This window comes from Grampus griseus (genome assembly GCF_964374135.1).
Source record: "Grampus griseus genome assembly, chromosome: 5".
NCBI lineage: Eukaryota > Metazoa > Chordata > Mammalia > Artiodactyla > Delphinidae > Grampus > Grampus griseus.
This window is the reverse complement of record NC_138998.1, coordinates 7,920,618-7,992,706: the sequence shown is the minus strand read 5'-3', so window position 1 is coordinate 7,992,706 and position 72,089 is coordinate 7,920,618.

The following is a 72,089-nucleotide window of genomic DNA, read 5'->3' as shown; positions in this document are numbered from 1 at the left end:
CTTCAGTAGGTAATCTAGTACAAGGTAAGTACGTAGCAGCCTAAGACGCTGGATGAGTTGGGTGAAATCTATTTCTTCCCAACTAGGTGCATCTAATGACTAATGCATATGATAGCATGTAAAGTTAGAAGGTTCTTATTAGATATCTATTTTATGCAAATTAGTGTATATATGTCACTCCCAATCTCTCAATTCTTCCCCCCCCCACATTCCCCCCTCGGTGTCCATATGTTTGTTCCCTACATCTGTGTCTCTATTTCTGCCTTGCAAACCGGTTTATCTGTACCATTTTTTCTAGATTCCACATATATGTGTTAATATACGATATTTGTTTTTCTCTTTCTGACTTACTTCACTCTGTATGACAGTCTCTAGGTCCATCCATGTCTCTACAAATGACCCAATTTCATTCCTTTTTATGGCTGAGTAATATTCCATTGTATATATGTACCACATCTTCTTTATTCATTTGTCTGTCGATGGGCATTTAGGTTGCTTCCATGACCTGGCTATGGTAAATAGAGCTGCAATGAACATTGGGGTGCATGTGTCTTTTTGAATTATGGTTTTCTCAGGGTATATGCCCAGTAGTGGGATTGCTGAGTCCTATGGTAATTCTATTTTTAGTTTTTTAAGGAACCTCCATACTGCTCTCCATAGTGGCTGTATCAATTTACATTCCCACAAACAGTGCAGGAGGGTTCCCTTTTCTCCACATCCTCTCTAGCATTTGTTGTTTGTAGATTTTCTGACGATGCCCATTTCCCATGACCATTCTTGTATCCATTCCCAGAGCAACTCTTACTCTATCTTCTTTTGATTTGGATAATTGAGATGGGTTAGATAAAACTATCTCTGTATATATTAAGCATTATTCATTCATTCAACCAATATGCATTAAGCACCTACTGTACTTCTGGCACTGGGAGCTGGGGATTCAGTAATGAACAAAATAGAAAAAACTCCTCCCTTCATGGGTATTACATTTCAGTGAATGAGACAGATTATAAACAAAATATATAAGTAAAGTAAATAACATGCTTGAAAGTGATAAGGACTGATAATAAATAAAGAGGGAAAGGAAGAGTTTTAGGGAGAGAGGTAACTGTAGCCTCACGGAGAAGGTGGTTTTAGACAAAGACCTGAAATCAGTGGGAGAACTAGTCATGCATAATAGGTATCTGGAGGACAAGTAAGCTAGGCAGAGAGAAGAGCAAGCGCAAAGGCCACAGGGCTGGGGCTTGCCTGGCATTTTTATGGGGAAAAGCAAAGGGGCTGGGATTACTAGAATGGAGTAAATGAGGGGGAGTGTTATAGGAGGTGACGTTACAGTGGGGATGAAGACCTGACCATGTAGGATCTTGTAAATCATAGAAAGGAACTTGGCTTTTGCTTTGAGTCCCATGGGAAGCCATTGGAGGGTTTTGTACAGAAGACTGAGATGATCATACTTACCTTTTAACAGGATGGCTCTGGATGTTATGTTGAGAAAGGGAGGTCAGTCAGGACGCTACTAGAATTATCCAGTCGGCACTGGATCAAGGTGGTGGTAATGGGGATGGTAAGCAGTCAGGTTCCGGGTATATTGTGAAGGTAGAGACAATAGGATTTGATGACAGCTTTTAGAGTAAGAGTAGAGTTATTGATTCCCTCAGGATATTGATGTAAACAGGTACTGGATTAACAAGTTGAACGGAGGTTCAGTTAACATGGAGAAGATTGGAGAAGAGGGTGTGTGTGTGTGTGTGTGTGTGTGTGTGTGTGTGTGTGTGTAAACATCCTCATTTGGAACATGTTAAGAGGTATGTGTCTATTGGATATCCAAGTGGCGTTACCAAGTAAGCTTGGATATGAGTCTCATTGGATATGAGTCTAGAGATGAGAGAGAGAGTTCCAAGTTGGAGATAGAAATTTGAGGCTTATCAGCAGATAGATGGTTTAAAACCATGAGATGGGATGAGATCACTTAGGTCACTTCTTAGGGAAGGGGGTCTATGAATTGAAACTGGGGGCTCAGAGACATAAGGAGATACCAGCCTATGAAGCTGAGAAGGAGGTGTCAAAAAGAGAATGATTTCCTGGAAGCCAAGTGAAGAACAGGTTTTTTTTTTTTTTTTTTTTTTTTACGGTACGTGGGCCTCTCGCTGTTGTGGCCTCTCCCGTTGCGGAGCACAGGCTCCGGACGCACAGGCCCAGCGACCATGGCTCATGGGCCCAGCCGCTCCGCGGCATGTGGGATCTTCCCGGACCAGGGCACGAACCCGCGTCCACTGAATCGGCAGGCGGACTCTCAACCACTACACCACCAGGGAAGCCCAAGAACAGGTTTTAAGGCAGAAATAGCGATCAGTTATTTCAAATGTTGCTGAAAGGTCTAATAAGATGAGAATCATTGATTGGGATGTAGTCATTGCTTTTGACAATACATAACTCATCAGTAATTAAACAAATTCTTTTTAATTGAAATATAGTTGACTTACAATGTTGTGTTAGTTTCTGGTGTACAGCAAAGTGATTCATATATATATATGTATATATACATACATATACATTTTTTTTCAGTCTTTTCCATTATAAATTATTACAATGTTATAGTTTATAGTTATTACAATAAATATAGTTTATCTATTTTTATCTATCTATGTTTATCTATTTTCTATATAGTAGTGTGTATCTGTAAATCTCAAACTCCTAATATATCATCAGTAACTTTGAGAAGAACTTATTTCTGTTGTGCTCAAGGTCTAAATAATCCAAGACACCTCAACAACCTCTATGGATTAAATAAGGAAATGGGTTTGGATGTAAACAGTTTGTTCAAAAGCAGGCTGGGGTGAGAGAACAAGGTGTTGAGGAAGAGTGTTCTAAATTCCTTCCCAGCACCAGCCAATAGTCTAAAGTATGGAAATGGTGCCATAAGCAAACAAACAAAAACTAGAACATTATCCAAATAGGATTACCATAGGTACCAGGCTTCAACAGAAACCATGACAACGGGAAAAGAGGCCTTGTAGAAACTTGGTGTGTGTGTGTATGCTTTGCTTTCTCAATGTATATATCATGCTGTGGCCTTGGCAAGATAAATAGTGATTCCTCATCTTTTAGGAAAAAAAACAAAGTGGTCTAACATAGCTGTTTAAAAATCCTCTCAGTAGTTACCAATTTAAACGTAAAAATCCAGTTTAAAAAAATGAATGGGGTTGCAGTTGTGTGGATGGATTTGATAGGAAGTCCAATTATGCTACAAGGTTGGAGGGTGATCTTGGCTAAAACAAAAGCATATCCCTTTGATTTTTAGAAGGACTCAAACTCAGCCTAAGTGGAATGAGAATTGGTAATGGAAGGGAGTGACCGGATTAATTTTAAAATTGAAAAAGTATAGACCTTTGCCCCATAAGACTCAAGAAAGGCAAATGCACATGAAAAATAATGGTCACACTGCTTTGCATGTTTGGGATTGTGTTTTTGGCAGCCTCAGCTAACTGAAATACAGCCTCTTAAGAGAAAGCTGTCACAAAGCTCACATAGTATAGGACAGGTGTGGTCCTGCCCTGGAGGATGGAGGGAACACTGAATGTGCTGCTTCCTTTGGTTATTTGATTTCCACTTAAATTAGGGGCAGCAGATTTATTGACTAATTGCTGACCAATCCAGAAGTTGGGTGCAATGGGGAAGGTGAAAACAAAGATCAGAGATGACCCATGGGAGGAGTAAATTAACTTATTTGAAGTCCCTTAAATGCCCCCTTCAGGAGTGGTGGCTTGACAGTGAGATGCAGTAAACTCCCACACTCTGTGGTCTTCAGCTCTAAAATCTCTGCATCTGGACTTTTAAGCCAGCCTGACACGCTCCCACACCTCAGATGCAATGACCCAAGGGCCTGGTTAGCAATCACACGGGATGCTTTCTGAGTGCTCTTCATTGCTCTTGCCCTGAGCCCATTTCTGTAAGACCTCAGACTCCTCTCCTTCCACTCCAACTTCGGTGTGTGTCTGTGCTTGCTCTCAGTTGTTTGCTTGTGTGTCTCCTTCTCCAGGGTGGCTTGGATAAGAGGTCTTGTTCCAACTTCTCAAGGCCCTGTCTCTAGTCTCTCTTGCAAGGGAGGGGATGAGATTAGACACACATTTTCTTAATGCCGAGCAGAACTGTGTCCACAGGTTGGGAAGGGTTTTATTCCTTGTAGGCTCAGTAGTACAAAAACAAGGTGAGGGATGGAAAGGTAGTTTCTAATGAATGAATTATTGTGAATTATTCTGGAAATATCCATGCCACCTGCTTAAAGCCTCCCTTTCTTCTGGCAATTTACTAAATAATTCACAATGTGCCACAGTTTGTTATAATGTGATGAGTTAAGGAAGTGGCTCTCTTTGGGAATTTTTTCAGAGCATTGGCTCACCTGAGTGAAAATCAGTATTATGTTTCTTAAACTGAGGTATCTGAACACCGTGAGGAATGATCATTGCATTGGTAACTGTCTTAGGTCAGGACCCCAGAAACAGGTCCTGAGATGAGCATTTGCATACAACTAATTTATTAACGAAGTGCTCCCAGGAGAAATCAGTGATGGAGGGGGTAGGTATCAGGACAGGGAAAGGGAAGAAGCAAAGCCACAAGTGGGCTTCAGACCAAGTTCCACTGTGAGATGTTTAGCCTCATCCTTCAAGAGAGCCTGAGTGGGAGTTGATCGTCCCCCACGAGGCAACTGGGACGAGGCTGGGCCTCCACACATGTACATCACCAGTCACTGTGGAGGCCCACCCCAGGGCCATGTAAATTCCCAGGTACTTCTGCTCTAACAGCCCTGGGCTCATCCTCCCAAGGAGAGACATGTGCAGGGTCACTGAAAGTAAAAACCAAGGAGTAGGAATAAATGCACAGAAAGGGTCAAAGGAATTCAAGGGGATCTGGGTGGGGTGATCACAATGCCTTCCACATCTCCATAAATATTTATTGAGCCTTTGGTGCCAGAAAAGCTTTTTCTTCATGTAGTATATCATTTAGTTTTCACAATACCCCTATGAATTATCTCTATTTTACATAAGGAACGGAAGTGTTGAGTAATTTGTAAGAATGTTCCAAAAAGGTCAGCAACAGAGCCAAGAGTCAACTCCTGGTCTATCTAAAGACCAAGCCCACAGTTACTTTTCTTTCCTCCTATTATATTCCTTTCTGGTCACTAATTATATTCCTTATTCCTCTCCTCTTATTATATTACTTACTTTTCTCTCCTTTGATTATATTCCAATATTCCTTTTGGTTATATTCCATAACCAAAGTGAGGGGTTCAGTTCAGGAAGGGATGGGGAAATTGGGGATAGGGTAAATAAGAAAAACACAGATGATAAAATCATTTGTAAGCAAGAAATATTTTAGCAAATGAGTGGGGATAATTCCATGGCCAGGAGAAGGGAGGAAATCTAATAATATCTTCAAGTTCATGAAAGTTTTTAACACAGAATTGATTGACCAGCTGTGCTCAAATATCAACAGAGTGGAAGAAGAAAGAAACCTCCTTGCTATTATAGCAGGAGGATTTTACGTTGAATTAAAGGAGGTGCTCTCTAGCCATAATGGCTATTGAGTACTAGAGTGAAGTTCTATAAACTCAAATGAGAAGGAAAAGAAAAGAAAAAAAAAAGAAAAGAGAAAGGAAAAGTAGAAAGATGGAAGCCCAGCCTGAAACACTGTGCAAATGTATGAGATGTTACTCTGAACACAGCTGCTTCACACCTGCAATATTCCACAGAGTGGGAGCTGTGAATTAAAAAAAAAAAAGCAGTGAACTTCATTGGAGCTGTGGATGGCCCACCAGAAATTATCCCATTGTTTGGGCTGGGGAAGGGATACCTACTGGTCTGGTCTGATGATTTGCTTCTCTATGAGAAGACTTTTTTTCACTTTGGTCCTTTCTCCCCCAAAGAAAAGATCCCCAAAGCTATTTCATATATGTAAAAGAGCATTTTGCAGAGAAATACAGAGAAAGAGCCTTTGTTGGTGTGCTGCAGCATGGTCTGGGGACACTGACTGGATAGCAGAGGGGATGGACCTTGGGAAGTGTGACATATCTTTAAATAATATGTTGTTTTGCTGTTCTCTGTCCATCTACTGCTCCCTCCCCCAGGGATTTTCTATGAAAGATGACTCCATTTAGATTTCTTAAATATTAAAAAATATATATACTCAATGATATTTTTCAAATATTAAAAAAATATATACACTCAATGATGTGTTTGCTGCCAGACTAAACTACTCACTATTTTATAATGGGACCTGTACTGAAAATTCATTTAGAGATCACTTATGAATATATCTTCCCCATAGAAACTCTGATGTAGATGGACTTATGTTTGGGGAAGAATCCATTGCAATCACACCCAATGTACTTTGAAGGTCCTAGTTTTTAGCTACCCTGTGGACTTAAATGGATACTTCTGAGCAAGTATAGGAACTTGATCACAATTCAGATCATTATTTATCTGGAAAACGAGTTTCAGTTTGGATTTGGGACCTCAGGACTAGTTCCATCCTAAGATACCTCTCAGTGGAGGCTTGCAAGGGGATTTTCTACCCATTGGGTGAGGTCAATGGTGAAAAGTCAATTGCTCCCTGAAGTCCATATCTGTTTTTCTTCTAACCAGAATGGTGATTTGTTCTCTGTAAAAGAGAATTCCCCTGCCTTCCAGTTTAATAGCAGCCATTCGTAGGACTGAAGAATTTGTACAAGAGTGAAAATTATTATTGAGCACCTACGATGGATCAGACACTCTGTCATTCACTGTATGTATATTATGTAAATTTCATAATAACTTTGGGGAGTAGGTATTATTTTCACTATTTTACAGAAGAGGTAACAGCCTTAAAAAAGTCAACTTGCATGAGGTTCTATACATAATGAATGATGGAATCTGATGGAATTAGAGCTCCAGATTCCTGACTTCAAAGCCTAATCATTTCATAGATGTTGTGGTGGACAGTTATTTCTTGGTTGCGTCCCTGATATCCATTCTCCCTCGCCATTATTTTCCTCTGGAACATCTACCCTCACTGCCTGTCCTCCACAGCACACTAGAGCTGTTTGGTGTGTGCAGAATTGACCCCATGCCTGCCTTAGAAGTGAGCTTAGATTGATGTAAGCCAAGCACTATATTCCTCTTCGCCATTTCTCCTGCCATATTGCCTGGTTCAAAGATGAATAGGTACTATTCAGAGCCAATGAAACGGAATGAGACGTTTGCTGGCCTTCTGGAAATGAGTAGCTCCCTTCTTTAACTATATTGTATAAGGATGTGAGTTCTGAAATGGTGGCAGCATTTTCTTACCTAGGGGAGAGAGCATGGCTCTGCTGCGGTAACTACTATGAAGAACCTGAGTTTGAAGCCACTGTGACAGAAGATAGAGGTCAGAGCCAGAGGGAATTCAGGCTCATACTGTCAACCATTGAACTCCTGGATCAAGCCTTACCTGAAGTAAGCCCTGCTCCAGGAATAATTACAAACATTCTTTCAAGCTATCATTTATAGTTTTAGCCACTCTATAGGTTTTTTGCTACTTTCACTACAAAGAATTGTAAGTGACACAGGCACTCTGGTATGAATCACATTCCTGAAAGAATTCAGCAACCTAATTAATCACATTAAATTACATTCAGGCTATTATCACTAAGTGACAAAAGTTGTCCACTTAAAATTTACAAAGATTCTGAATAATGCAGAATGAAAACAAAGGATGTTTCAGTTAAGGATTTTAAGTTGGGCAGAAAAAAATTAATTAAATGATGCCACTCTCTGATAATTCTAATTAATCTGAGTTTTAATTCCATAGGAATAATAAAAACTGGTGTCTGTGTTTATGTTTGAGGACCAAAATTCTCAAATTCTTTACATATGCTTAATTTCTTTTTTTTTTTTTTTTTGGCCATGCTGCACGATGTGTGGGATCTTAGTTCCCCGACCAGGGATGGAACCCGTGCCCCCTGCAGTGGAAGGGCAGAGTCTTAACCACTGGACCTCCAGGGAAGTCCCACATACACTTAATTTAAAAAAAATGTGTGCACATATTGGTTTCTCATCTGAAGCAATATATTAATATATCTTAAGCAAAGGGTATTTCTCTCTATCTTGATAAATGCTCAATTTGCTGAAGGTATTGTGATGATAACTTCCTCTGTATGTGAAAAGGAGCTATAGTTCTCAAGGTGTTATACAGATCACATATAAAGCCAAGTACCTATCGTTATCCTCTAAACTGAGAAACTGAAAGAAGCTGGGAAATGTTTGTGAGGGAGAGAGCAAACAGTAGAGAGAAAATAGGAAGGTGGAAGAAGAAATAGAGGCTTAAAGGTCATTCCACTGGGAAACTAAGGATGTTAACCTGCAGGATCCCTTACTTGCAGGGCCCTTCTGAGGCTGCAGGAGGGACTCTACTGATGTGTTCATTAGTCACAGGATTTTCCAAAATTTTCGAGATCTAGATATTTAAACTGAAATTGGTTGACAATTGTCTTTTCTCCCCTCGAATGCTCTCTGCCCTGTTATATTTACTTGGGTTGGGTATCATTGGAGTGACTACGAAAATTCTAGGGGACGCAATTCAAGAGGGATGTATTTATGTGGGCCACAGACATTTCCATATTTAGTTAAGGTATTGCTAGCCATCCCAGTGTAGGACGGCCTTCCAGAAATACTCGTTCCATCAACTGGGCCAACGTACCCAGCACTGGGACAAGAATCCGTATGGTTGGAGATTTTATCACGAAATGAGTGGGTGCTAAGCTGTCCAGAACTAGAAGTATGTAGCTAGTGAGGAGGAACTTGGGTTGAAATGAATAGAAATGGAAGCGAGTCTATGGAAATTCTTCCAATTATTAGTAATGTAATGTAGTTCCTATCAATATGAAATCAAACTAGAAAGTGTGCTCTGGTTAGGAATATAATCAATAATGCTGCATGTACAATGGCTCATGCTATATGGGTGTTTCTAGAGGAATGAATGAACTATCTTTTTATCTTCTTATAGACAATGTTATAAAATTGTCATAAAAGAGATGAACAAAGATTTTGCACAAATAGTATTAAGAAGTGTAAGTGGTGAATTAATGAATATATACATCACTTTTGAATTTTGTGCAATTTGAGGTGTGTGTCAGCTTTGTAAAGTTGGAAAGGTTTTCTGGTTTCTTATTCTGTATTGATAATCACTTCTGAATCTAATTTAACGTTTTTAATTTTGTATTTCTTTTCTTAAACTAACATCCTCAAATTAACATTCTTTAGGCCCCAACCACTTGGATCTGACCTTGGTCTCTTCAAGCTTTAGGTGAAAAGAAATTGCTTCAACCTCTAGGTGAATCCTCCTACCTCCCAAGACTATAGCCTTATGAGTCTTTGTGGGGTCACCATAGTTTTCACCTCAAATCTTCCTTGAAGCGTGTCTGGATTCTGTATAAAAGGAAAGATCTAGTCTACTTTTTCATATTTAAAAATTTTATCAGCTTTATTGAGGAATAATTGCCATGAAACAAGCAGTGCATATTTAAGGTGTACTGTTTGGTAAGTTTTGACAAACGTTTACACCCATGAAGCTGTCAAACTAATCAGGATAATGCAAACACCCATCACACCCAAGTTTCCTCATACTTTTTTGTAATCTCTTCCTCCTGCCCTTCCTCATGAACCCCTCCCATCCCCAGTCAGCCGGTGTCCTGTTTTCTGTCACGATAGGTTAGTTTGTGTTTTCTGGAATCTTGGACAAATAGAATCCAAAAGTATGTATTTTTTTGCAGGGGGGGGAAGTGTCTGACTTCTTTCACTCAGCATAATTATTTTGAGATTCACCCGTGTCGTTGCTTGTATCGACAGTTCATGCATTTTTATGGCTGAGTAGTGTTCCATTATATCACTGTATCACAGTTTCTTTACCCTTTTTTCTGTGTTGAACATTTGTGCTGTTTCCAGTTTTGGGCTAATACAGATAAAGTTACAATGAACATTTGTGTACTAGTCTTTGTTCTGATACATACTTTTATTTTCTTCGGTAAATAATCTGGAAGTGGATTGCCTAGATTATACGTAGGTATATGTTTCACTTTTTAAGAAAACTATCAGGGACTTCCCTGGTGGTCCAGTGGTTAAGATTCCGTGGCTTCCAATGCAGGGGGCACATGTTACTAAGATCCTGCACGCCACATGGTGTGGCCTAACGAAACGAAAAAATAAAAAAAACTGTCAAATGTTTTTTTCCAAAGGAGTTGAACCTTTTTACATTCATTCCCACCAGCATGTATGAGAGTTCAGTTGCTCCAAAATCCTTGGAGCACATACAGTAAATCAGATACAGTTCTAGCCATCCTAATAGGTCTGTTTTGCTCATGTGGTTTTAATTTAATGCAGTTGAGGGTCTTTTCATGTATTTATTTGCCATCAGTATATCTTTGGTGAAGTGCCTTTTCAAGTCTATTGCCCACTGTTTGTTTTCTTATTATTGAGTTTTAAGAGTATTTTAAAATGTATATTTTAATACAAGTCCTTAATCAGATATGTAATTTGCAAATATTTTTTCCAAGTCTGTAACATGTTTTTTTCATTCTGCTATCAGTGCATTTCAAAAAGCACAAGTTTTAAATTTTGATTAAAATTAAAATTTGATGTTCAGTTTGTTAGTACTTTCTTTTACAGATTGTGTTTTTGTTGTCATATCTAATAAAACTTTATCTAATACAAAGTCAGAAAAGTTTTCTTCTAGAACTTTTATAGGTTTAAATTTTACATTTAGGTCTATGATTCATGCTAAGTTAATTTCATGGTACAAGATATGGATCATTCATATATACATATATATTGTATATGTATCCATATCTTGTACCATTAAATTTATATATATATTCAATTATTCCAGCACCATTTGTTGAAAAGACCAATTTTTCTCAACTGAATTGCCTTTGAAACTTTGTCAGAATCATTTGTCTGTATATGTGTGGGTCCATATCTAGACTCTATCCTGTTCCATTTATCTATTTGTCTATCTTTACACCAACACCAAACTGTCCTAACTATTGTAGCTTCATAAGTGTTAGTTCTCCAAATTGATCATCCCTTTCCACACTGTTTTAGCTATTCTAGATCCTTTGGATTTTTATATCAATTTTAGAATCAGTCAGTTAATTTCTACAGAAAAGCATGGGAAGATTTTAATTGGGTTTGTTTAAAATCTATAGATTGGTTTGGGAAGAGTTGATTTCTTAATCTTATTGAATCTTCTGATTGATGAACACAGTATCTCTCACCACTTATTTACACCTTTAATTATTCTCAGTCATGTTTTGTAGTTTTCAGTGCACACGTCTTTCATGTTTCTTGTCAGGTTTATCCCTAATTATTTCATATTTCTTAGTGTCATTTTTTAAGGGCGATTTTTTTTTTCCTTAAACAGCAAACATTTATTTCTAGCTGTTCTGGATGCCAGGAAGTCCATGATTTGGGTTCTAACAGATCTGGTCTTCGGTCACTTTCCCTGGTTTGCAAACAGCCATCTTATCCTTAAATCATCACACGGCTGAGAGAGACATCTTCTCTTACTAGTTTCTTCTTATAAGAATACTAATCCCATTTGTGAGGGCTCCACCCTCATGATCTAATTACCCCCCAAAGGTCCCACCTCCTAACACCATCCCATTGGGGGTTAGGATTTCAACATATGAGTTTAGAGAGGACACAAACATTCAGTCCATTACAACATCTTTTGTCAGTAATAGATAGTAAATATCTCTTGTCAGTAATATGTATGGGGCAGACATTTTTTTCTCCAGTTGAAGTTTGTTTTGGCTCTTCCTTTATGCTGTACTTAGAAAAATAGATGTTCTTAATTTTAATGCAATATAATTTTGGCTTTTTCCTTTAATTTATTATTTTTGTGTCTTGTTGACAAAATCCATACCTACCCTGATGTTAAAGATATTCTTGTATATTTTCTTCAAAAACCTTTGAAATATTGCCATCTATAATTCAGTCCTTAATTCATTTGAATTTATTTTGTATATGATATGCAGTAAGGATCCATTTTTTTCCAGAGAGGTAGCTTATTTTCCTAGTATTATTTTTCTCGCTCATTAAGTCTTAAATCTGTAAATCTTAAAATATTTTACCATCGGATTAAGTCACCACACTTTGTTTCATTTCTTTGCCTTTCATTTCTTTAACTCCAAGTTTATTCAGCTTTTTTTGAACTTTTGTTCTTCCATAATTTTTAAAGTTATCTTTAACATATTAAAACAAAATATTGGGATGTTATTAGAACTAGAATAAATATCAATTGAGGGAAAATAGAAATGCTTGTGCTCATGAATCTGATGATATTTTTATGTAACCTTTATTTGTGAAGATAGTTTGGTTGTATATTCAGTTCTATGTTGCCCTGTATTCTCTGTCTCTAAAGATATTATTTCACAATCTCTTTGCTTTTATTATTCCCATTAAGCAGCCAGTTGTTAGCTTAGTTTCCCTTCCTATGAAGGTAAGATGTCTATCTCCTTTTTTGTAATTGAAGGATAGTTGACATATAATATTATTTTACTTTCAGGTGCACACATTGTGATTCAGCATTTAAATAAATTATGAAATGATCACAATAAGTCTAGTAACTGTCACCATACGAAATAATTAGAGTATTATTGACTACGTTCCTTCTGCTGTATATTACCTCTCTCTGATATTTATTTTGTAGCTGGAAGTTTCTAACTCTTAATCCCCTTCACCTATTTCACTACCTTCCCCCTCACCCCCCAAACTACCACTAGTTTGTTCTGTTTCTGTGTGTCTGTTTTGTTTCATTTGATTATTTATTTTGTTATTTTAGATTCCACATATAAGTGAGATCATGTGGTATTTGTCTTTCTCTGTCTGATTTATTTCACTTAGCAGAGTACCCTCTAGATCCATCCATGTTGTCACAAATGGCAAGATTTCACTGTTTTTTATGGCTGATTAATATTCCATTATATATATGTGTATATACCTACATCTTCTTTATTCATTCATCTATCAGTGGATACAGGTTGCTTCCATATTTTGGCTATTGTAAATGATGCTGCAATGAACATAGGGGTGCACATATCCTTTGAAATTAGTGTTTATGTTTTCTTTAGGTAAATATCCAGAAGTGGAATTGCTGGATCATATGGTAGTTCTATTCTTATTTTTTTGAATGAACCTCCATACTGTTTTCGGTATTGGCTGCACCAATTTGCATTCCCAAATGGTGCATGAGGGTTTCCTTTTCTCCACATCCTCACTAACGTTTGTTATTTGTAGATTTTTTGATGAGAGCCATTTTGACAATGTTAGGTGACACTTCATTGTGGTTTTGATTTGCATTTCCCTCATGATTAGTGATGTTGAACATCTTTTCATGTGTCTGTTGGTCATTTGTATGTCTTCTTTGGAGAAATGTCTATTTAGGTCCTCTGCCCATTTTAATTGGATTGTTTGTTTTTTGATATTGAGCTGTATGATTTATTTATATAATTTGGATATTAATCACTTACTGAATATATTATTGTAAATATCATCACTCATTCAGTAGGTTGCCTTTTCATTTAGTTGATGGTTTGCTTTGCTGTGCAAAAGCTTTTTAGTTTGATGTAGTCCCATTTGTTTATTTTTGCTTTGTCACCCATGCCTGAGGAGACATATCCAAAAAATATTGTTAATACTGACGTCAAAGAGCTTACTGCCTATGTTTTCTTCTCAGATTTTTATGGTTTCAGGTCTTACATTTAATTCTTTAAACCATTTTGAGTCTATTTTTGTACTTGGTATAAGAAAGTGGTCCAGTTTGATTCTTTTACATGTAGCGGTCCAGTTTTCACAGCACCATTTATTGACGAAGCTGTCTTTTCCCATTGTATATTCTTGCCTTCCTTATTGTAGATTAATTAAACATATAAGGGTGAGTTTATTTCTGAGATCTCTTTCTGTTCCATTGATCTATATATCTGTTTTTGTACAAGCACCATACTGTTTTGATTTCTGTAGCTTTGTAATATAGTTTGAAATTGGGGTGCATAATACCTCCAACTTTGTTCTTCTTTCTCAAGATTGCTTTGACTCTTTGGGGTCTTTTGTGGTTACATACTAATTTTACAATTATTTGTTCTAGTTCTGTGAAAAATGCCATTGGAAGTTTTATAGGGATTGCATTGAATTTTTAGATTGTTTTGGTTTGTATGGGAATTGTAACAATATTACTTCTTCCAGGACTTCCCTGGTGGTCCAGTGGTTAAGACTCCCTGCTTCCACGGCAGGGAGCATGGGTTCAATCCCTGGTCAGGGAACTAAGACCCTGCATACCATGCAGCATGGCCAAAAATTTAAAGAAAGCAAAAAAGGTGGTCACCTAATTTATGACAAGGGAGGCAAGAACATACAATGGAGAAAGGACAGCCTTTTCAATAAGTGGTGCTGGGAAAACTGGACAGCTACATGTAAAAGAATGTAATTAGAACACTACATAACACCACACACAAAAATAAACTCCAAATGGATTAAAGACCTAAATGTAAGACCAGACACTATAAAACTCTTAGAGGAAAACATAGGAAAAACACTCTTTGACATAAACCACAGCAAGATCTTTTTCGACACACCTCCTAGAGTAACAGAAATAAAAACAAAAATGAACAAATGGGACTTAATTAAACTTAAAAGCTTTTTCACAGCAAAGGAAACCATAAACAAGACAAAAAGACAATCCTCAGAATGTGAGAAAATATTTGTAAATGAAACAACAGACAAAGGATTAATCTCCAAATTATACAAAGAGCTCATGGAGCTCAGTATCAAAACAACAAACAATCCAATTAAAAAATGGGGGGGGGGGCTCCCCTGGTGGTGCAGAGGTTGAGAGTCTGCCTGCCGATGCGGGGGACATGGGTTCGTGCCCTGGTCCAGGAAGGTCCCACATGCCGTGGAGCGGCTGGGCCCATGAGCCATGGCTGCTGAGCCTGTGTGTCCGGAGCCTGTGCTCCGCAGCAGGAGAGGCCACAACAGTGAGAGGCCCACGTACCCTGCCCCCCCAGAAAAAAATTGGTAGGAGACCTAAATAGACATTTCACCAAGTAAGAAATACAGACGGCCAAGAGGCACATGAAAAGATGCTCAACATCACTAATTATTAGAGAAATGCAAATCAAAACTGCTATGAGGTATCACCTCATGCCAGTCAGAATGGCTATTATCAAAAAAATCTAGAAAAAATAAATGCTGGAAAGGGTGTGGTGAAAAGGGAACCCTCCTGCACTGAAGAGGGGATGTAAATTCATACAACCACTATGGAAAACAGTATGGAGGTTCCTTAAAAATCTAAAAATAGAACTACCATATGACCCAGCAATCCCACTACTGGGCATATACCTTGAGAAAACCATAATTCAAAAAGAGACATGTACCACAATGTTCACTGCACCATTATTTACAATAGCTAGGACATGGAACCAACCTAAGTGTCCATCAACAGATGAAAGGATAAAGAAGATGTGGCACATATATACAATGGAATACTGCTCAGCCATAAAAAGAAATGAAATTGAGTTATTTGTAGTGAGGTGGATGGACCTAGAGTCTGTCATACAGAGTGAAGTAAGTCAGAAAGAGAAAAACAAATGCTGTATTCTAATGCATATATATGGAATCTAAAAAAAAAAAAGGTACTGATGAACCTAGTTGCAGGGCAGGAATAAAGATGTAGACATAGAGAATGGACTTGAGGACACGGAGTGGGAGGTGGAAGCTGGGGCAAAGTGAGAGTAGCATCAACATATATACACTACTGAATGTAAAATGTTAGCTGTTGGGAAGCAGCAGCATGGCACAGGGAGATCAGCTTAGTGCTTTGCAATGACCTAGAGGGGTTGGATAAGGGGGATGGGAGGGAGGCTCAAGAGGGAGGGGATATGGGGACATATGTATGCATATTGCTGATTCACTTTGGTGTACAACAGAAACTAACACAGTATTTGAAGCAATTATACTCCAATAAAGATCTATGAAAAAGTTAAAAAGCAAAAACAAAAAGCAATATTACTTCTTCCAATCCATGAACACAGTTTATCTTTCCATTTATTTGTGTTGTCTTCAATTTCTTTCATCAAAGTCTTATAGTTTCCAGAGTACAAGTCTTTCACCTCCTTGGTTAAATTTATTACCAGGTATTTTATTCTTTTTGATGCAATTGTAACTGGATTATTTGTAAAATTTCTCTTTCTGATAGATCATTATTACTGTATAGAAATGCAACAGATTTCTGTATGTTAATTTTGTATTCTGCAACTTTAGTGAATTCATTTATTCTAAGAGTTTTTTTGGTGGAGTCTTTAGGATTTTCTATATATAGTATCATGTCATCTGCAAACAGTGATAGTTTTACTCCTTTTCTAATATGGGTGGCTTTTATTTCTTTCTGTTCTTTCCCTTTCTTTCTTTCTTTCTTTCTTTCTTGTTCTTTCTTTTTTTTTGGTCTTTTTGCTGTGGCTAGGATTTCCAATACTATGTTGAATAAAAGTGGTGAGAGTGGGCATTCTTGTCTGGTTCCAGGTCTTAGAGGAAATGATGATGTTAGCCGTGGGTGTGCCATAGATGGTCTTTTTATGTTGAGGTTATTTTCCCTGTATTCCCACATTGTTGAGAGTTTTTATCATAAATGAAAGTTAAGTTTTGTTAAAAGCTTTTACTGAATCTACTAAAATAATCATATAATTTTAATTCTTAAGTTTGGAGTATCATATTGATTGATTTGCAGATTTTGAACCATCTTTGCATCCACGGGATAAATCTCACTTGATCATGGTGTATGATCCTTTTAACATATTGTTGAATTCGATTTGCTAATATTTTGTTGAGGATTTTTGCATCTGTGTTTATCAGGGATATTGGCCTGTAATTCTCTCTCTCTTTTTTTTTAATAGTGTCTTGTTTGGTTTTGGTATTGGGATAATGCTGACCTTATAGAATAAGTTTGGAAGAATTCCTTCTTCTGGCATTTTTTTTAAAACTTAAAGTTCTGATTGTTTATTGCTAGTATATAAAACTACGATTGATTTTTTTTTTTTTTTTTTTTTTGCAGTACGTGGGCCTCTCACCGTTGTGGCCTCTCCCATTGTGGAGCACAGGCTCCGGACACGCAGGCTCAGCGGCCATGGCTCACGGGCCCAGCCGCTCCGCAGCATGTGGGATCTTCCTGGACCGGGGCACGAACCCGTGTCCCCTTCATCGGCACGTGGACTCTCAACCACTGCGCCACCAGGGAAGCCTGATTGATTTTTATATATTGATCTTTCATCCTGAAACATTTCCTAAACTCACCTAACAGTTCTAGTAGTTTTTTTATAGATTGCAATGGAGTTATACATAAACAATTATGTTGTTTTTGAATAAAAACAATTTTATATCTGCCTTTCCAATCTGGATGCCTTTTATTTCTTTTTCTTGCTTTATTGCACTGACAAGAAATTCCAATACAATATTGAAGAGAAGTAGTGAGACTGGACATCCTGCTGTTTCTGATTTCAGGTAAAGCTATATTTACAGTTTTTTAGCTGTATTTTTGTAGATGCCCTTTTTAAAACTGAGAAATTTCCCTTGTATTTCTAGTTTTCTAAGAGTTCTTATCTGGAATGTATGTTGAAATTTGTCAAGTGCTTTCTTTTGCATCTATTGTGGTGTTAATATAATTTTTCTTTATTTTGCTTATTTGTTTCTTATTTGTTTCTTTGTTATTATGAAACTCATTGGCAAATTTCTACTGTTAAACCAACTTTGCACACTCGGTCAGAATGTGTTATCTTTTTACATAGTGTCAGATTTAATTTGCTCAAATTTTGATAAGAAAAATTTCATTTATGATCATGAGGGATATTGGTCTGCAATTGTTTTACTTGTAATGTCTTCATCTGTTTTGAAATCAGGGCATTCTGGGGAGTATTTTCTCCTTTTCAATTGTGTGGAAGTATTTGTTTAGAGTTGATATTATTTCTTCCTTAAGTCTTTGGTAGAATATTCCAGTGAAGCCATCTTTGCCTCAGTATTTCTTTGTAGGAAGTTTCTAAACTACAAAGTTAACTTCTCTAATAGATGGAGGGATATTTATGCTGTCTAGTTTTTTCTTGAGTGAGGTTTGATGGTCTGTATCTTTCAAGGAGTTGGCCCATTACCTTTAAGTTGCAGAGTTCATTGGTATAAAGTTGTGTATGTAGAATCATTTGGATATTTGTAAAGTCTCTAGTGATATCACCTCTCTCATTTCTGATATTGACAATTTATATTTCCCCTTTTCCCCTGATTAGTGTAGAGATTTATCAATTTTATTGATCTTCTCAAGAAGTTGATGAATTCTTTCAGTTTTCATACATCTAAAAATGTCTTCATCTTGCTTTCATTTTTGAGACATTTTCACTAAATGTAAAATTCTAGAACAACAGCTTTTTTTCCTTTTAACACTTTAAAGATGTTGTTCTACTGTTGTTTCTTTCTCTTGCATTGTTTGCAACAAGAAATCTACTATTATTCTTTTCTTTGTTCCTTTGTACATATCTTTTTCTCTGATTGCTTTTAGGGTTTTCTGTTTATCACTGGTTTTGATCAGTTTGATTATGCTGTGCCTGAGTATCATTTTCTTTATGTTTCTGTAGCTTCTCGGCTTCAGGTGCTTATAGTTTTTAACAAATTTGGAAAAATTTCATCCATAATTTCTTCAAATTTTTTTTTGCCTCTCTCTCCCCATTGTGACTTCACATATTAGGCTGCTTGAAATTGTCCCACACCTCACTGACCCTCTGTCCAATTTCTAAAAGTTCTCTGTGTTTCATTTTGGATTGTTTCTATTGCTATGCCTTCAAGTTCACTAATCTTTTCTCTCACAATGTCTCATCTACTGTTAATCCTAGAAAGTATATTTTTTACTTGACAGACTCTATTTTTCACCATTAGAAGTTTGATTTGGATCTTTTTTATATCTTCCATGTTTTTGCTTAACTTTTTGAACATATGGAATACCGTTATAATAACCATTTTAACATCCTTCTCTGCTAACTCTAACATCTGTGGTTCATTCTTAATCAGATTCAATTGATTGATTTATCTCCTCATTATGGATCATATTTTTCCTGTTTCTTTGTGTGTCTGGAACTTTTTGATTGAATGCCAGACATTGTAAATTATACCTTGTGCGATGTTGAATATTTTTGAGTTTCTATAAATACTCTTGATCTTTGTTCTGGGACACAGTTAAGTTACTTGGAAACAGTTTGGTCCTTTCTGGTCTTGTTTTTAATAACTGTTAGGCAGAACCAATGTCGTGTTTATTCATGGGCTAATTATTCCCCATTGACAAAAGATGCTTCTGAGTATTGTACTCAAAGCCCTGTAAATCTTCAGGTTTCCAGTCTGCCTGATGGGTACACATAAGATTCTTACCCCTGAGTGTTCACTGGGCACTAGTACCTCTAATCCTTTCAGGTGATTCTTTCACTGGTCCCAGGTAATTCCCTCACATGCACACACTGACCTGTACTCAGCTGTGTACTCAAGGGGGACACTCTGTAGGTATCTGCAGTACTTTCTCTGTGTAGCTCATTACACTCTGGTACTCTGTCCTGTGAACTATAGCTACCTTGCTCTCCTCAGCTCAAGGAGTTGGCTGCACTCCACCTGAGCTCTCTCCATCTAGATGTGGCCTGGAAACTCTTGTAAGGTAGCAAGATGGAGCAACATAGTGTTCACTTGGTTTGTTTCTCATACCTGAGGGACCAGTATCATTTATCATTTGAAGATCAAATGTCTTGAAAGCAAACAATTGCTTCGTATATTTTTGTCTAATTTTTGGTTGTTTTTGGTGGGAGATGAAATCAGTTCCTTATTCTCCAACATGGTCAGAGGCAGGCGTTCTCCTTATTTGATTTTTCTTTCTGACTTCTACTGGATTCTTTAAGATCAGGGTAAAAAAGAAAAGAATATTTCAAGAAACTCACAAAGAGATTTCAGGTATGCAGCATTGGTGTTTGACAATCAAATAGAGCAGTGGGCCAGTCTCAACTTCAGTTTCATTAATCTGCTAAAGCAAAAGGAATCTGCATGAAATTCACAACTCAGATTGCCCTTTTAGCCACTGTGTCAGAAGGCTTGAGAGCTGCACTCTGGAAAAAAAAATCCCTGACAGTTGTTGATGCTTTTGTAAGAGGAGACTTCTGTTATTTTAGCAAACAGAAAGACTGCATAAAAATGTCAAAAAGAAACTACTTTTGAAGAAAAAAATAGAAACTGACTCACTAAAGGGATCTATTGGGGATAATTACCCGGAGCCTGTGGTAGATCAAGAAGGCTGATTTAAAGTTATTGTTTCTGCAAATTCTGCAAAAAAAACAAAAAACAAAACAAAGGCTTTTTTTTTCCTGGCTTTGCCAGTAGTGGAAAAAATTCCTGCCAGAGCCGTAATCTCATGTTAACTGCACAACTGAGTTTTTCTCTCTGAGTTCCTTGAACCTCCTTTTCTGTAATACAGAGCAAAATTGGCTTAAGACAAAACATTAAAAACTATAACTTGATGGCAATCTGTATATCTTTTTTAGAGAAATGTCTATTTAAATCTTCTGCCCATTTTTGGATTGGGTTGTTTGTTTATTTTGTTATTGAGCTGCATGAGCTGCTTATAAATTTTGGAGATTAGCCTTTGTCAATTGCTTCATTTGCAAATATTTTCTCCCATTCTGAGGGTTGTCTTTTGGTCTTCTTTATGGTTTCCTTTGCTGTGCAAAAGCTTTGAAGTTTCATTACGTCCCATTTGTTTATTTTTGTTTTTATTTCCATTTCTCTAGGAGGTGGGTCAAAAAGGATCTTGCTGTGATTTATGTCATAGAGTGTTCTGCCTATGTTTTTCTCTACAAGTTTGATAGTGTCTGGCCTTACATTTAGGTCTTTAATCAATTTTGAGTTTATTCTTGTGTATGGTGTTAGGGAGTGTTCTAATTTCATACTTTTACATGTACCTGTCCAGTTTTTCCAGAACCACTTATTGAAGAGGCTGTCTTTTCCCCACTGTATATTTTTGCCTCCTTTATCAAAGATAAGGTGTCCATATGTGCGTGGGTTTAGCTCTGGGCTTTCTATCCTGTTGCATTGATCTATATTTCTGTTTTTGTGCCAGTGCCATACTGTCTTGATTACTGTAGCTTGGTACTATAATCTGAAGTCAGGGAGTCTGATTCCTCCAGCTCCTTTTTTTGTTCTCAAGATTGCTTTGTATATTCGGGGTCTTTTGTGTTTCCATACAAATTGTGAAATTTTTTGCTCTAGTTCTGTGAAAAATGCGGTGGTAGTTTGATAGGGATTGCATTGAATCTGTAGATTGCTTTGGGTAGTAGAGTCATTTTCACAATGTTGATTCTTCCAATCCAAGAACATGGTATATCTCTCCATCTATTTGTATCATCTTTAATTTCTTTCATCAGTGTCTTATAATTTTCTGCATACAGGTCTTTTCTCTCCTTAGGTAGGTTTATTCCTAGATATTTTATTCTTTTTGTTGCAATGGTAACTGGGAGTGTTTCCTTAATGCAAATTAAAACTACCATGAGATATCATCTCACACTGGTCAGAATGGCTATTATCAAAAAATCTAGAAGCAGGAAATGCTGAAGAGGGTGTGGACAAAAGGGAACACTCTTGCACTGTTGGTAGGAATGTAAATTGATACAGCCACTATGGAGAAAAGCGTGGAGGTTCCTAAAAAAACTACAACTAGAACTAGCATATGATTCAGCAATCCCACTACTGGGCTTATACCCTGAGAAAACCATAATTCAAAAAGAGCCATGTACCAAAATGTTCATTGCAGCTCTATTTACAATAGCCAGGACATGGAAGCTACCTAAGTGTCTATCAACAGATGAATGGATAAAGAAGATGTGGCACATATATACAATGGAATATTACTCAGCCATAAAAGAAACGAAATTGAGTTATTTGTAGTGAGGTGGATGGACCTCGAGTCTGTCATACAGAGTGAAGTAAGTCAGAAAGAGAAAAACAAATACCGTATGCTAACACATTTATATGGAATCTAAGAAAAAAAAAAAAAAGGTCATGAAGAACCTAGGGGTAAGATGGGAATAAAGACACAGACCTACTAGAGCATGGACTTGAGGATATGGGGAGGGGGAAGGGGGTAAGCTGTGACAAAGTGAGAGAGTGGCATGGACATATATACACTACCAAACGTAAAATAGATAGCTAGTGGGAAGCAGCCGCATAGCACAGGGAGATCAGCTAGGTGGTTTGTCACCACATAGAGAGGTGGGACAGGAAGGGTGGGAGGGAGGGAGACGCAAGAGAGAAGAGATATGGGAACATATGCATATGTATAACTTATTCACTTTGTTATAAAGCAGAAGCTAACACACCATTGGAAAGCAATTATACTCCAATAAAGATGTTAAAAAAAAAAGGTGTTATAAAGTTATTACAGAAAAAAAAAGAGAGCTTGTGGACTTTAGAAAATACAAAATAAAGGCAAAAGAAAATACTACACCTATAAGCTTGGAGGATGGTATTTAAAGGGAAATTTATAGCTCTAAATAATTAAATTGAAAAATGCGAAATGCTGGAAATTAATTAACTGTCTAACTTAAAAAAATCAGAGAAAGAAAACTGAATGAACCCAAATAGACTAAAGGAAGAAAAAAACTGATAAGGGCCAAAAAAAAAAAAAAAGAAAAAAGAAAAAAGAAAAAAAAAACATACTATAATTTGCGGGGACCAGGGGAAGATGGCGTAAGAGTAAGATGTGGAGTTCACCTTCCTTCCCACAGATACATCAGAAATACATCTACACGTGGAACTGCTCCTATAGAACACCTACTGAACGCTGGCAGAAGACCTCAGGCCTCCCAAAAGGCAAGAAACTCCCCCACGTACCTGGGTAGGGCAAAAGAAAAAAGAACAAACAGAGACAAAAGAATAGGGACGGGACCTGCACCAGTGGGAGCGAGCTGTGAAGGAGGAAAGGTTTCCACACACTAGGAAGCCACTTCGCGGGCGGAGACTGCAGGTGGCGGAGGAAGGAAGCTTCGGAGCCACGGAGGAGAGCACAGCCACAGGGGTACGCAGGGCAAAGCGGAGAGATTCCTGCACAGAGGATCGGTGCCGACCAGCACTCACCAGCCCGAGAGGCTTGTCTGCTCACCCGCCGGGACGGGAGGGGCTGGGAGCTGAGGCTCGGGCTTCGGTCGGAGCGCAGGGAGAGGACTGGGGTTGGTGGCATCAACGCAGCCTGAAGGGGGCTAATGCACCACATCTGGCCGGGAGGGAGTCCGGGAAAAGGTCTGGAGCTACAGAAGAGGCAAGAGACTTTTTCTTCCTTCTTTCTTTCATGGTGTGCGAGGAGAGGGGATTAAGAGCACTGCTTAAAGGAGCTCCAGAGACGGGCGCGAGCGGTGGCTAACAGCGCGGACCCCAGAGACGAGCATGAGACGCTAAGGCTGCTACTGCAGCCACCAAGAGGCCTGTGTGCGAGCACAGGTCACTATCCACACCAGCCTCCCGGGAGCCTGTGCAGCCCTCCACTGCCAGGGTCCCGCGATCCAGGGACAACTTCCCTGTGAGAACGCACGGCGCACCTCAGGCTGGTGCAATGTCACGCCAGCCTCTGCAGGCTCGCCCTGCATCTGTACCCCTCCCTCCCCCGGCCTGAGTGAGCCAGAGCCCCCGAATCAGCTGCGCCTTTAATCGCGTCCTGTCTGAGAGAAGAACAGATGCCCTCAGGTGACCTACACGCAGAGGTGGGGCCAAATCCAAAGCTGAACCCCAGGAGCTGTGCGAACAAAGAAGAGAAAGGGAAATTTCTCCCAGCAGCCTCAGGAGCAGAGGATTAAAGCTCCACAATCAACTTGATGTACCCTGCATCTGTGGAATACCTGAATAGACAATGAATCATCCCAAATTGAGGAGGTGGACTTTGGGAGCAAGATATATTATTTTTCCCCCTTTTCCTCTTTTTGTGAGTGTGTTTGTGTATGCTTGTGTGTGAGATTTTGTCTCTATAGCTTTGCTTCCACCATTTGTTCTAGGATTCTGTCCATCCGTTCTTTATTTTTTACTTTTTAAATTTTTTCATAATAATTAGTTTTCATGTTTTAAAAATAACTTTATGTTATTTTATCCTACTATATTTTATTTTATTTTATCCTCTTTCTTTCTATTTTTTCTCCCTTTTGTTCTGAGCTATGTGGATGAAAGTTCTTGGTGCTCCAGCCAGGAGTCAGTGCTGTGCCTCTGAGGTGGGAGAGCCAACTTCAGGACACTGGTCCACAAGAGACCTCCCAGCTCCATGGAATATCAAGCAGTGAAAATCTCCCAGAGATCTCCTTCGCAACACCAAAACCTAGCTTCACTCAACGACCAGCAAGCTACAGTGCTGGACACCCTATACCAAACAACTAGCAAGAGAGGAACACAGCCCCATCCATTAGCAGAGAGCCTGCCTAAAATCATAAGGCCACAGACACCCCAGAACACACCACCAGACGTGGACCTGCCCACCAGAAAGACAACATTCAGCCTCATCCACCAGAACACAGGCGCTAGTCCCCTCCACCAGGAAGCCTACACAACCCACTGAACCAACCTTAGCCACTGGGGACAGACACCAAAAACAACGGGAACTATGAACCTGCAGCCTACAGAAAGCAGACCCCAAACACAGTAAGATAAGCAAAATGAGAAGACAGAAAAACACACAGCAGATGAAGGAGCAGCACAAAAACCCACCTGACCTAACAAATGAAGAGGAAATAGGCAGTCTACCTGAAAAAGAATTCAGAATAATGATAGTAAAGATGATCCAAAATTTTGGAAATAGAATAGAGAAAATGCAAGAAAGATTGAACAAGGACCTAGAAGAACTAAAGGGGAAACAAGCAATGATAAACAACACAATAAATGAAATTAAAAATACTCTAGAAGGGATCAATAGCAGAATAACTGAGGCAGAAGAATGGATAAATGACCTGGAAGAAAAAATAGTGGAAATAGCTACTGCAGAGCAAAATAAAGAAAAAAGAATGAAAAGAACTGAGGACAGTCTCAGAGACCTCTGGGACAACATTAAACACACCAACATTCGAATTATAGGGGTCCCAGGAGAAGAAGAGAAAAAGAAAGGGACTGAGAAAATACTTGAATAGATTATACAGGTAAATTTACCTTGGTAAATTTAAGAAAATTGAAATCATACGAAGTACCTTTTCCGAACACAACGCTATGTGACTAGATATCAATTACAGGAAAAGATCTGTAAAAAATACAAACACATGGAGGCTAAACAATACACTACTTAATAACCAAGAGATCACTGAAGAAATCAAAGAAAAAATTAAAAATTCCTAGAAAAACATGACAATGAAAACACGATGACCCAAAACATATTGGATGCAGCAAAAGCAGTCCTAAGAGGGAATTTTATAGCAATACAATCCTACCTTAAGAAACAGGAAACATCTCAAATAAACAACCTAACCTTGCACCCACAGCAATTAGAGAACAAAGAACAAAAATCTCCCAAAGTTAGCAGAAGGAAAGAAATCATAAAGATCAGATTAGAAATAAATGAAAAAGAAATGAAGGAAATTATACCAAAGATCAATAAAACTAAAAGGTGGTTCTTTGAGAAGATTAAAAAAACTGATAAACCATTAGCCAGACTCATCAAGAAAAGACGGGAGAAGATTTAAATCAATAGAATTAGAAATGAAAAAGGAGAAGTAACAACTGACACTGCAGAAATAAAAAGGATCATGAGAGATTACTGCAAGCAACTCTATGCCAATAAAATGGACAACCTGGAAGAAATGGACAAATTCTGAGAAATGCACAACTGCTGAGACTGAACTAGGAAGAAATAGAAAATATGAACAGACGAATCACAAGCACTCAAATTGAAACTGTGATTAAAAATCTTCCAACAAACAAAAGCCCAGGACCAGATGGCTTCACAGGCGAATTCTATCAAACATTTACAGAAGAGCTAACACCTATCCTTCTCAAACTCTTCCAAAATATAGCAGAGGGAGGAACACTCCCAAACTCATTCTACAAGGCCACCATCACCCTGATACCAAAACCAGACAAAGATGTCATAAAGAAAGATAGCTACAGGCTAATATCACTGATGAACATAGATGCAAAAATCCTCAACAAAATACTAGCAAACAGAATCCAACAGCACATTAAAAGGATCATACACCACGATCAAGTGGGGTTTATTCCAGGAATGCAAGGATTCTTCAGTATATGCAAATCAATCAACGTGATACACCATATTAACAAAATGAAGGAGAAAAACCATATGATCATCTCAGTAGATGCAGAGAAAGATTTCAACAAAATTCAACACCCATTTCTGATAAAAACACTGCAGAAAGTAGGCATAGAGGGAACTTTCCTCAGCATAATAAAGGCCATATATGACAAACCCACAGCCAACATCTGCCTCAATGGTGAAAAACTGAAAACATTTCCGCTAAGATTAGGAAAAAGACAAGGTTGTCCACTCTCACCACTATTATTCAACATAGTTTTGGAAGTTTTAGCCACAGCAATCAGAGAAGGAAAAGAAATAAAAGGAATCCAAGTCAGAAAAGAAGAAGTAAAGCTGTCACTGTTTGCAGATGACATGATACGATACATAGAGAATCCTAAAGATGCTACCAGAAAACGACTAGAGCTAATCAATGAATTTGGTAAAGTAGCAGATAGAAAATTAATGCACTGAAATCTCGGGCATTCCTATGCACTAATGATGAATAATCTGAAAGTGAAATTAAGAAAACACTCCCATTTACCATTGCAACAAAAAGAATAAAATATCTAGGAATAAACCTACCTAAGGAGAGAAAAGACCTGTATGCAGAAAATTATAAGACACTGGTGAAAGAAATTAAAGATGATACAAACAGATGAAGAGATATACCATGTTCTTGGATTGGAAGAATCAACATTGTGAAAAAGACTCTACTACCCAAAGCAATCTACAGATTCAATGCAATCCCTATCAAACTACCACTGGCATTTTTCACAGAATTGGAACAAACGATTTCACAATTTGTATGGAAACACAAAAGACCCCGAATATACAAAGCAATCTTGAGAACAAAAAAAGGAGCTGGAGGAATCAAGGTCCCTGACTTCAGACAATACTACAAAGCTACAGTAATCACGACAGTAAGGTACTGGCACAAAAACAAAAATATAGATCAATGGAACAGGATAGAAAGGCCAGAGATAAACCCACACACATATGGTCACCTTTTGTTTGATAAAGGCGGCAAGAATATACAGTGGAGAAAAGACAGCCTCTTCAATAAGTGGTGCTAGAAAAACTGGACAGGTACATGTAAAAGTATGAAATTAGAACACTCCCTAACACCATACACAAGAATAAACTCAAAATTGATTAAAGACCTAAATGTAAGGCCAGACACTATCAAACTCATAGAGAAAAACATAGGCAGAACACTCTATGACATAAATCACAGCAAGATCCTTTTTGACCCACCTCCTAGAGAAATGGAAATAAAAACTAAAATAAACAAATGGGACGTAATGAAACTTCAAAGCTTTTGCACAGCAAAGGAAACCATAAAGAAGACCAAAAGACAACCCTCAGAATGGGAGAAAATATTTGCAAATGAAGCAATTGACAAAGGCTAATCTCCAAAGTTTATAAGCAGCTCATGCAGCTCAATAACAAAAAAACAAACAACCCAATCCAAAAATGGGCAGAAGATTTAAATAGACATTTCTCCAAAGAAGATATACAGACTGCCAACAAACACATGAAAGAATGCTCAACATCATTAATCATTAGAGAAATGCAAATCAAAACTACAATGAGATATCATCTCCCTCTGGTTGGAATGGCCATCCTCAAAAAATCTAGAAAGAATAAATGCTGGAGAGGGTGTCGAGAAAATGGAACACTCTTGCACTGTTGGTGGGAATGAAAATTGATACAGCCATTATGGAGAACAGTATAGAGGTTCCTTAAAAAAGTAAAAATAGAATTACCATATGACCCAGCAATCCCACTACTGTGCATATACCCTGAGAAAATCATAATTCAAAAGAGTCATGTAACAAAATGTTCATTGCAGCTCTATTTACAATCGCCAGGATATGGAAGCAACCTAAGTGTCCATCAACAGATGAATGGATAAAGAAGATGTGGCACATGTATACAATGGAATATTACTCAGCCATAAAAAGAAATGAAATTGAGTTATTTGTAGTGAGGTGGATGGACCTAGAGTCTGTTATACAGAGTGAAGTAAGTCAGAAAGAGAAAAACAAATACCATATGCTAACACATATATATGGAATCTAAGGAAAAAAAAAAGGTCATGAAGAACCTAGGGGCAAGATGGGAATAAAGACACAGACGTACTAGAGAATGGACTTGAGGATATGGGGCGGGGGAAGGGTAAGCTGTGACAAAGTGAGAGAGTGGCATGGACATATATACATTGCCAAACGTAAAATAGATAGCTAGTGGGAAGCAACCGCATAGCACATGGAGATCAGTTTGGTTGTTTGTGACCATCTAGAGGGGTGGGATAAGGAGGGTGGGAGGGAGGGAGATGCAAGAGAGAAGAGATATGGGAACATACATGTATGTATAACTGATTCACTTTGTTATAAAGTACAAACTAACACACCATTGTAAAGCAATTATACTCCAATAAAGATGTTAAAAAAAAAGGACATACACATAGCCAAAAAGCACATGAAAAGATGCTCAACATCACTAATTATCAGAGAAATGCAAATCAAAACTACAATGAGATATCATTTCACAACAGTCAGAATGACCATCATCAAAATGTGTACAAACAGTAAATTCTGGAGAGGGTGCGGGCAAAAGAGAACCCTCCTACACTGTTGGTGGGAATGTAAATTGGTAAAACCACTATGGAGAACAGTATGGAGGTTCTTTAAAAAGCTAAAACTAGAACTACCATATGATCCAGTAATCCCAGTCCTGGGCATATATCTGGAGAAAACCATAATCTGAAAGGATGCATGCACCCCAATGTATATTGCAGCGCTGTTCACAAGAACCAAAATATGAAAGCAACCTAAATGTCCATTGACAGAGGAATGGATAAAGAAGACGTGATACATATATACAATGGAATATTAGTCAGCCATAAAAAAGAAGGAAATAATGCCATTTGCAGCAACATGGATGGACCTAGAGATTATCATACTAAGTGAAGTAAGTCAGACAAAGACAAATATCACATGATATTGCTTATCTAAAAACGTGGTACAGGGCTTCCCTGGTGGTGCAGTGGTTGAGAGTCCACCTGCCGACGCAGGGGACACGGGTTAGTGCCCCGGTCCGGGAGGATCCCACATGCTGTGGAGCGGCTGGGCCTGTGTGCCATGGCCTCTGAGCCTGCGCGTCTGGAGCCTGTGCTCCACAACGGGAGAGGCCACAATGGTGAGAGGCCCGCGTACCGCAAAAAAACAAAACAAAACAAAACAAAAACATGGTACAAATTAACTTATTTACAAAACAGAAATCAAGTCACATATGTAGAAAACCAACTTATGGTTACCAGGAGGGAAAGGGGGGAGGGATAAACTGGAAGATTGGGATTGATATATACACACTACTATATATAAAATAAATAACTAATAAGGACCTACTGTATAGCACAGGGAACTCTACTCAATACTCTGTAATGACCTATATGGGAAAAGACTCTATAAAAGAGTGGATATGTATATATGTATAACTGATCCACTTTGCTGTACACCTGAAACTAACACAACATTGTAAATCAGCTATACTTCAATTAAAATTAAAAAGAAAAGATACACGCACCCCAATGTTCACTGAAGCATTATTTACAATAGCCAAGACATGGAAGCAAACTACATGTCCATCGGCAGAGAGGTGGATAAAGATGTGGTACATATATACAATGGAATATTACTCAGCCATAAAAAGGAATGAAATACTGTAATCTGCAGCAACATGGATGGACCTAAAGATTGTCATACAGAGTGAAGTAAGTCAGAGGAAAATGTCATATGATATCACTTATATGTGGAATCTAAAAAAAATGGTACAAATGAACCTATTTACAAAACAGAAGTAGAGTCACAGATGTAGAAAACAAACTTATGGTTTCCAAGGGGGAAGGTGGGGAGGGATAAATTGGGAGATTGGGATTGACATATACACACTACCATATATACTATGGATAGTTAATAAGACCTACTGTATAGCACAAGGAACTCTACTTAATACTCTGTAATGACATATACGGGAAGAGAATCTAAAAAACAGTGGATATATGTATATGTATAAGTGATTCACTTTGCTGTACAGTAGAAACTAACACAACATTGTAAATCAACTATACTCCAATAAAAATTAATTTTAAAAATAAAACAGATTGGAAGAATCAACATTGTGAAAATGACTCTACTACCCAAAGCAATCTACAGATTCAATGCAATCCCTATCGTAAAATAGGTAGCTAGTGGGAAGCATCTGCATAGCACCAAATGTAAAATAGATAGCTAGTGGGAAGCAGCTGCACAGCACAGAGAGATCAGCTCATTGCTTTGCGACCACCTAGAGAGTTGGGATACGGAGGGTGGGAGGGAGATGAAGAGGGAGGGGATATGGGGATATATGTATATGTATAGCTGATTCAATTTGTTATAAATCAGAAACTAACACACCATCGTAAAGCAATTATACTCCAATAAAGATGTTAAAAAATATATATATTTAAAAAAAACCCAAAAACTATAATTTGAAATAGTGTTTTGGTTTTTGGTTATCAGTGATAGATTATAGAGGCTTTAGTTTGTTGGTTTCCTGCTGCCTTAGGTCAGTAAAGCCTGAACTTTCTCTTCTGACACCTGTTCAACTCTGAGGATGCTGATTAATTCATGGTGGAAATGTATCAACTTCACAACTCAGACCTCTACATTCCTGAAATTCTCTCTCATGGGAGACATAAGATGAGCTTTGAATTAATTGAGATAAGTAAATATTCAATTCTTTGGATACCACCATATTTTCTTTCATTCAAAAAACATCTTCTCACTTGAACTTTATCACCAATAAAAATATATTAAAATTTAATTTAACTAATATCACCTCAAGAATTACTATATTATCTCTGAACAATATCTGTGCTTTTCTGGTCACCCATATACTAGTTGTTCTTTTCTTGCCTGATGTACAGCAAACTGATTCATTTATACCCCTCCCCCATATATATATATATATATATACATATTCTTATATATAGGTAAAATAATATATATATTCTTTTACAAATTCTTTTCCATTATACGTTATTACTAGGTATTGAATATAGTTCCCTGTGCTATACAGTAGGACCTTGTTGTTTATCTGTTTCTATTGATATGTACAGTAGTGTGTATCTGTTCATCTCAAACTCCTAATTTATCCCTCCTCCCGCCCATCTTTCCCCTTGGTAACCATAAGTTTGTTTTCTATGTCTGTGAGCTTGTTTCTGTTTTGTACATAAGTTCATTTGTATCATTTTTTTAGATTCCACATATAACTGGTATCATATGATATTTGCCTTTCTCTGTCTGACTTATTTCACTTAGTATGATAATCTCTAGGTCCATCCATGTTGCTGCAAATAGCATTATTTCATTCTTTTTTATGGCTGAGTATTATTCCATTGTGTATATATATATATATATATATATATATATATATATATATATACCATACCACATCTTCTTTATCCACTTAGGTTGCTTCCATGTCTTGGCTATTGTAAACAGTGCTGCTATGAACACTAGGGTGCATGTATCCTTTTAAATTAGAGTTTTCATCTTTTCCAGATATATGCCCAGGAGTGTGATTGCTGGATCATGTGGTAGCTCTATTTTGTTTTTTAAGGAACTTCCATACTGTTCTCCATAGTAGCATAGTTGTTCTTAACTTATACAAGTATACCTTTTATTAAAATCCAACTAATTCAGTTTCAAGTTGACAGATCCTTTTTAAAAAAGAATTTCAAATAGGATTTCAAGTAGATTTAACCTCAGAAAAGTTAAATATAAACACTTACTGTGAATAAGCATGGAATAATTGACTGGCTTATTACATTTTTGGAAATCAATTTTATCTTTTGAGACTTGAAAGCTTCCAGGTCTTAATTCACATTAAGCTCTAATGGCCGATGTCATGTTCCCTCCACTGTGTCTCCTTTGCGGCGGGGGTGGACATCCTGGATTTTTATGAGAATGGGGTTACCAAAGTTGTAATGGGTTAGATACTGAGCAGTGTTATGAAGTATAATCTCACTGGGGAAGCACGGGAAGCCCATATAAGTTATTCCACTTTAGAGTTATCTCACCTAAGGGGTAAGGGAGCTACAGTTTTTAACCTCCAACATTCCTCTGATATTGCTTGAGCATTACTTCTGCAGGCATGGATTCCAGAAACTTACAGTTTGTTGAACAGGTGGCAAAGTGAGTTCCATCAGTGAGAGGACATCCTAACAAAACCTGCTGGCGCTGGGAGCTAGGAGTCAGAGCAAGTACAAACCAATGTTAACAGGGAGGTGATATGGGAGAGGCACTGACACCATCTGCTCTAAAACTGCACCCGAGAGACAAGATGGAACATTCTGGACAAATGAGTGTCTATTAAATAAAAATGCAAAAATAATACTTGATCTCCTGTGTCAGTTGGAATAGTGTTGGTTATGTTGCAGTTAAAAAAGCAACCAATTAGTAGTGGCTCAATGCCACAAAAGTTTATTTTTCACTCATGGTCGCCCAGGGGCCTCTGTGGATTGTATTCATTCAAAGACCCAAGATGGTAGGAGTGCCACCACGTCAAACTCGGCCAATTGCATATCAGAGGGAAAAGTGAGGCTTTGCCTTGGCAATTAAATAGTTTGACCTGCAGTGACTTGTGCCACTTCGACCCACAAATGATCACCTAGGATTATTTTCACAGTCAAATCCACCATGAGCTGTGTACATACCCTCCACCATGTATCTGGAAGAAGAGAGAAACAAGTGGCTAAGGACTACCACATCCCAAGACTAACAATAACTTCAGATGGATCAATGACCTGACCCCAAAAGTGGCATTAAAGGAACAGAATAAACCATGAGTGAGGTTTATACACATTTAAAGTGATTTCTAAGTAATATGCAAAACCCAGAAGCTGCAAGGGAAAGAGACCGACAAATTTAAATGCATAAAAAGTTGAAAAAGTTTGATGTGACAAACATACCATAGAAATGTAGAGTCAAAAGACTAAAAAAATGTGTTAACATAGCAGAATAGATGTTAATCTTCTTAATATACTAAGAACAAAATAAGAGAAATTCAGCACCCAGAAGAAACATGAGCATGGAAAAAAGCAATTCACAGATAATGGCATTCATGTGGCCTGTAAACATATGACATACAAAATAAAATAAAAATATTGCTTTTTAGTCATCGCTTGGAGCAAAAGTACAAAGGTACAATGAAACTCAGGCATTCTCATATGCTATGGATAGGAATACAAAGAGATTCAACCATTAGTTTTCTTTGTTTTTTGAATATTTCTATCAACATTTTAAATGCACATCCTCTTTGACCTAGTAATTTTATGTCTAGGATTTTGATCTAGAGATAAACTTGAACAAATGTGCCAGATTTATGTACAAGTATGTTCAATGAAACATTATTTGTTCTGACAACACTACCCCCCAAAAACCGATTGTCCATAAATACAGGGTTAGTTAAGTGAATTACGGTACATACTTGTAATGGAGTATTATGTAGTCATTGAAAAGCATAAAGTAGATTTCTGTGGGCTCATATGGAGAATCTAGGATAGATTATTAATGAAATGTAAAATAGCAAAAAAAAAAAAACTATAGTGTGATCCCATTTGTGTATGTCTTGTATATGCATCAAACATTTGTAAAAGGATACGTGAGTGATTGTTAAGGGTGATAATATGTGAGCAGGGCTAATAGTGGTCCAGAGAGGGAGACAGGGGTTAGATTGGGCATTAATTATTTTTTGGCCAAGAACATTTATTCTTCCTTTTTTGTGTAAAATTATATCCTTCCCTCTCACTCAGGTCACATGCTTTGGGTGGGTGCTTCATTGCTGTGACTCCAGACATGGAGTATAAGATGGAAGCCTGGTCAAACAGCCTATCCAATTCCTTGAGCCACAGTGATTGGTCAGGGATGTTATGAGCTGCAAGCTGGTCCTATCAGAGTCAATCTTAGGATGCAGTTGTGAGTTTCCGGGAATATAAACTCTTTTCTTCTGGATGTGAGTCTGGAAAAATGTACACTGAAACTATTGTGGCATCTGCAATTTGTATATACACATATATACACAATGGAATATTACTCAGCTGTGAAAAAGAAGGAAACAACACCATTTGCAGCAGCATGGATGGACCTAGAGATCATCATACTAAGTGAAGTAAGTCAGACAGAGAAAGACAAATATCTTATGATACCACTTATATGTAGAATCTAAAAAATGATACAAATGAACTTATTTACAAAACAGAATAGACATAGAAAACAAACTTATGGTTAGCAAAGGGATGGGGGAGATAAATTAGGACTTTGGGATTAACATATACACACTACTTATATAAAATAGGTAAACAACAAGGTCCTGCTATACAGCACAGGGAACTATATCCAATGTCTTGTAATAACCTATAGTGGAAAAGAATCTGAAAAAGTATATATATATGTATAACTGAATCACCTTGCTCTTCACTTGAAACTAATACAACATTGTAAATTAATTATACTTCAATTTAAAAAAAGTTAACATAAAAAAATAATGAGGTTGGTCTTTGTGTAGTCATATGGAAAGATGCTACGGAAATGTGAATAATTCAGATTCCAGAAAACCATGTAGAACACATGTCCCTTTAGGGAAAAGAAACACTTTTTATGAGCATCAAAATCCTGAAAGCTCTACAGCAAATTAAGTAATTGTTTCCAAAGTATTGATTTATGGGAGGGAAGGTCACTTCCTATTTCATATCCTAATATTTGAAAATCTTTTATCCCCATCCTTAGGTGAGAAAGTCTTCAAATATAAGGTTCATGTCACTTTGAAGATGATCTTGAAGTGATTTGTTCACATTAGGTAACAATATTTGTTACCTAATTTGTTCAAATTAGGTAACTCCACTTTGTGGAGTGAACAAATATGAACAAAGGAAAAATTAAAGTGAATTAAGAAGTGGATTTCACCTCATAGAATAAGGAATACTCAGCAAGTCTTCTGTGTCTGGAAGGGGTGAATTTCAAATATTACCATTTCCGTAGGCTTTGAAGAATTAATTCAGTCACAAGACCCCAGTATCTACCCCAGTTCTACTTGGTCCTTTGTAAATGAAGTTATTCTGAGAACAAGAAATATTTTGTTTTGTTACTGGAGATTTTCTCCTCAAGGGTGGCTGTCAGAATAAATTGGGGTTATGCTACAGCCACAACTCGAAAATCTCATGGGCTTAGAACAATACAAATATACTTCCTGTGCATGTGACATTTCCAAAGCAAATTAGCAATGGGACTTTGTTCTTTATAGTCAATCAGGAACCCAGGTAGATGGAGGTCGCATCTCAAAATGTGAATCCACCATCACAGTGTAAAGAAGGTAGCATCATGGCAAACCGTGCCCTGGTTCTTCAAGCTGCCGCCTGGAAGCGATGCCCATCCTATGTTTCATTGGCCCATGTAAGTCTCATGACCACGTCTCCCAACAAGGAGGGAGGGACGTGCAATCTCACCCTATGCAAATTCTAAGAAATGATGGATGGGATTTATTTCCATGTGAAATTATCCACATGTACATAATTTTCAACATCCCAGTTTGGACTCCCTTCTCTTGAGGTCTGTTTCTTATACCTGTATCTTAACCCTTTGCCCATAAATTGTTTCCCAGAGCACATGTTTCCTTTCACTCCATACCCACAACTGAAAGAGTGAAAGAGAGAGAGAGAGAGAGAGAGAGAGAGAGAGAGCAAGAGCAGGAGAGAGGCTACCCACAGCTAAGCTACACTTAGCTACTTTCTTATTCCTATTCTGACCGTATAATATAGCAGATAATTATGGTACAAGTGATTTCCACTCCTCATAGGTGATCATACTTCAGATTGTATTGATTTCTTCACCTTGGGAATGTAAAGAGAGCACCTTTTACCTATTAGCAGGGGATTAACAAGTTTCTTCAGAATAAAAATTCTCTGGACATTTTAATTGCTATTTTCAGCAAATACAAAGCAAATTGGTACATTGCCATGTTCCCTGGGGTGAGTGGGGGACTCAATAAATTTATTAAGTGGTGAGAATAGAATGATTAAAACTATAAAGTAAATGCTTACATCTGTAAAAGGGGATCTTGTTTCAGAAGTTCTGAGTAATAAGAACTCTAATTGCTTTTAGTTATAGTGCATGACATGAAATATATAATTTATTGTGAAATGGACTGCCCCAAATAGGTCATGTTGTTATCTTTACAGCAAAACTTGAACTCTAGCAGATACAAACTCCATGCTCATTTTTGGCATTATTCTAACATTATTTTTGTTTTTATTTATTTGTTGGTTTATTCACTTATTTATTTTTCTTTTAAAAAATTGTGGTATAATTGACATATAACATTATATTAGGTTCAGGCATACAAGATAAAGATTGTATGTACTGCAAAATGATTACCACAATAATTCTAGTTGCCATCCTTTACCATATAAAGTTATAACAAACTTTTTTTTCCTTGTGATGAGAACTTTAAAATGTACTCTCTTGGAAACTTTCAAAGTATTATTGACTATAGTCATCATGCTGTACATTATATCTGTATGACTTATCTATTTTAAACCTGTAAGTTCTAACATTTTTTATTTTTAAAAGAATATTTTTGTTTGATTTCTTTACAGCAGAGATGTCATTCTATATATTTTTCTGTTCAAGTGTAACTTATTTATAATAAAGCCACTTAAAGTTCCATTGCTAAATTCACAGCGTTAGTAGGAATAAATCTGAAGTGACCTTGGTAAACACAAATGGAAGTCAAAAACCACAGAGTATTATATCCTCCAGGAATAAATTTAACACTGTGTATTCCAATCAGAAATAATGGGTCATATTTAACCATGTCAAAAATGACTAAGAAGACTTCACTTGGATTTGCTATCAAAGCTAATCCTTTGCAATGTTATTCAATTACAAGGAATCTATTTGTCTAACAGCATGGGAATGACTAATTAAATTATGATGTCTTTATACAAAAGAATATTATTATATTTATAAAGAATTTAAACTATGGGACCGTGGAAAAGACAGGAAAATGCATACATTGTCAATTTATACTATTTAAAACAATATGCAAAGGAGAGAAAGACAACAAATTATAAAGAGCATTATCTTTGGATGCTGAGATTAGACGTTTACTAACTATTTTAAATACTTTGGGACAATAAAGTCCAGTCATTTTATAATTAGAAAAACTTAAACTTTTTCTGCTTCAAATCCCAAGATTCTTTTTGCTGTTGTTGTTCATTGGTTTTACCTGCACTAATCAGATAGTTTTGGATTCAGTTCTGGGCTTTTGGACCAAAAGAAGATCTTTAGAACAAGAAAGAAGATAATAGAAGATAAACATGAAGACGACTGAAGGTCTGGGAAATATGAATCAAGATCATGAGGCTCAGCAGAGAGCTGACTGGCTGGCATTGAAGTAGAGGATAGATTCCCACATAGAACATGATGGTGATCTAGGACATGAGTCACTCAATCATCATTTCTTAAATGATTTTTAAAAATAAGTGAATGGATGGCCAATAAGAAAAAGTATTAAAACTATGGAAAGAGCAATCTACATTTGGTATAAGGTGACATAGTTTTCTTTAAAATATGGAAGGTCTTGTATTGGCTCCTTGCAGAAAGAGTTGAGGAGGCATTAGAAAGTAAAAGGGAAAATTAGGGTGCAAATTAAGTGTGAGCTCACAAAGATCTAAATTCTGATGATCCATGAGGAATGGCCACAAAGACCCAACCCCAAGCAATAAGGGCTCTAAACTTGGCAAACTAGATGTACAGCAATAAGGTGATTGATTTTCAAACTCTGGAATATCAGTATTTTGGGGTAAAAACTGTTTTTTTTACAAAGTTAAGCATCACCAATGCAAAGCGCTTTAGTCTAGAGAATGCTTGAGGTTAAATGATTATAATTTATTAACACCTCTGGAGAGAAATGGAGCTTTGAATACATTCCTTTGATCTACTAATGTTGGATCAAAAATGACTGATTATTCAGTATATGTTGAGGATCCACAGAGAGCGAATTTTCTTTCTAAAGCCATATCAGCAATGTTCATGTCTTCACGGAGCGTACTGTCCACTCTGTGTACACACACACACACACACACACACACACACACACAGCCTATCCTCATTATTTGCAGATTCCACTATGCAAATTTGCCTAGTTGCTAAAATTTACTTGTAACCCCCAGATCAGTACTCATGGCACTTTCACGGTCACTTGTGGACATACAATTTCTTGTCACCGGATGTGCACATTCCTAGCAAAGGATGAACAAAGCAACACTGCTTTCTTGTTTCAGTTCTCTTACTGTAAACATGTACCCTTTTTGTGGTCTATTTAGTGCCACATTTTTTACAAGTTGATCTTTTGGCGATTTTTCTGTTTAAAATGGCCCTCAAACACAGTGCTGAAGACCTGAAGTGCTGTCTAGTGTCCCCAAGATCAAGAAGGCTGTGATGTGTCTTATGAAGAAAATTATGTGTTTTAGATAAGCTTCATTTGGTATGAGTCATAGTGCTGTTGTCTATGAGTTCACCGTTAATGAATCAACAACATATATTAAATAAGGTGTCTTTAAACGGAAACATACCTAAAACAAAGTTATGTTTTGATTGGTTGATGAAAATGCTGTGCCCAGAGGCTCACAGGAACCTAGCCCTGTATTTCCCCTACTAAAGCTTGTAGCCCAACCATGATTTCCAGTTGCATTCTTATCCTTTTCATCCTTATCTTCTGAACCCTAATGTCTTTTCAGTTTTGTTGCCAAAGTTCAGCTCCTAGGGCTTAGAAAACCTTGGCCGCTGTCTTTGTACCAGGCTCCACTATATAGGGTTTCACCAAATTGCCTATAAGAAGATATCTGCAGATTAGTTCTTCTTATTCTACAAGGCTTGAGTATTCCCAAACTCTGCCCTAGTTATCAAGACATTAGTCTGCCCTGAAATATAAGAAATAGGCTGACATAAATAAGAAAGAATGACAATACCAAGTGTTGACAAGCATGCAAAACAACTGGAATTCTAATACTTTGCTGGTGGGAATGTAAAATGGTTCAGTCATATTGGAAAACAGTTTGTCAGTTTCTTATTAAATTAAACATACACTTACCCTACGACCCAACATTTTCACTTCTAAGTATTTCTTCAAGAGAAATGAAAACAGTTTTCTACCAAAGACTTGTATGCAGATGTCCATGGCAGCTTTATTCACAATTACCCCAAATTGGAAATAACCCAAATGTCCATCCAATGATGAATGGGTAAACAAATTATGGTATACCCATAAAATGGAATACTACTCAGCAATAAAAAGGAATGAAATATTGATACAAGCAGCAGTATGGATGAATTCCAAAAACATCAGACTCTGCAAAGGTAATTGGATCTAAGCAATTACACACTGAATAACTCCATTTATACGAAACTGCAAACCTAATTTAAATGGAAAGACGGCAGATGAATGGTTGCCTGGGGCTAGAGGTGTTGATGGGGGTGACTGGGAAGGAGGCAACAGAGCTTTCTGGGCTGATGAAAATGTTCTTATATTGTCATTGTGATAGTGATTGCATGGTTAAATAAATTAGCCCAAACTCATCAAAATGAACACTTAAAACGAGTGCATTTTAGTGTTTGTCTATTGTACATCAGTAAAACTGATTTAAAAGTAAGCAAATCACAGGCTCAATTTACTTCTTTATTCTCTTTGAGTTCTTTAGGTGCTCCCATTCCTGGGAAAAATGCATGAATGCCTTTGACTTTGGGAATGGGAACCAAGTTGCCAACTACAAAGGAAAACCGAAGCTATTATCTTCAAATTTTGTACCCTTTATTCTGATGAAAGAAGTAATATGAGGAGAGACCCCTTTTTAAATGTAAGATAAAAGATAATAGGCCCAAACAGAGACACTCATTAATCATCCAAGATGATTAATATGCCAAGATATGCCAAGCCATACACCAAAGAGTAAGACATTTGACTGCAAGCATCATGAATATGAGGGCTTTCCTATAAGTTCAATGCTGTATGCCTAGTGCCTGGCACTATGTGCTTCATACGTGCTTACTATGTCGAATGAAGATATATTCCCTCATAACGGATATTGAAGTCTAGTGCAAGAGGAAGGACATAGATTTATGTCATTATAATGGACAAACGATTGCTAGGTGATGACACATTCCGTGCTATGGGTGTAGTGAGGAGGAACAATTAGCCCAAACTGGGGTTTCTGGAATGGCTTTATGGAGGGCATGATGTCCATGCTGAGAAAAATGAATATAAAGAAAACGGAAGGGAAAATGTGGAACATACCCATCAGAAAACATAGCCTAAGCAGATATGGAGAGTCACTCATTCGTTCAAGGAATCTTCACTGAGCAGCTCTATGGTCTAAGTACTGTTACAGATGCAGAGGGCTGAAGATGAACAAGGCAAAGCGTAATCTATGTTGTCGTAGAGTTTCTCTTCTAGTGAGGGAGACAGGTGATTAAAGAAACCATCTTCCTTAAATATAGAATGGTGTTGATAAAGGAGAAAAAGAAGTAATAAGGAGAAAATAAAGCAGAGTATGAGCCATGGAGAGTCATGGGGAGGTTGGTGTTCTAGTTTATGTAGGGCTGTCACTTTCATGTCGAAGTCAGAAAGTAGCCACGTGCATACAGAGTGGAAGAAATTTCAAGGTAGGTGGAAGAGTATGTGAAAAAGCCATGAGCAAGGGCAGGCTTGGCATGGCCAAGGAAGAGTAGAGAAGTCAGTGAGCAAAGGGGACAGTGAGAGGAGGTGAGAGCTGAGAAGTGATGAGTTCAGGGTAGCACATCATGTTAAGACACTGTGAACCATTGTAAAGAATCTGGATTATACTTAAGTAAAATGGGGGAAACAATGGATAAAAGATATGATAGGACTGACATTTAAAAAGTATTACTCTGGCTTCTTGGGGAAGAATAGACTACAGAGAACAAGGGTACAAGTGGGGACACAATTAGGAGACTGTCACAATAATCCAGGTGAGAGACAGTGAATTTCTAGAGCAGATTGATTGCAGTGAAGATGGTGCAAAGTCGTGAGATTCTAGCTAAATTCCAAGATAGAGCTGATAGGACTTCCTGATGGATTGGATATAGTGGTATGAAAAGAAGAGAAGTTTCAGGCAAAATTCCAAGGAGAGAGCAAACAGCATGGGGAGTGAGGAAATGCAGGAAATCTGTTGTGGGTAAAACATAAAGGGTAAGGCAGAGTGGTGATGGGATTATGCTGGAGAAATGGGTAGAGACATAGCATTGAGAACCTTGTATGCATGGTAGGATGCTTGGATGTTTTGCTGGAAATGGGGACTCACTGAAAGGGTTTCAGCAAGGGAATGGTGTTCTGGGCAGAGTGGTTTTCAGAGAATCTCTCATGTTAGTGTGTAGAGGGGATTCAGAGACAATAAAACTGGAAGTAAAGAAGCTACTTAGAAGGCTGTTACAATGGTCTACTGAAAGATGATGGGACCTAACGAACAGAGGTTATGAAAATGTAGAGAAAGGAATGGATTTAGGGAAATATTTGAGAGAAATAAAACTGGGAGTATCTGTTAGTTTATTGGATGTGGGGGATAAGAAGAATCTAAATTGACTGGTAGATTCTGGCATTAGTGACTGAAAGTATAAACATCGCATTAGAATAAATCGGAAATATAAGAAGAGTATAGGGTTAGGCTTGTGGAGGAGAGTGAAGAGTTCAGTTTAGGATCTGTTGAGTTTACATTTCCCAGCTATATCAAAATGGACACACACTACTATATATAAAATAGATAAACAACAAGGACCCAATGTATAGCACAGGGAACTCTACTCAATACCCTGTAATTGAGTATATGGGAAAAGAATCAAAAAAAGAGTGGTTATATGTATATGTATAACTGATTTGCCTTGTTGTACACCTGAAACTAAGACAACATTGTAAATCAACTATACTCCCATAAAAATGATAAAAAACAAAACAAAACAAAAATCTTGTAATAACCTATAGTGGAAAAGAATCTGAAAAAGAGTACATATGCGTGTATGTATATATATACATAGGTGTGTGTGTGTGTGTAACTGAATCACTTTGCTGTACACCTGAAACACTGTAAATCAACTATGCTTCAATAAAAATAAATACATAACAATGAAAAGAAATGAACAGACCAAGGAGAAAGTGGATAGATGAACCTAAGGCTCAGGAAAGAGTTCAGGGCTGGTGTCAAAGCGCTGGGGGTCTAAGACTTACAGCAAACAGTGCAAGATTTGCTCTGTTGGCTTCCATGTAATAAGTGGGAATGACCAGTAGCAGCCTTTCCAAATGATTTATAATTATTATAGGACTACTCAACATTCCAGAAATATGCCTATATAAAATTATTCCATCTATCTAGACAAACCTAGGGTAGAGCTATAAAGACTTATTACCTTAACCACTGCATGGGTGCCTCCAACAGTCCAGACATCTTGTACGGAAAAATGTTGTCTCTGTCCCTGGAAGCTTGACCTTCAAGCAAGTTGGAGAAAAGAGGCAGTGTACACCCTCCCCTGGGAGAAGTGCCATAGAGATATAACAGCTTCATATTCGGAAATTTCTTTTTTCACGATTGGTTTCCTTGTGGGCGATGTTATTCCTGGCCCTCTTATGAGGGGCTGTATACAACACTTACATGTTGATACTGTTGAACTCAGACAGCTCTCCTATGTTGATACTGCTATGTGTCTGTGGCCACCACTAAGAGCCATAATGAACACATTCTACCACTGGACATAATGATCTTGGAGTTTTCATCAAATGGTAAGTGACAACCTAGGAAAAGCCTGGAAGGGAGAGAATAGAGGAAAGATTGAAATCTGGGGAATACCACTATTTGAGAGGCCAGAAGAACCGGAGGAGCACATGAAGGAGATTAAGATGGAATGATGAGGAAAAGAAGGGGTCAATCAGGGAGAGGGGGGACATAGCCCACACGGCACAACAGAGCTAGCCCCTGCCTGCTTCTCCAGGCCCTTTCCTCATGTCCCCTCTAGACTGCTCAGCTTAAGACACACTGGTCTTCTTGCCATGAGGCTTGGTTCATCCTGTCTCTGAGCCTTTGCACTTGTTATTCGCTTTCCTCCCAGATATATGCAAGTCTGATTCATTCCAATCACTGAAGTTTCAGCTCGTAAGTCACCTTTTCAGAGATGTCTTTCCTGATAATCCTAAATAAAAGCATACATCACAATCTGAAGTTATGTCACTCATATATTTCTTTTTTTAATTCTTGTTTTTTTTCCCTGCACTGGAATGTTGACTCAATGAGAGCCAGAACCTTGTCCTTGTTTACAGAAGTATTCCCAGGACTTAGGATGGTACCTGCCACATAGTGGTCCATAACTATTGAGTGATCAATGCTCCAAGTCAAGGAGCAAAATGCAAAGAGAGATTTAAGAGTCAATGGGGGGCTTCCCTGGTGGCGCAGTTGTTGGGAGTCCGCCTGCTGATGCAGGGGACACGGGTTCATGCCCCGGTCTGGGAAGGTCCCACATGCTGCGGAGCAGCTGGGCCCGTGAGCCATGGCCGCTGAGCCTGTGCGTCCGGAGCCTGTGCTCCGCAACGGGAGAGACCACAAGAGTAAGAGGCCGGCGTACCGCAAAAAAAAAAAAAAAAAAAAAAAACAGTCAATGGGCAATAATGTCAAAAACAGGAGAAAGACCTAAAATAAAGAGGCATCCACTGGATTTGACTCAATCCCTCTCCTCAACAGCTTTACTTGATGGCACAAAGCATAGACCCTGGAAATGTACAAGGCATTTAAAAGCAGCATATCATAATATGATGGAAATGGTACATGAGTGTGGAGGCATCAAATGAGTGACATTATAAATACTTTTTCATTTACTCCCAGCATAGAAGCTCAGAGGTTTACTCTGCTCTGGCCCTAAGCCACCCACTCATGGCTCTGGGAACAGGGAAAATGGAGCTATTATCGAGCCTTGGTTGAAGCAATGCCTTTGGTGCCTGTTGGCTTGCAGATATTTCAGTCATGTCTGTTTTCGAGGGGGTGAGGTGTGACTGTTTCAGCTTTCATCACTCTAAGGTGATGTGGTGACTGTTGATCATATTGGTCAGTTGTAAAATTTTGATCAGCTTCATTTTAGAAGGAGATCACTCACAGAATTTTGTGATCATCCATATGAAAGAGAAGTTTTTGCATTAGAAACAGTTACTTGAACATTATTATTCAGCTGGATAATAGGTTTTGACTACTGAAATATGTCCATTTTTTTAAGAGTTTAACAGATATTACGTCTGCCTTTATAAATTATTTAGTGCTAAAGATCTTGCATTATGGAAGACTATGCATGGGCAGGGGGCAGGCCAAATCTGGTCTTCCATGTCATTTGCTCATTCATTGCCTTATCCGATCGATCCTCAGTGATCTCTGTCCACAATGGCTACGACATTCCTTGTTTCATCTGGATCTCAGCTGTCAGTCTCCTTGCGTCACCACAGAGACATGTCTTCTTCTGGTGTGCACAATCACAGGTCGGGTGGTTCTCCTGCTACCTCTGAGCCACACTTGACCAAAGTCAGTCATCTTCCTTCTCCTCCGCTGCACTGCGGAGTGGGAAATGCTGCTGTTGTCTAAAGTTCTACCTGCCTCAATGTACTCTGAGGTCACTCTTTCTCTCAGCTTTTCCCTCCTTTCGTTCACCTAGATTTCACCAGCTTCTCAGGGATTTTTGTCCTCTGCCTTGAGCTTAGCTTAGGAGCATGGACAGTGACCCTCCCTTGGGAGGGCACTGAAGTCCGTTGCCCCCATTGCATTTCCTTTGCTCCTAATTCTGTGACATTTAGGGAACTTTGTTTTCTAAATTGGCCGTGAGGACTTAGGGAAAGCTCTGTGCATTGTCATGATATTTTATCCTCAATATTTTGCTAGATTGTGACTCATTTCTCTTCTTCTACTTCATTATTTAGGCTTTTGAATCCACAAGCCAAGAAGCCACTCCTTTTTTTTGTTTGTTCTCTCCTGTCACATCCTCTCTCTGAAAGAATTAGATGAGAACAGCCTAGCTGACTGAACAGTGGGTAAGCCAAAGACGTGTTGAGAGACCACTTGGGGTGTGTGGGTGGGATCAGGCTGGCTAATATTTTAACATTATTATTCCATCACTCATTTAAATGTCAACTTTTTATTTAAAAACAAGAGTTCTGTGTAGTCAGTTCGTGTAATTTCCCCTTTCAATGCTTCATGCTCTCCATGACTTAACAGAAAAGTTAGTGAGAATTCAAAGGGAAAATTAAGGTAGTAAGGTAGCAGAATCGATACTAGAGAACCTTTAATTCTTGAATTTTTCTCTGATTCTGTTACTGAGGCATTCTTTGTGTTCTTGGTATGTGAATATTTGCAGTACTAATCTAATTGATCACCCACGCCCTGTGAGGAAATGATCCAGGAGTATATAAAGTAAATAAGAATCCTTATTTGGTGATTTTTTTTCTCAACCTCTCCTGGCCTCCTCCCTTTTCCAAAGCTTTGAAATATCAACCCTCAACATACACACACACACACATATACATGTAAACACATACACACAGAGACACACATACTCTGGAGAGTCATTTGCATTAACAAACTCCTCTTTTAAAGTACGAAAGCAATTCTTTACACAAAAGTAGTTTGTTTCCAAAGGAGTCTGGATTTGGATGTTGAAGGGAAGAAGAGAACCAGAGGAAAAAGAAACAAAATAGAGATTTGTTTCACCATGGATGCAATTTCTGCTCCCTTGAGTGCACCCTTCCATCGCCTCCTTCTCCGTCTTTAGTATGAGAACTCCATTACAGTGCACTTGGATAGCTCTGGACACTGAGCTGGAAACAGCTTGGAGAGTTAGAGAGGTGGAAGAGAGCTAGAGAAAGAGGGGAAGTTGAAGGATGATGAGGCATTGGAGGATAATGAGAAGTTGGAGAATTGGGGAACAGTGGAGGTGGTCTTATTTTTTAGAGGATGACCTGTTCCAACAGAGAACATGGGAGCTGTGGTGGAGTTGGGAGAAGACCTCAGACCCTAGAGATTCAACGTTTAGGTGAGACTAGTGTTGGTGGCACTTGGGAGTCACAGTAGAAGCCTCTGAAGTAAATTTGTCCAGTAATTCCCATGCTGTTCATGACCTTTGTTCTGAAGTACCATTTTTGTTGTTGAATTATGCCATGTTGCTTTGTAATGCACTAAGATCATCTCTGGAATCTGTGTTTTATGTTCTCGATAATATGCTTCTTGAAGGCAGTGGTAGTACCATTTACAATACTTCATATGACATTTGGCTCATGGAAAACACTTAGGGCATGCTAATTAATACTTCTTTCTACTGAAGTTTACGTGATTTTCTTCCCCGAGTTATTTCTAATGCATTTGCTTTATCTCTCTGAGTAGATTGTAAGCTTCCTGAATGCAGGGACCAGGCCTTCTACTTACTTCCACTTTCCTGTCATGCCTAGTAGAGTGACAGGCCCAGGTAGGGGGCTCATTGGATACTTGTTAAAGGATTGATTGATTGACTAGAAATGTCCTTGAGGTTCTGATTCTAGGAAATTAAAGCTTTAGTTTGCCTAGTAAAACAAACAAACCAACAAAAACTGCCTGTGAGATGGGAAAGCATCTCCAGATTTCTTAATGGTTCTGACAATTTCACTGACAAGGATCTTGCATTCATCACACTTGCTTGGCTGCTGGTAACAGAAACTTTATTTATATTGACTTTTACAAAATGAATGAATGAATGAATTTAATAAAATAAAATTTATTTACTCACATAACTGACCAGCACAAGATCTTTCTGCTTTGATCATTGTATCGCAGGGACCCAATTATGTCATCTGGAGCAGTTCTGTCTTCCTTGCTATTCTCTGCTTTCCTCTGCAATGCTCTCATGTTAACACAGACTTTTCTCTCACAGTGGTTCTGGAGGCTTCTTCTTATCCCTCTAGAAAAGACTCAGGGCTGACACCTGATTATTCTAATAGCCTGACTAGGGTCATTGTCAAGGACCTGAACCAATCATTCTGGCTGAGGGGATGTGATATTGGAATTATCCAGGTCAGGGTCACATGCTTATCCTAGGACCAAGTGGTGGGCTCAACTAGTCTCAGACTGACTCTAGGGGAGAAATCATTCCCCCTGACTCCAAAATTAGAGCACTGTTTTTTCCAAAGGAAAATGGATGCTGTACAGGCAAAAGCCACAGCTATCTACAAGAGATCCTCTTTTTAGTTTTTCCCAAATGGAGCCCATGCTTGAAGATATTTGTCTACTGAAAATATGCTTTCTTATGTAATAGTTCATTTCTTCATTTTCTATTCCTCAAATAAATTAATTTTTCTTTCATGACACAGTATTGAGCTAATATAATTATAGACAAAACACAAATAAACAAACAGAAAACAAACAACCCCTCCCCACCCCACATGTTGTAGGTTGCATGTGTGTTTTCTCTTGGACTTTTTGAGAAATTGGAAATAGCTCCATGACCTTCAATCCTTTCCCAACCACCCCTATCATCTCAGAAGACTGAGTTGGACACAGCTGCTAAAGTTAGTTTCAATATAGAATTTTTCAGACCTAACTGTACATCACCAGAGATTATTAGGGAATACTGATTGATATCTAGGTCCCATGCCCAGAGATTCTTATTTAGTGAGCCTGGAGAAGGAGTCAGGCATTGGAGTGTTGTTTGTCTGTTTGTTTGTTTTTTCAAACACTCTAGTGAGTCTATGTGCAGCCAGAATTGGGGACCTCTGCAAATCTTACTCATTTTGCAGTGACTTTAAGAGGCTCTGTAAATCTGGAATCAGGAGCAATGAACACAGTTGTACCTGACATAGTTGCAACCTGCAACCACAAACAGCTGCACCATTCACTCCAGGTGTACATTTTCTTTTGCCCATCATACCTCTGTAAAACCCAGCAAACGCAACTGTAATCACTATAGAGAAGTTCACAGAAATGTTGACACCAAAGATGTGCTTTTCCTTTTGCTCATGTGCTAATTTTATTTCACGTTGATAAACAGTGACTGGTTTACATTTTTGGCAGAGTTCTGCTTCTGAGTTAATATGCATTGTGAGTGCCAGGGAAACAAAGTTTTCCCAAGAACTTTAGCATTGTTTGTGGTTTAGAGGTCACTCATAATGGCTTAAAGAGTTTAGCTGGAGTTTTGATCTTGCATTTTTTGCTTTTCCTGCAGAATGCTATTATTTTTTCTTAATTCATTAAATATGTGTCTCCAAAAAGGTACAGGCTGTACCATGAACAATCCTGCCATCTGATTTAATCTGTATGTGTCAACATTTTAAAGAAACTTAGGAAGAAATGAATAATGAAGCCAAACCCATCAATATTGGTACTGAAAAGGGGCCAGTAAGTTGTGGAGGGCACAATCCACAGATAATTTATAAAACCATCAGATATATGTGATGTCTAAACTTGGAGGTCTCAGTAGTAGATCATCAAAATGTATTTCTGCTCTGGTGTGATGAGAACATTTGGTATGGCTATAGCTCCAGTAAATATATGATCTGGGATCTTGGAAAAATTGGATTTAAAATATCTGTTCCATTATTTCCATAGATCATCAAAATATTGTGGAAATTTCATTATTCTGGCAGAGAAACAACATATCTCAGATTGTTTGCCTCCCAGCTGCCTCTGAAATATCTGATTTGGGGTTTGGAAAGTCAGAATAACACAAAAAAAAGTACAAATAAGACTTGCAGAGAGGGCAATTAGTAAAATTCAAGAGTGATCCTGTGTTCACTTTGGAAAGACCATGGAGCTGTTTTATTATAGATTGTGAGAAGATGATAGGAAATTAAAAGTCTAGAGTAAATGAAACTATTTTTGAATTTTCCCAATCTCACAGTTCAAACTCCACAACCTAGCACACTTAACGTTCTAATTGACTCCATAAAGCTTGACTTGAGTCAAAGGGGAATTTGGCTTTCAATGTAGAAACTGAAAGATAACTCGAGAATTTGCTAATTGTTTCTGGCCTGAATTTTTATTCCTTTTGGACAAAGACATTATAAGATTTACAGGGTAAGAATGAGATGCAGTATGATCTCTAAAATCATTTATAAAAATTTAAATAGAACAAAGTTTGAACGAGATGTTAAATGTAAGAGGTGGCGTTTTAGAGGTGATATCCTAAAATAAGTTAGCAGGCCAATATTAATTGTTTCTTTTCTGATGTAGAGAGTATTCGATATTTAGTGATGCTACGTACAGTAATCCCACCATGGAAATTAGCAAAGTCTGAGGGCATAACGAGATAAAGAACAAATATGAACGTTAATTAAATCTCAGGCCTGACTCAAGGAAATGATCTGTTACTTGTTTAAGATGTCAGTATAAGACGAATCATACCAGTAAAAAACACAGTGAGAGTTCCAGTTGCTCCACATCCTCACCAACATTTGGTATTGTCAATCTTTGTAATTTTAGACATTCTGGTAGAAGTGTAATGGCATCTTATCATAGCTTTAATTTGCATTTCCCTGATGACTAATGATATTGAACATTTATTCATGTTCTTTTTTTTTTTTTTGCCATCTGTTTATCTTCTTTGTAGAAATGTCTGTTCAAATCTTTTGCCCATGTTTTCGTTGGCTGTTCGAGTTCTTATCATTGAGTTGTAAAAGTTATTTATACATTCTGATGCAAGTCCTTTTTCACATATATGTATTGTAAATATTTTCTCCCAGTCTGTTGCTTGCCTTTTCATTTCCTTAGTGCTGCCTTTAAAAGAACAGAAAATTTTAATTTTGATGAAGTCTTACATATAAGAAATTTTATTTTATGGTTTGTGCTTTTTGTGTCCTATCTCAGAATTTTTTTGCATATTCTAAGGTTGAAAAGATTTTCTCCTAGACGTTTTATGCTTAAAACCACTTTGGGAAAGCACATGGAAAGTTGGTTTAACTTTTATGAAGTTAAACATACACTTACCATACAACCCAGGAATTCCACTGGTAGGTATTTACCCAAGAAAAATGAAAACATGTTCATAGAAAGATTTGAACACAAATGTTTATAGTATCCCTAAATTGAAACAACTCAAATGACCACCAATGGGTGGATGGATAAAAAAGGTGGTATATAGATACATGTGATATATATATACATAACAATAAAAAATAAACAGTTGATACAGTTGCAACAACATGGATTAACCTTGAAACATTATGCAGAGTCAAAAGAGACAGATACAAAAGAATACACTCATGTGAAATTCTGCAACAGGAAAAATTAATCTGTAGTGATAGAAAACAGATCAGTGGTTGTCTCTAAGAGTAAAGGAGGATTTGCCTGGGAATGTACATAAGGAAACTTTTTGGAGGGAGGGACATGTTTTATGTCTTGACTGTGGTGTGGTTATATGGGCGTGCTTGTCAAAATGCATCAACTGTCCACACTTTAGTGTACTTCGAGGTATGTAAAATCAAGAATATTTGATTAAAGATGATTAAAAAATACCATAGGGTTAGCCAATAATAATACACTTAGTGGAAACACACACTGGCTAATTTTTAAGGTGTAATAATCATTGGTAGAATTTCCAGCTATTAAACCTTCAGAATATAAATGAATTATCATTTATATTTTAAAATATGACACTTTATTTAATAGAAATTTGAAAAACACAGAAAAGTTAAAAGAACAAAAAGAAATGACTTCTTGTCTCAATCCCTAAACCCAACCTTTTTTCTATGCCTTGTGTTTTCTATGCTTCTTGTCTCAATACCTAAACCCAATCACAGTTGTAATCATATTCTTTATTTAACATTTGACATACTACATTGAACGGATTACTACTTTTGTCATATAAGAACTTTCCCAAATAATTTTACAGTTTTTATAAATATGATTTTAACAGTTACATAATATTCAGAGAAATAGACGCTATGAATTACTTGAAAATATCTCCTACTTTTAAACACTTTTCTTTCTTGTTTACTTTTGAATTTTTTAATCTAAGGCTATGATGATTAGCATACAACATTTTCGCCACTTAGGATTATTTCTTAGGATAGATTCCCAAACACCTTGATCAAAGGGTAATACAGTCAACATTATTATTTGTAACCAAAAGATTGAAACTTGCCCCTTCTCTGCAGCTTTTCTCTTAGGTTTCCATTCCAGAAAATCTTTTCTTCTTCTCACTTTCTGATGAATTATTGTTTTTTGAGGCAGGGAGCTAAGGAGAGAGGATTTTCACCTACTCTTCTGAATGTACTGTGTTGCCTGAATTAGCCTCATCTATCTGTCAAAGTGCCCAGAAACCATGATGATAGGAGCTGTAGAAATAGATATCTAGCATATGGGAACCTGCTTATAATTTCTTGCTCACAGCATTTATCCCACATACAGCATTTATCTTTAAAAGAGCAAGACTAATGAACCCGTATGTATTGTTTTCTACTTATAGCATATCCTCATTTGAAATACATCCCATGGAAAATAAAGCTCTGCTAATGAGTAAGGAATTGCAGTGTTTTATATTGAGTAGAGTCATAATGCCTTGGTGTAATTCTTGCTTTTGCCACTGACCTTATTCGGTCATTTTATTTTTTTTTAAATCAGAGAGACCATTTATTGTCTGTAAAATGCTTTGATCATTTCTGATCTAGAATACTATGTAACTACACCATTTAATAAAAATTATCTTGCTTCAAGAAAATTGGGATTGTCCAAACAGATTACAGAGGAGGCATCAATTTGGGGAAGTTATTTTTGCATTGACAAAGGATTCATAAGTGCGTTCCCAGAAATCCAAACTCTGTTAGTGCATTACAACTGTGGCTTGATTAACAAAATTTCAAATGATGATCAACTTCTTCAGTAATGCATCTGTTACTAAATGTTAAACAATGTCTAACATTGTCTTTTAAAAGCTGTGTGTTTTGGGGCAAGTTACATGGCCCATCCAAGTCCTACTTTCATCCTTTGTAAAATGGGCAATGAGGCAACTTGCTCATAGATTGTTATGAAGTTTAAGTGAGACAATGCATACCTCATACACTGCAGATACTCAGTAATGCTCAAAATAGTGGTTATGTTCATAGAAAAAGCAGAAACTCGGAACATTCCATCACGCCTCACAATTCTGCTTGTTCTCTTCTCCTTCCCTATTCATTGAACTGGCATCACGGGACAACTGGCTCCACCCTCTAGTCTCCCCTCACTATCAAATCCTGACACTCTCCCTGTGGAGGTAAACCACCCTAGAGACCCAAACTCTCTGATAAATGTCCACTTTGCCACCTGGACTGACATCTGACAGTCCTCTGAAGACCTCACTTCTCAGCAGCCCTCTCTCGGAGAGGTTTCTTCGCCCTTACCAGGACTGGAAAGAGACATAATTGTCCTCCACTGCACCAGGCTGTTTTTAGACCAGAGGTCCCCTCCGTCCTCTGCAACTCCTGTAGCTTTGAGGCTCAGTTCTTTAAATAGACCATCATCTTCTTTTCATGACCATTGTTTACAGCCTTCCTCCTAGCCATTTCTCTTCTTTCATTAAATTAAATTTTAGCCTCAGGATCTGAATTTCCTTCTACACCTATTTCATCATTCTTGGGAACTTGGCTTTTCAGTTCCTTTCCTTCTCTTTGAAGTGAACTTGTCCTTTCCATTTACTCCAGAATCTCAGTTACATATATCTCTTTCTTGGACCACAATGTCTCATTATTCTGGTATTTTCTACTCCATGACATTCAATCTGTTGATCTCATTGCTTACTTAAAATCCTTGAGCTCATGTCTGCTATCACTTCCCTTCATTTCCAGGTTAGATTTGTGATAAAAAGTTCTCCCTTACAAATATCCCAATGCTCTTGTCCTCTTTCCCTTTGTTGTATGAATTTTGTAAACTTCCAGTCTTGGTTCAACTTTTCTTGCCCTTTCCATATCTGCACATGAAGGAGTACGACATAGCTGAGGGAAAAAACAAAAAGTCAAGATATCAGACCTCAAATGGCTTCTTAATACTCACTATTCAACAATTCTACATAAAAAAAATAATCAGCATCATTTAAAAACTCTATCCTGCTCTCACTTCTTTCCCTCTCATTTCAGCTAATAACCTAGTGTCAGTATGAAAGTAAAAACCATAAGATAGAGAACTCTGTCATTTTTTTCCATCATGAAAATGGGTGGTCCAAATCCATTTGCAGTACTGCCTGTCCTCTTCTTTCTTAATATTAAAATGAAGTGCATATCCCTTCTTTCAAATGTTGGTACCTCCATACATACTCCTGAGATCATCCTCTCTCCCTTTGTTAAGATCTTTGCTCATTAGGCCATTCTCTCTCTCTTACGTTATCAATCTTTCTCTTCCTGAATGACTTTTCCCATAATACAAATATGCCGTCTTATCTCCCATCTCTACATTTCCTCTTCCCCGTCACACCTCACGCTACTGCCCCATTTCCCTACACATTTTCACAGCTTATCTTCCCAAGATTGGTCTGCAAAGGCTACTCCACATTTTCATTGAATTCACTCTTTAACAAACTCCAGAATGGCTCCCACCCCTGCCGCTCCACTACAATTGCTTTGGCTAAGACCACTAAGAATCTTCGTGGATGAATTTCAAAGGCTGATTTTCTGTCCTTATCTTTATTTTCTTATTTATCTTTATTTATATATATATATTTATAAATATAAGTATTATATTTATTTATTTATCTAAATGCTTTACCTAACAGTATTTAGTGGTATATTTAGTAAAATAGGACTGCAGTTCTCTAAAACTGACCAGGAGGAAGAACCTTCCAGTGGGTGGTCCTTCATCTTTTCTCTCTGTTCTCAAGATGGCTATTTCCTTGGGAAACCATATCCTGGCATAGCCGCTGCTCCATCTCCTTCCTAACTGCAAATCCAGATGTGGACTTGAGGTGTCTCCTATGATACCTCTCAGTAGTCCTAACTCAGGTGTAGACTGAAGACTCTTTTTTTTTTTGACGGTACGCGGGCCTCTCACTGTTGTGGCCTCTCTCGTTGCAGAGAACAGGCTCCGGACGCGCAGGCTCAGCGGCCATGGCTCACGCGCCCAGCCGCTCCACGGCATGTGGGATCCTTCGGGACCGGGGCATGAACCCGTGTCCCCTGCATCGGCAGGCGGACTCTCAACCACTGCGCCACCAGGGAAGCCCTGAAGACTCTTCTTTAAGATCTCCCAGCACAGCAGGAACATGTAAAAAAAATAACTAGACTAAAAACTCAGGAATCACAAAGACCAAAAAATAAACCCAGTAATAATTTATCAAGCCAACATTCTGGTCCATAGGCATGGCTTGTTCATTTGTAGTTTAGCGTTCCCAAAGTGCTGATTCTTATAGGATGGTTTGTGGTCCCCTGGTTGCCCATCGAGTGTCTCCTTTTGACACAAGTCATTTCTTTAATACTTAGAAATTAGGGGTGAAAAACATACCTTTTCATAGTCTTTATTTTGCATGTCACCAAGAGCTATTTAAGCATAACTTACTCTGTTAAGTATTAGTTAATCCAACTTGGTTGGGTTATTCAGTTGGTTTTGAGTAATACATATTAGAATTTGGAATTCATGAACTAAAATGACTAAATAACTAGATTCCATCAACGAATTTATTTGACAAATAAGTCTGGTGGTCACACATCTGGCAACATGACAAAGCTCTGTCTGATAATACGCATGACCAAATACACACAATGCCACTGTTAAGTGTATGTGGAAGGGAAAGTGCGTCTTCGGCTTGGCTCAAGGTTGGGGCAGTGCAAACACGAGAGAGTCGCTGGTCTCATTTTTGTCTACATGTGGTAGATGTTACCTTAGTAACACCCTTCGGGAACCAATTTTGTCTTCAAGCTAGATGTAAAGAGGAAGGGTCTCAGAATAAAAATTGGAAATTGGTACTTTCAGGTTGGAATGAAAGGCAACTCCTACATTTTGGGGGAGAATTTATTGCCTTGGGCTTATACTTTAAGAACTCTGGTTATGTTTGGGGTGACTAGTTCTGTAGTGATGGCAGAAAGGTAGGTTAAGTTGTTGGTCAGGGCCTCTATCTTGGTTTGTTCCTCATACTTCCTCTGTCCGTCAGATGGCATTGGGTTGAGGTTGCCCATAAAATTAATTTCCACTGGGTTCTTTCCAGACAAGTTCAGAGTGGATCTATTAAGGAAAACCTACCACAGGTCTGTATCCAGAGGCAGCATTTAAGAGTCCATTGAGATGAATGAGGCGGAATTAGGCAAACAGACAAGTAAAAAAGTGAGAAAAAGAAAAGGAGAAGAGGCGAGTCAGGCTCTGGGAATTAGAACTAATTTGTGGACCAGGCATCCTGTTTCTGCTGTGTGGTGCAGCGTGATCTGACAAGGCTGAGTAAATGTGGTTTTGGCTTTGCACTGCAGAGGCGTTTAACTGCGCCATATGAGGTGGACTGGAACTTCAAGGGCATCCAGTGACATATTTTCTTCGTCACCAGTCTGCCCACTCCTGCATTTATCAGCGAGCCAATGCAATGTATATATGTATATTTTTAACTTCACACTATTGTATCTGATTTATAATTTCCTGAGGGCAATATTTTTTTACAGTGACTGGCAGGATTTTTTGTTCTTCATTAGGCCTTTTATTAACCCACTGCCAGAGCTCGGTATCTAACCACTCCCAGTGTTTCAGTGATCATATTATCAGTAACAGCATATTTCCTCTGGGAGATATGAATACAGTCTATTGCAGGTGGGAGGCTGGGAGGAGGCGGGGACAGAGTGAGGGAGTGTTCACATTTCTGTTCATGCTCTGCCTTCAGACTCTCCCACTAAACTTGCAGATGCTGCTGACTAGGGACTTTGATGGTGCCATAACTTCATTTTTACGCAGAAGAGCAGCAACTTGGTTTGTTCAGAAAGTTTTCTATAACGATGACATCCAGCTCTATAAAAAGCAGCCCTGACCACACGTTTTGGGGGTGCAAATTCCTGGGGTTTCCTTAAGACGTTTGTCTTTCACCCCAAATCAAAGTCTAGAGAGTTAATGGACATGGACCTGCTTGAAAAGAGAACCATACCGTGTAGAGGGGGTGGTTCCTTCCTGTCTGGCTGAAATGCTCAGATGAAAGGAAGTACAGAAGACTAAAGCTTAATTATTATCATCTCTGCCCTTCCATTTAGAGAGCAAGAAACTGTCCCGATTACAGGGCTAGCAGGATACTTAGGCGAGGTCTCCTGGTCTCTTTCCTAACCTTCCTTCAGTACTGCTTATCAAAATGCTTTATTCAGAAAACACTGTGTTTCTAAAAGATTTGCAGGGGAGGAAGTTCCCAAGTTTCCTTGGCATCCCATTTAAGCTCCCAGCAACACCATCTTTTTATCTTGGCGTGAATATTTACTAGCAGAATGTACTTGAACAAGTCACTTAATCTCTTGGAACTTCATTTGTCAAATTTGAATTCTAATAATAATCTGTGGAATTCATTTTATTGTTGTGAAGATCAAACTGAAAAACCAACTTAAAAGAAATTTTCAAACTGTGAAGTATTGCACAGTGAAAAGCTCCTATGATATTAAACATAATTCCTGCTCATGTCGCACCTCTCAAAGTACAATACAATCAAGAAAATACATCGAACGCCTTAGTAGAGATGGAAAACCATTGGCATTCTCCCAACTCCTATTAATTTAACCTACATAATATGATGGAAGAAGGTCAAACTCATACCTTCTGTTATTAAACTCAAAATATTGATATCTCCTACAGTTGGATATTCTTTGGATTCCTTGACTCTAATTTCCATGCCATCTCAGTTATATTCCAAATGAATAAGAGAAATAGTAGCTCGTACCCCATTGCCTGGGATTGTGGCCCTTTCTGTGCATTGAATCCACCTTTCTAAGACCTTCTTCCAGTGAGTCAGCCTGAGAAATGGAGAGAGAAGAATATGGCCGAGTATCTGGTGTCTTCCACTAATAATGTGAGATTTCATCCTCTACATAATTCTATTTTATTTAGGTTTTTCTTATTGAGATATTGGCTAGAAAAATAAAATCACTCAAAATTGAAGTTATTGGGTTTGGATAGCATTTTTCTATAATTTTTTTCCCCCTCAACAGTTTCTTCATTGTATTTTGGCAGAAGCAAATGGTCTGTGGTATGGGCAATGCTCTCAGATGTATCCAGAAGATCAGTACTTAAGAATGAGTCACTTGATGTTCAAATAAAAATAGAGAGGAAGAAGACAGACAGGAAATGGGAAAGGAAGTTTTCCCTTACTGGTTTGGGTGAGCTGGGATTTAGATGGAATCACTCTCCATGTATGATGATGGTACCAACCTTATATGTTTGTTGTGAGGATTAAATGAGATAAATGCAATGGTCATGTGACCATCACCAACAACTCTCAACTTTCATCTGAATAGACATCAAATTAAGCTGCTGAAACTGGTCAATAAGTCTGTTTTCTCTGACTAATATCTCCTAAGGCTTTGCGACGTCTAGTTCGGTCAAATATGGCACAATGAAGACAAAGAAGAAAGGGAATCTTCAGAGTCCACCACGATACACAGTGGACCTCTTCCTCATAAATGGAGAGAAGCTAAAGGTCGCTTCTACTTGACTAATTGAATTTGACCATTTAACAGCACTTCTTAAAAGATTCTTCCTCTTTTCTCTAAAGGCAACTCTGTCAGCAGATCTTTGACCACGCAAGAGAAGCACGGCTCTCATTTCAAAGGAGAAACAGTGAGAGTTTCCCAACGAAGTCTGACAGCGTTGTGTTTGCTTGTTAACCACGTTAACAAGCCCATTCTTTGTACTAGACGTTCTGTGCCTCATGAATTATCTTATTTAATTCTCACAACTGTGTGATGTACGTACCGTTATCATTCTCATTTTTCAGAGGCTCAAAAGGCTGAGTAACTTGTTCTGGGTTATGTGGCCAGCAGTCGGTGGGGTGAAGAGTGACTCATTTTTCCAGCTCTCCAAATTTCCTCTCTGCATCACTACAATAATACCATGACCCTGACAAGTTGTTACAGAAGACGTACTGAGTAGCAGAAGCAAGCTCTGCGGTCCAATTGCTTCCTTCACTTCAGGGGTCTCACAGATTCACTACCACACCCTCCCCAAGAGTGCCCCCCTGCAAATGTTTGTTGTGTCACCCAGGACCTGTGCCTCTGGCTGTTGTTCTCTACACAACCACCAGGTGGCTCACTGTAGACAGACTCCCCACCCCACCCCCCACAAAATGTGAATTCCCAAAGAGCAGTGGGAACAAATTGCTGCTTGCTGTCCTATTGGATTTCACTGGCACGAGCTAGCTCATCCCGTCTTAAAGAAAAGTCACACCTTGGCCAAAAGCATAAGGTTGTGCTCGTTGGACTCAAAGGGAGACACATTTGAAGCTGGCTCTGATGTCTGATGGGTGGCTTGGTGAGTGTCCACCTTCAAGAGACCAGATGCTCATTGGTAATTCTTTCTTCAAATGCACAAATTAAATCCAGAAAGAACTTATAAAATTTCAAGCAAAGAAGTTTGTGGCTTGATTAAAACCAACACACACACACACACACACACACACACACACACACACACACACACCAACTAGCTGCCAGTAGAGAACACCTGGGTGGGTGAAAATGCCCTCAAGCAGTAGATGATGGAGCTTGTAAAGAATGTCAAGGTTTGCTAAGTTGTGATCAAACTCCCCCCACCCCCAACCCACGCACGCACACACCTCCATCTTCAACCTTTGGAGAATGAATTTTTTCAGAAAGAAAATTCTGTTCAAGCTGCAGGAGGGTACCATGGGGTTTGCCTGTCGCTGAGGCTGAAATGAACTCTTTCACCCCATTTTAATATTTAAAAACAGAAAATTCTCCTGATACAGGCAAATAGGTCATGAAGTGCCAAAAGATATATCTGAGAATACATCTGCTTTTGACATCAGGACTCCCGATCATACTCTGTAGGTTTTGATTTGCTTTATTGCTCAAATGTGAGAGGCACCAAAATCCTAGCACAAGGACTAACTTCACACACCCAGTGCTCTAGGAAAGAGATCCCTTCAGGGTAAATGAAATTAATGTTCTGTCATTCAAATGGATGTTTTTAAGCTTATTGTGGTTATCTTTTCCCCTGGAGTAAGGAACAGATCGACTTAATCCATGCACACTGGGTGCAAATGATTAAATAATATTAGTCTACTGAAGAGGGTGGGGTGAGCAAGTAGACACAGGTGGAGTATAAAGACTTGGAAAGAGAAGATAAAGGGAATCAGTTATTTATCATCCATTTGACAATTATGCCTTGAGCTGACCCGGTGCTGAGACTAAATCATGTCCATATATTTTATCTTCCTTCTAAGAAAGAACCATCTATGGACCACTGTTTTTTTGTTATAACAGTTACATTCTGCATGATTAATTGGAAGATAATCTCTATTAGGGGTGTGAGGATTTGAGTTAAATGGAAAGCCCAGAAAGAGTATGATTGAAACTTTAAATTCAATATCACTCTCTATTCAAGATTACTCTCCACTCTTCCTGTGGGCCCCTGACCTTTAGATGACCTTGGATCCATATCGATTGTACCATAGGTAGTAACCAACCCAAGTTAGAATTGGAATTTAGTCTCAGTGTGTAGAGCTCTCATGTGTTAACTGGGTTGCTTGGGGGCACCCGTGTCCTGTCTTGTAAACAGAGGAGGGAAGGAATATTTGAAGACAGAGAGAAAGAGAGAGAGAAGATTAGCATAAGTGAGAGAGGCAGAGTGTTGTGAATTTCTGGTTCTACATCTCAGGTCATCAAACTCCATGGGACACCATTGTAGCCTCATTGGTTTGCTTGAGTTGACTTAAATCAGTAAGTCAGTTTCTGCTACTTGCAATCAAAAGTTTCTAATTAATACCAATTAATACCAATCTTTGTGTATTTCTGTTACTCAAGGGTTGGCAAGAGGCTCTCTAGAGTACTTTGTGTAGGAGGATGCAAGGCCAACAATTAAGGGATAATTATCAACCTTCCAAATATTTAATAACATCCATTTTATACCTCATCAATTAATCTACAGCAGTCGCCAGATAAAGCTTTTCTGTTAACTTGTTCGCAGAGTTGGAGAAGTTGAATCCCAAGACCCCTTTCACTTAGGAATCTGCTTGTTACAATGTAGGTTCGAGGCCCTTTCCCTACTGAATCAGACTCAATGAGGGTAGATCCAGGGATCTGCATTTTAAACAATGTTCCAGATGATTCTCAAAATGGATTAAGGAATTGGTGGTGCCGGAACTTCTGGGATTGGTCCTGTGAGAGTGAATGTGCTCCATCCATACCCCTGATGCTGAGATAAGAATCCTTCATCTTTTATTAGCAGGGCAACCTGAGCAAATCTCTTTCTTCATAACCCCTTAGCCCAACTGCCCAGGCTCCTCACTTAGGTTTTCCTTACCTCCCTTCCCAGTTGGGGTTCTTAGCTTGATAGGTTGAGTAGCTTTTTGGATCCAAAATTCTGCAGTTTCTTCTGGAGGGGATTCACCTGTGCAGCTGCACTGGTGACAACAGAGAAGGTTACTTTGTCGGTTCCCTGGGGGCCATTGGCAAGATTTGGTGTAAGTCTTGTTTAAGTTCTTTAAAGCATCTCTGGCACAGGACCAAGAAAAGGGTGCTTAAAACAGGGGGGAAAAAAATCAATGGACCAATCAATATGATGAATATATGGCTCCATTAACTACTTCCCGGTCTCCAGGAGCTGGAAGATGGTTTCTGCAATTTCTCTCTGCAAGTTTCAGATGGAATTAGGGGAAGCTGTCACTGCCTGTTTTGAAGCTGCCTCATCTTATGGCAATGGCTAGTTTGGGACATTTCCACACTCGAGCCATGGGAGACTTAAAGAGCCTCTTGGATCAACAAGTGTTTTTTTCCTTCCCTCACCCTCCTGAGAGTTGAAGACTTCTCCAGACAGAAAATTCAATTGCCTCCAACCCATTCATTACCTGGTGGCTTTCCTCAGTGAATTGATTCCTTTGCCAGGCTAACGTGAACACTGACCCTGAATTTCTTTCCTCAAGTGCCTTGTTCAGTCACATTTTATGACTCTACCCGTGACTGAGGCATGCAAGTCAAATTCTGACTTTACAAAGGGAGAGGTTCACCAACTGAATACTTCTCAAGTAATTCTGGAAACTTGAGCGGGAATAATCAGGGGCTACAAAAGGACATGAGCTAGTTTGTTCAGCTCCCATATTGAAAAAGAGTGGCTTTCCAGACAACACAAGCACTCTCTAAAGAGGTTTCTACAAAACATACTTATTCTCTTTGAAGGAGTGCCACTGAGAAAGGTTCCCTGGTGCAGGGGTACAGAAAAAAATTTCTAAACCCTAACCAACCTGAAAGGGGGTTTTCAGAAATGTCCTCTTTTCTTGGGGAGAGGTTCCATATGTATAATGAGTACTGAGTCAACTTTTGTGTTTTCCTAACCACTCAGGAGATTCCAGCTGAGTTCTTGTACTAAGCTGTAGTCCTAACAATAAGAACGAGATCTGTTTAGCAGTTTATGTTTCTATTGTGCAGGAGAATGACTTCCTACCTTAAGTGACTCTGCCTTTATTAGAGTTATTATGATTTAAAAGGATTTCAAGTCCTTAAAAGTTATCAGGGGTAAAAATGGATTCTTCTCACCTCACTCTATTTCCCTGGGAAATACACAATAGATCCCATAGAGATCACTACATAAACCTAAGATGTGAGACTCTCTTCTCTAAGAATCCCTCCAGGATGAGGACATGAGAGGAACTCTTTGGGGGCCTATGACCCAGGCACCAAGTTGGACATAAAAGGCAATTAAAGAAAACAGAGTAACACATACGATTCAGACAAGGTGTTTGGATAAGGGCACTGGGCGTGTAATGCGGATGTTGAAGACAACGGAAGAGTCGTCAAAAAGTGGGACTTAAATTTTCCAGGGCAGAGAGTTTGCTTACAGCAGTAATAAGATATGTGATTGGGACACGAGATTGGGGCAAGACGGTGGGCAGAAAATTTTGCTCATGAAAAGTTTGTAGCTACTATAGGATATTCACTTAAGTTTTAGGTATCCTGACTGTCCAGGCAAAAATGGAACTATATATTTTTTTTCTAAAAGAAACAGACAGTTGTGTACCAGTGAATCAGACAGGACAAAGTTTGCTTCCTCTTATGTAAGGAATCATCCCAACACTGGGGACGAAGTTTTCAGCAGTGGTTTTGCCCATACAGATGTGGCCTTGATGGTCCTCAATGAAAGCCGAGGCCATCCTCTTGACATATGACTTTGGGAAGGGCCATTCTGAGGAGCTGGCATTCATGAGTTTCAAACATGGAGCTTTCTGATGGTTTAATTTGGTCACGGGGTTGGCATGTCTCTTGACCTAACCTCTCCAAACAACAGTTGCTTCACTAAATGTTTCAGGCTTCTAGTGAGAATTGCACAGTAGATTCTAGAAAGCAATTTGGCAATAACTACCAGACAGAGCCTTATAAAGGGTCACGTCATTGCCATACTGATCCCATGTCTAGAAGTCTACCTTATCCATGTTAGAAATAATCTGAAACACACAAAGATGTTCATTTCAGTATTAGCTATAATGGTTAAAAAAAATGGAAAACACAAATGTTTAATTGTAAACACATTAGATATTACACATGATGAAATATCATAAAGCCATTGACCTGATAATAAATAAGCGGCATGAGGCTTATGATATAAAGTAAATAAACAAGATGCATATGAAACTTGACATATTAGTGCACTGGCATTAAATATTATGAGTAATTACTATATACACTGTGATCTAAAATATGGAAAATATGCATGGAAAATATGTTAAAGGGCTAATTACTATGGCATTATGACCAGGAGTGATCATGAGTAGGGCATAACTCTTAAAAATGATAGTTTTGGTGTTTAAAACATTTTCTGTGATAAGAGATTATTACTTTAATAATAAGAAAAAAGCCTATATAATAATAAAGAGAAAACGTAACAATTAAGGTATAAGTTTGGTCTTTCCTTCTCTCCCTGACTTAAGGGCAATGACATATTTGGATTTCAGATATGAAAGAGGCAAAACTGTCTGAACAGAGAGGAACTGGTGTGAAGCTTCCACTCATAGGAAGACCTATCACATCCTCAGATGCAGATGGTAATAGAGGTGCCTCAAGAGGGCCCAAAACTCTATGCCCAAAACACTGAATCTCTTTAAGCGGTCTGATAAAATTAAGTCAAGAAAAACAGCTGAGTGTGGTCTGGAGCCAGACTGCCTGGATTCAAATCTTGGTTCCTCTGCTTTCTGGTTGTATGAACTTGAACAAGTCATTTAGTCTGTTGTATCATTGCCTTATCCTTATGGGGTCTTTTTGAGGATTAAAGCGTGGAACTGGAAAGTACTTCCAATAGCACCTCACTTTCAATAAGAACTCAATAAATGTGAGCTATTATTAAATCAAGGCTCCATTTCGGAGACTTGCTTATTATAATTCTTGCGTTAGACCTCTTGGATCCCGGTACCCTAAGCTGCCTCGGGGGCCCCTGTTACATTCTTCCAGTTGTTTTCAGTAAGAACACAAAGGAACTCTGTGTGAAATGTCTTTTTAAACTCTTTCTAGAAAAACAGGTTCACAATTATTCACTCACAGGCACAAATATCTTTTATAAACTAAGGACATCTTGCTTACACAGATGATTGGTTCAATAATAGGAGGGTAACTCTAATGAATTAATTTGCTAATTATCCATCCTGTTTCCATAAAACAACTGGTCTTTAGTAAGGATGTTGAGGCATTATTCATCGTTGCCAAAGGAATACAAAAAGCCATAGAAAAGAAAGACACCTAAGGGACGTGAAGGCCCAGAAAACAGTAAATAATCTCCTCTCAGAGCTGGGTTTGGCCTCAGCATTAATAGTTACTGAATAAGAAGAGAACAGGGCCCTCTACCCTGTAACCCATGGGGAAACAGGAAAGTCTCAGTTGAGAAAAAGCACAGATCTCTCCCAAAGAGTCTCAGCGCTTTGAATTTTTGAAGAAAACTATATTTGCACCACTAATTCCTAACAGAAATCAAATAGAGTTGCAGGTCCATATACTTCTCAAGTTTTCATCAATTGAGATGCTTTCTTTTTTTTATTGAAATATAGTTAATGTACAATGTTGTGTTAGTTCCAAGTGTACAGCAAAGTGATTCAGTTACACATACATATACATATCTATCTATTCTTTTTCAGATTCTTTTCCATTATAGGTTATTACAAGATACTGAGTATAGTTCCCTGTGCTATACAGTAGGTCCTTGTTGGTTATCTATTTTATGTATGGTAGTGTGTGAGATGCTTCCTTAAAAATGTCTGAGGGGGTTTAGAAATAAGCTCCCTCCACTCCCCACCCCCTGAAATGGAGTCTTTTTGAGAAGCTAGTCATACATTAATTCTATTGAAATATATGCTTCACTTGTTAGAGAAACAAAACCGTTTGAATTCACTAAGGTCACAGTAAACCAGGCCTTTGCTCTGAAGCTAAAGGCTTTAAATAGATCAAAACATTCTTTGTAATGCCCTTGAGTGATCCATTTATTGTACTTAACTTTCTCATTACTTAAATGCAAAAGACTAAAGTTGAAGAGGCCAAAACATACATTTGGAAATTTCAGAAAACATAATAGGCTGAGAGAGATAATGTAATCCTTCTCCATGAAGAGGAGAGCTTGAATATCTTGATTACAGCTTCCCTACCCATCCCTCACACATTCAAATCCAATATATGTCCTTTTATTAATGCGTGAGTGCAGAGATATGCATAAATGAATATTGATAAGGCAGGATACTGTATATTTATGAGGTTTTATATGTTTTCTCTTTATGTTTTATTTGTATTTTTATCCGGGGCTGCATACTGTATGTATGTGTTTATAAGTATAGCCGCTACGAAAAGAAATAAGATTTTAATTGATTTCATAATATTTTGCAACCACATATACACTCCCATCTATTTCACTGATGTGTATTGTAAGCCGGCGTGGGGTTGGGGGATGTGGGTGAGACACTTCCTATGGGTCTCAGTGAAGACTTGTAATAAATATCTTAGTACTCAGGCGAAATTTTAGAAACTACCTTTTGTTGTAATGCAACTGTATCTTTGAAATTTTACATGCCTAAAAGTCAGAAATTTGGAGTTGTCATAGTAACATTAATTCCGGCCCTTTCCAAAGTTGCAGTATTTTGTCATATAGCATAAAATGTTAATGCTTGTGCCTCTGTGACTCGGCAATGAGACGGAGCTACATTTGTCACAGAATCATGAGTTTGGAGAGCTTTACTGTCGACATTTAGAATCAGAGGCATAACATGTTGCACTAAATTTCTCTAATTTTAAAAAAAATACAAGACAGTGTAACAAACTGGACAAAAGGGCAAAGAACAATGATTATTATTTTTGAAATGAATTGAACAAATGGGAGAAAGAAATAGGAAGATGTTAAAACATTTGTTGTGAGGAACTTAGTGACCCAGACGTGTTTATTCAAATATAGTCCACATTGGAACAAAGACTCCAGCATCGAGGTTGGTGCCACAAATGCACAAATTTTTGCCACAAATGTACAGATCTCTGTTCAGGAGAAGCAACATCTGGATGAAATGTGGTAGCAAACAAACAAGGCAGAATGTCACGTCTCTGTCCCTAGGGATCTGCAAGGAGAAAATAAATAATCATCTCTTGGGGGCAGGATAAACAAATACCTGTCTGAAGACAATATCGAATTGAGGGTGGTTTATGATGTCTTTTCTTTCTTTCTTTTTTTTTTAACTTTTTAAAATTGAAGTATGGTTGATTTACAATGCTGTGTTAATTTCTGCTGTACAGCAAAGTGATTCAGCTATATGTATATATACATTCTTTTTCATATTCTTTTCCATTATGGTTTATCACAGGATATTGACTATAGTTCCCTGTGCTATACAGTAGGACCTTGTTGTTTATCCATCCTGTATATAATAGTTTGCATCTTGTAATCCCAAACTCTCACCAGTTCATTCTTAAACCAACTGCAATTTGATTCTGTCCCCATCGCACTCCTGCAGGTAACAAAAGTCCCTAGTGGTCACCTAACATCCTCAGTCTGTGAAAATGTCCTTGTCTTTGCGTTTCCTCATGTCTGTGACACCCCTGCTGAAACTGATGACCACTCTTTCCTCCTAAAGCTTTTTTCCTCCTTAGCTTTCCTTATGCTATTTTTGGAGAGTTTTTCTACCTACTTCCTTTAGTGCTCCCCTTTATGGTTTGCTATGCAAAATCACTTCAGGCTTAACTTTGGTGAATTAAAGCACATTGTGTTATGTAATCTTACATACAATCAAATACACACACAGTACACATATACATGTATAGTTCTTTCTGCCCAAACAAGTGTAAATATATCTGTATGGTGTTTAAAAACAGAATCCTGTGTTTTCTATAGAGATAAAATTGATATAGTAGCAAGGAAATTGATTGAGATGTTTATCAGATAGGGAAACATATTCCAAATATTTTATATTTGAACTGTCACCCCTGCTCCCAATTGAATGGTAGTATTTTCCTTATCTGATAAATGCTTAATCCTATTGCAAGTGGTGGAAACAATTACTCACTTGGACTCTCATATTGTCAGCATATTCGATCTTGTCAAAGAGTGCGCCTTCGACTATCAGTTAACGCATTTGTTGGATGAAGCAATAAACAAACAGCAAAAGTGTGTGGATTGCAGGATGGTTTAAAGCCACGCAACGCTTGCTTTTGCATCCAGAAAAGTGTCAGCAACCTACCTTTTATCGAGCATGTGCTTTGATCTTTGCCACGCTGGCAAAAAATTCAGCTGAGTAATTTCTTTTGGCCTCCTCTGGCCAAACTCTACATTTTTTTGAGAAGCGTTGCAGGAGTTGGAGCCTGAGCACGTGGAACAGAGCCAGGTTGGTTGACACCCCAAAAGTTTGGACCTGCATCCTTGGGCCCAGGAGCATTGTGCTCTGATCTCGGGAAAGCCTTGTAACAATGGATGAAGAAAGAGGCAAAAAGAGGGAAGGAGTTAGGGTCAGAATCCTCTGATTTGTGGGTACGGTGTGAAATGTTAAGAACTGGAGTGGTTTGATTTTAAGTATGAAATATTTTGGACAGTGTTGGATTTCCAACATTATAACTCAGAAATAATCTGAGTAGTGTGTGGCTTTTACTCTCAACTTTTATTTTCTGCAGAGGCCACAGGACGAATGGTCATTCACATGTAGACATCAGCCAGACCCCACCACCCTTGCCAAGGCCAGACGTGTCAGTTTGTGGGGTGGAGATGGCTGTCCATTGGATCACATCAGCTGTGGATGGCATGCCGGCCCACGGTAGTGGGAATTTTACCCGCTTCCTTCTACGTCTACTCACGAGAGCAATGTTGGAACCCAAGTGTGTAAAAGGGTCATTATTGAAGCGATAACTTTGAATTCACAAAGCTTTTGCTAATTTTATTTCAGTATTACTTGTAATAAGACAATGTTGACATTTCATAACTGATCTCATATCTTTATCTGCCTATACAATGCAGTTGAGATTTGCTGATCTATATGATCAATTTAATCTTATTATCACGACTAATAGCTTTTTTAAAAAGCTTTGATTACACAAATCACATTATTAATCCAGAGAAAATGAAAAATAAAAACACTTGTGCACAATTTCACACGACAAAGATAATCAGAGTTAAAATAATGGGAATAAGAAATGCTTTTCATTAAAGCTCCCAGTGTGTGTGTAAATCTTCCAAAAAAAATGAGATTATATTATGCCTATGGCTTTGTATCTATTTAACAAGTATACCTTCAACATATTTCCACATCATTTAATAGACATTTAAATCACAATTTTGGGTAACTGCAAGTGTTCCAATATATGGCTACACCACAGTTTGTTTAGCCAGTTCCCTGTTACTGAACATCGTGTTTTTTTCTCATTCCATTGCAAACAATGCTATGATGAAATCATTGTGTATTCACCTATCCCACTTGTCTGGATTGTGGCCTTAAGATAAATCCTTGGGAATAAATTTGCTGATTTGGAGCAGTAGGTGAAATCCCCAAGCATTTTGTATTATTGCCAAATTGCCTTCCAGGAAATTCATACCTATATGGAGCCCCGGCACCAGTGAGGTCCCAACCCCAGCCTTCAACCCTGCTCAGATAGTATTATTGCAATTATTTTCTAGTCCGAGAAAGAAGAGATTCTCTCACTGTTATTCTCCTTTACATTGCTAATATTATTCATGAGGTTGAACAGGTGACTTTTTCTTTTGGGTGAATCATGTAGTAGTTAAAAGAGTAAAGGCTTTGGAGTTAGAATGTGTGGGACCATTTCTGGTTCTAGTATTTACCAGGTCTGTGGCCTTGGGAAAGTTACCTATATACCCTGTATTTCAGCTTCTTCATTTATAAAATGGGAAAACCAAGAGTGGCTTCTGCACCAGCTTGCCATGAGGAATAAATGATTTTATATAAAATGCCTTAGCATAGCTCTTGGAACACAAACACTGATGAAATATTAGAAATTTCTCGAGAGAAGATTTTCAGAGCATTAATGGCATTCACTTGTATGTTTCTAGGTTGTGTTGGTATAGCAATGAGTCAAGGGGTGCATTCATGGGTTCCATCTGGCTTGGTCTGGTTTGATTCTAAGTCCAGGGATGCTTAAGAAGTTCAAGTGTGGGTGTAACTATAGCTGGTCTCAGAACCATACCATAGTCCCTACAGAAAGAACCCTGGGATGAGGCAGACCCAGAGCCCTTTCATGCTTCAAGAAATTTTAGAGATTAGACAAGAATTGAATTTCCTTAGAACCTGTGCATGGCTTCCTTCCATCAGTTCCTGTATCACTTGCCCATACCTGAATTGAGCCCTACTGCTTAGGAAAGAAACCCTGACCAAAGAAGAGATTTCATTTGAAGGAAGCAAAAACACTGTTAGAGCCTGAAGTCTACTTGGACGGCAGGAGGCTGCGGGCTCGTGGGCAGAGAGACTGAAGTCCTAGCCTTGTCAATGGTCACAGAGCCCATGTGGCCATGGATCTTTTAAAGACATTTCCTAATCCTGTGAGAACTTTTCATCCACCTGTGTGATTTTCGATTTAAGTGACCAGCGGCTTTAAAATAAACTAAGCATATGACACGGGCACTTAGTACATCTTGAGAAGCAGCAGGGAATTTATTCACTTAAAACTGCATTTCTGTCATTGCTGCATGGTTCCTCCCTAAATCATCTTTCTCCAAATCATCTGATGTCAGTAAGAAGTTCTTCCACTCCTATCTCAGTCCAAATAAACAGCACCTTCTCATCTCTGGGCTGGCTTCTTCAGGCTGCCTATGGTTGCCGTTTTAGGACCGTTTAAACCTGGATTGGTTTTCACTAGCATTGCAGGAGAAGAAGACTTCCAAAGCAGGTGTATCATGCCTTGCAATGCAGGTGAAAAGAAACTTCAAGACGTTCTGTACCTGGCTTTGCCTCCTTTTTCTCCTGCCGACCAAGAGGTACAATCAATAAGCCCGCCTAGTTAAGAAATGAGTAATTTCAGAGATTCAGAACACTTCATCCTGGAGCAGGTTATTTAGCACAGGTGTTTTAATAATTGTAATATATTGAAAAACTTCACATGGCTGGGCGGCTCTCAGACACTGTCATGGCCTCCTGCTTGGGCCAATTCTGCCCTCCAAGACAAGGGGATTATGAGCCTGCAGTCATATCCAAGGCGTGCCTCAGACTGAAATCCGAGAGTGTTTGAGTCCTGGCAGCTGCTACACCTTTGTCTGGGTTGAGCTTGAAGCCTGTGCTTTCTGGAGGCATTTCTTTGTATCTGCATTTACAGTTAGCACGTTGAAAGAGAGGGATGGACTCTACACTATGCGGGAATCAGAGAGCCTCCTGAATGCCACTCGCTGCATTTTTTTCCCCAAGGAATCTGAGGAATACACGAAGCACAGGTGGCAACGTGACGGAGGGGAGGGCGAGTGTAAGGGGGGTGATAATTGATGGGGGCCCGGAGTCCAGACCGCAGCTGTCCCCAGGTGCACCCGACTGCATCTGTTCTTCTGCGAGGTACTACGACGCCGTGGCAGGTTTCAGATGATTTAAGCAGGGGAAAACGAATCAGGGAAGCTCTTGGAGGAGGAAGGTTAGGAGGTGTGATTGTCACATCTGAGGAAGGAAGCTTCAGGGAAGGGAATAAATTGGATTGGGGGCTGGCACCCAGTACCAGAGACACCTCGCTGGGTGACACCTGTGAACTCTGTGGTTCTGAGAAAGGTATGCAGGTGGAGGTGGAGGGCTTGCTGGCTCCACACCGTCCCACTCTTTTAAGTGTTCAATTTTTATCATGCAGTGGGTTGGTGTGAAACTGTGGAGGGGAACTCTAAAACAGATGAAGTTGTATTCCTTCTGTCTTCATTGTTTCTTTCCTTCTTTTTTCATCTTTATTGGGACTACAGGAAGGAAATGGAACTGTTTGCAGCTACCAGGAATGTTCTTCCAAGCCAGTGTTCCCCCACGTTTCCCTGATGCAATGATATTAGTAAAGGAAATAAATTCATTTACTGGATGTGATACTTAATGCAGACCTGAGTCTGGAGTCCCACTGTCTGTCCTGAGTCAATGAAGAGGAAGACCAAATTGACAACATTGGAATGATGGGAAACCCAGGCCATTTGTCATCTGCAATTCAGATCGTATATTTTGAGATTTCTCCTGACATAGTTTATACTGAAAAAGTCTTGAAAGGTCTTCACAAGATAACGGTAAAAATCTCACAGTGAGAGAAACTGATTCTTTCCTTTTTTTAAAAATATAACTTTTCAAAGAGAGTGATAAGCATTCACCTGTTTTGATTTATGGGAATATAAAGACACTGTAAAAGAAGTTACATCAGGGTATAATTGGAAGTTTTCTTACTGCCTTGGGATTCTTCCTACATTTAGTGACTCTGGCAGATATATATATATTTTTTTCCATGGCGTAAGTGGCTAGTGGGGCAACCATGTTGAAGGAGAGGTGTGGCAGACACATGTAAAGGGTATTCTCTGCACCTTAAAAGTGTATGATAAAGGATGGTGTGTCCTGAGTACTAAACAAATTACTAAAAATGACAAATTCCTCATGAGGAATTTGGATAGCTGTTTATTATAATAGTTAGGCTTGAGTACTATTATTTTTCTGCATTATTAAAAATATATCAATTGGCACATTTAGTATATCCAATCTATACTTTTTTAACTCAATGGAGAAAACTACAAGCCTTCTCTTTCAAGAGGAATGAGAATAAAGCAAGTAAAATCAGTCTGTGGAATACTTTGATATAAACAGATTTACTTTAGGTGAAGAAACACATTTCTGTTTTCAGTGATATAAACCCAGGCAGTCTTGAACATTTGGTACTGCTGCTTAAAAGATGACCAACTCTTTGGTAAACTCACTAAGTCCATCACTTAGTGTGCTTCTGGCTGTAAGTAACAGAATATGCCATTAAAAATGAATTAAACCGTGAGAAGAATTTATATGTTCAGAAACGGGTGCAATTCCAGGATATATTAATCAGTGGCCAAAAGATGATCCTAA